The sequence below is a fragment of the Cupressus sempervirens genome, chromosome 3 (assembly GCF_028749045.1).
Source record: "Cupressus sempervirens isolate cs-2001-9-10 chromosome 3, ASM2874904v1, whole genome shotgun sequence".
Lineage (NCBI taxonomy): Eukaryota > Viridiplantae > Streptophyta > Pinopsida > Cupressales > Cupressaceae > Cupressus > Cupressus sempervirens.
This window is the reverse complement of record NC_143120.1, coordinates 720,414,334-720,486,422: the sequence shown is the minus strand read 5'-3', so window position 1 is coordinate 720,486,422 and position 72,089 is coordinate 720,414,334. Positions and strand designations below refer to the sequence as shown.

Sequence of the window (72,089 nt, the reverse complement as noted above, 5' to 3'; positions counted from 1 at the left end):
TCAATTAGGACTATAGATGATTAATTAAATTAATCAACTAGGGATGGAAAAGGATTAATTAAATAAAAATTTAATTAATGATTCCTTTAGAGATAACTAAATATGATTACCAAAGCGGTGTAACCAAATTTAGGTGTCTACAGTTAGTTATGATATAAAACATATTTGCAAATAAACATCCATCAAACTAAATTCAAGCATAAGAACGCACACTTGGATATTTATATGAAATACTACATATTAGATATAATTTAAGCAAAAGATGACATAGTTTTTCAATCCCATAAATCATCAAAGGTTTATCAAACATAGGCTTATAAGTGTTAAAACAAGGATAAACGGAGTATCACAAAGTATCTTAAACATAACAAAATAAAGGCATTTTTTAGACTCATCATTGCTTATGAGAAGAGACCTTTGAAAGGAAGATATGTTTTGTACAAGATATCTATCTTCAAGAAGAGCATCATGAACAAAGATACAACTTAAAAGAAGAACAAGGATGCACCTATTTAGCCCCCTATGTAGAAGAAATAGGGATCCTTGGAAGAAAGGATGACAAACTTGACACAGCAAGAAACCAAGGGTACCCCTACTCGAGGTAATTCTAATCCCTGCAAATAACCACATAAGGATGCAATGAGAATCTAAGGGTACCCCTACTGGAGGTAATCTAGATCCCTACAAATAACCACACAACACAAGATACACAATATGATACCAAGTGCAACTCTTTATTCATAAAATAATTGTTTACATGCAATGTGCCCGGTTGTAAGGCCTTCTAGGTTACGACCGAATATAATAGAAATTACAACCAAAATAGTTTTGCAAGATACCTTAAGATCCAACTCACCACTAGCTAGTCTAAATCCAAATTATGATATAAACCTCCAAGAAAGATCTCAACTTGTACTTGCAAGGCCACCAAGCAATCTCCTTGTTTCTCAAGCCTCAACTACTAGCCCTTCTCACAAACTCAAAACTCCACCACAATACTGTTGTAAGTTGCCTCACATTTGGTGCTCTGTGCACAAACTCTAAAAAACTCACCCTTCAACTACTCCATGTTGAACTCATGATCTAATGCCACTGAATGAATTAATTCATCATGAATGAATGAATGCTTAAGACTCCAAAAAACACCCCTAATTATACCCAACTAAGCCAAAAGTCAGCCTAGCCTAGTACAAATTAAAATAAAACATTACATTAAATGCACATGCAAGCCATAATTTGACTGCTACACAAATTAAATACATACAACCCAAACTAAATGCCAATAGTTAGCTCACAGAAAACTCGAGCAACATAGAAGCCAAGATCAAACTAAGTGTTAGAAAACACCACCAAGCAACAACAAATCCTCCAAGAATAACTGAGCTCCTTCATTGATTGAGCCAACTCAAGAAATACTAGTACCGAGTTCCCAGTGTAAACCAAGCTACATTATATGCCAAATGCCTTCATTAACCGAATCACTCAGTTAACATAGAAACCACTACAAACTACTCAGTAATGATCGAGTACCACTTTCTTCACAAACCAAGTCCCTTCAATGACCAAGCAACTCAAGCGACACTATAGCCAAGCATCACCGAGCTCCTAATGTATTCTAAGTTTCCACAAGCATCATGGAGTACCTTCGACAGTTGAGTGCCCCCAAGCTATGTTGAGCTCCTTTGACAACCAAGCACCTCAAAGATCGCCAAGTCAATACATCCACTGAGCTCTCAACCAAGAACTACCAAGAGATGATCGAGTAACCTCTACTAAGCATCTCTTCTTTGGCAGAGTACTAGTCCAAGCACCCTCTAAAGGAACTATAGAGAATCCTCACATGAACTCCAAAGTAGCCACTAAGAAAACCCACGATTCTCCTACATCAGACTCCCTAGGTAAATAGGAAAGTGTGTCCCACACCTTATGTCCAAAGAAAGATCTGATCTAATATTTATCTTCACCAAAGGCTTCCACTCCAATAGGGACAAGAAAAACAATTTGCACATCATCTAGATCTGCATCCATCTATCAAACACTAGAATCTTAACCATACAAACAACATGCTCACTCCTAGGAACAAACTAAACATAATGCTTCATAAGAAAATCATAAACTAGTGAATCCACATTAGAAGCAACAAAGTCCACATTAGCAGCAATATGTAGAATTCCGTCAACACATGCCAAACCCACAATATTCATGCAGGAGCATCTAGTGGTGTAAGTGCAATCCTATATCACCCAAAAATATGCTTAGTGTTAGTTTTTGTTTAATATGTCTTTATTTCTAGATACCCATTTGGGTCAAATAGAGATTCCAACTCTCATTGTTCTACTATTGGTTTTTTGGGTTAGAGTTTTTGAGCACCTTGGGATACATGTCAATGTAGAAAATAGGTTATTTTGTAATTGATACATAATTATGATGATTTAGAGGTTTTAAGTTAGAAAGATGATTATACTTGTAATGTAAAGCACTCCAGAAAAAGAATCGGGTCAAAAGGCTTTACGGTTTGAAAGTTATTGTAGTTTTAAGTTGCTTGGAGGCCCCCTAAGAGTGCTTCAAAGTCAAGTTTGAGGTAGTAAACAATCCCATGTAGGACTAAAAATGGAAATGGGCTATAGATATCATGGAGAGCTTTTTAGAAATGTAAATCATTCATCAATCAAAGTCATGTATCAAAAGTTATGCCTCCTAGAAGTTGGACTACCATTTCTAGATTCTTTTAATTTTACACTGACTTTTGATGTGTTTTCTAGAACCTTTTTTTTTTTTGGTGGATGCCTAATGGAATATTCTAGAATATATTCATAACCTTAAACCTAATTCGGGTTACTTAAGGTCATTTATGGTATTGTAAACACTATTTTTGCTAGAGTTTGGGAGAAGGTACTAGAGGGAGGTTTTTCTCCAAAATCAAACAACATTGTAAGCCCCTAGGGCACGCCATTGAGTTTTTTTTTCATTGTATTGAATGTAATAGAAAATCACTTCTGATAATAATATTCCCATTTTCCTGTTGTGTTCATTTTGTATTGGGTTGTGCCCTCATCAAGTGGTATCAAAGCCTAGTTTTCCTGAGTGTGTAGACAAAGCACCAACAATGAGGCAGTTTGCACCAGGACTATGTGGTTGTGTATTTTGATATAGCAAGAAGATGCCCCCATGAAGGGAGCATGGTGGAAGGATTGGAGTTGTTCCTCCTAAGGTTAGAGCTCTCTAGAGGCAAGTTTAGGCATTGCAAGAGGAGATCCATAGAGGGATGAATATTGCTGTAGGTGACGAAAGTGAGGAGGAAAATGAAGAAGAAGGAAATATTGTGCAAGAAGGGGAAGGAGACAAAGAATTCCTAAACCAAGTGGAGGAGAATATTTTTAGGGCCATTTTCAAGCTCAAAAAAAGACCTAAAATTGACATTGGCATGTTTTCAGGAAATTTAAACCCAGATGAGTCGATTGACTGGATCAATGAGCTAGAGGAATATTTTGAGTATGAGGATATTGGGGACCTTGATAGGGTTAAGTTTGCAAAGGCCAAAATGAAAGGCCATGCCAAAATCTAGTGGAAAGAGATTCAACTGAAAAGAAATAGAAGAGGAAAAGAGAAAATCACAAGATGGGATCGCATGGTAGACAACCTAAAGAAGCAATTCATTCTTGTTGATTGCAAACTTGATTTGTTTAAGAAGATGCAAGGGTTAAAGAAAGCAGGAAAATCTATCCAAGAATACACAGAGGAGTTTTACCAAGTCCTTATTAGGGTGAGGCATGCAAAAGAAAACAAGGAGAAGGTTGTGTGTTACCTTAATGGGTTAAGACCTAGCATTTAGGAGGAGTTAAGCTAAGTTAGAATGACCAGCACTAAAGAGGCATACTAGTTTGCCTTGTGAGTTGAGGAGAAGTTAAACAAAAAGTTTGATGGAAGGAAAAGAGGGCACAGTCAAGGAGGAAGGGGTGGTTGCAGATCATCTAGAAGCCGAAATGAGAACTATCTAAAAAATGAAGATGTGGGTACTAGTTGAAACAAGAGGAACAAGGGTTTCAATTGCTCCCATGATCAAAATTTTGGAGATCAAAGAGGAAGAGGTAGAGGAAATGGACAAGGTTTAGGAAGAGGAGGCTTTTGTGGTACCTATTTTTCGTGCAATGAAGAAGGTCATCATGCCTATGAATGCCCTCAATGCCAAAGAAGGAAAGATAGGAGAGCTGATGGTCAAGCAAGGGTTGCTCATGTGGATGATGATGACTAGTCATTGCATTCAGAGGATGTAGAAAGAGGAGAGGTTATGGTTAATGAAAGGGTCTTGTTGAGTGGTGAGACCCAACCTGGACAAAGGAGGAGTTTGTTTCATACTAGGTACAAGTGTAAGGGTAAATATTGTGATATGATTGTTGATGGTGGGAGCACTCACAATGTGGTGTCAAAGGAGATGGTCTCAAAGCTAAAGCTCAAGAGGGAGAAACACCCCCATCTCTATCAGATTTCTTGGGTGGAGGATGATCATAAGGTCCTAGTTAGTGAGCAATGTTTGGTAAAGTTCATGATTGGGAGTTACCATGGTGAGGCTCTCTGTGACATCATCCCAATGGATGTCTACCATTTATTGTTGGGAAGGTCGTGGTAGTTTGATAGGCATGTTATACATAATGGTCATGCAAATACATACTCTTTAATTTAGCCACATTAGCTATACAAGGATGATTTTGCCTCCAATACTCTCTAATTTAGACAAATTTGTGGCTAATTTAGCTGAGGAGGTTTTTTGGTGTGAAACTAGTTCAACTAATCAAGATAAGGACAGGATGAGGAAGGCATTTTATAGATTTTTGTGGAGCTAGAGTCTATCAGTCTAGAAGAGAGTTATTTGGCTGATTAAGAGTCTTGTTCATGAGAGAAGATGGCATGAGAAGGTCAAGGTGGAAGATGTTGGTTTTGTTGACTAGTTTTTGAAGTCTGATAGAGAACTTGCAGAGTAGCTAGAGGTTGTTGCTAAAGATATACCTATCCTTGTTGATGCTGGGATAGATGTTGGTTTTCATGATTAGTTGGCTAATTTTGACATGGAAATTGTAGAGCATTTGGTCATGGATGATTTAGTTGTTGTTCATGATGAGTTGTATGTTGCAGAGCATCTTGTTGTGAACAATGAGATTATTGGTGTTGTGAATTTGGCATGTGTTGATGGAAATATTCATATTTCTATTGATGTGAAATTTATTACTTATGATATGGAGTTTGCTGCTGCTAGTGTGGATTCACTAGTTGCTGATGTGGATGAGGGTTTGTTGATGAAGCATTATGTTCATTTTGTTTCTAGGAGTGAGCATGTTGATTGGGTGGTTGAGATTCTGGTGTTTGACAGAATGATGCGGATGTGGATGATGTGCATATTGGTGTTCTTGTCCCTATTGGAGTGTAAGCCTTTGGTGAAGATGAAGATGGTTTTTTCTCTTTCTTTGGGCATCAAAGTGTGGGATACACTTTTTATATTTACCTTGGAAAGTTTGATGCAAGAGCATCTTGGGTTTGCCTGCAATCCTGCATGTTTGGAGGAATTTTGGTTAAGTGCTGAGGAGAATCAAGCTTGGATTTTTGGTGGAGTTATTTTTTCATTTTTAGGGATGTGTTGGAGAAAATTTGGGATCATTTCCTCATGATTGCATAGAGATTGGATGGATTAAGTTAAAGTTTGAGATGTTTGTACCTTGTTGCTAAAACCATGTTTTTTTCTAATTTCTAGGTGCCTATTGAAAAGTATATAACTAATTATTCTTAGTGAATGAGAGTATTATCACTTCAAGGCTTGAAGGGGGCCAAGATTACTATCTCTATTTAAGAGAACAAGTCCTAATTCATTATAGGTTGGGAGATATGGCAATTCTCCTAGAGTATCAATTTCTAGCAATTTTGCATGACAGTCTACTATGTGTGACTTTCAAGATGGATGGACACTTTTCCTTGGGAAATCAGCCTTTTAATATTTAAAGTATTGTAGAGGACATATATTTATACCTATGGTTCAAAGCATGAGTTCTAATTCAATTAGAGCTAGGAGATATCATCCTTGTATAGCTAATTTAGACAAATTTGTGGCTAAATTAGAGAGTATTTGTCTAAATTTGTCTAAATTTGTGGAAAAATCATCCTTGTACAGCTAATGTGGCTAAATTTGTGGCTAAATTAGAGAGTTTATTTGCATGACCATCATGTATAACATGCCTATCAAACTACCACGACCTTCCCAACAATAAATGGTAGACATCCATTGGGATGATGTCACAGAGACCCTCACCATGGTAACTCCCAATCATGAACTCATGCTTTGAACCATAGGTATAAATCTATGTCCTCTACAATAATTTAAATATTAAAAGGCTGATTTCCCAAGGAAAAGTTTCCATCCATCTTGAAAGTCACACATAGTAGACTGTCATGCAAAATTGCTAGAAATTGATACTCTAGGAGAATTGCCATATCTCCCAACCTATAATGAATTAGGACTTGTTCTCTTAAATAGAGATATTAATCTTGGACCTCTTCAAACTTTGAAGTGATAATCCTCTCATTCACTAAGAATAATTAGTTATATACTTTTCAATAGGCACCTAGAAATTAGGAAAAACATGGTTTTAGCAGCAAGGTACAAACAGCTCAAACTTTAACTTAATCCATCCAATCTCTATGCAATCATGAGGAAATGATCCCAAATTTTCTCCAACACATCCCTAACAATGAAAAAATAACTCCACCAAAAATCCAAGCTTTATTCTCCTCAGCACTTAACCAAAATTCCTCCAAACATGCAGGATTGCAGGCAAACCCAAGATGCTCTTGCATCAAACTTTCCAAGGTAAATATAAAAAGTGTATCCCACACTTTCATGCCCAAAGAAAGAGAAAAAACCATCTTCATCTTCACCAAAGGCTTACACTCCAATAGGGACAAGAACACCAATATGCACATCATCCACATCCGCATCATTCTGTCAAACACCAGAATCTCAACCACCCAAACAACATGCTCACTCCTAGAAACAAAATGAACATAATGCTTCATCAACAAACCCTCATCCACATCAGCAACTAGTGAATCCACACTAGCAGCAACAAAATCCATATCATAAGTAATAAATTTCACATCAATAGAAATATGAATATTTCCATCAACACATGCCAAATTCAGAACACCAGCAATCTCATTGTTCACAACAAGATGCTCTACAACATACAACTCATCATGAACAACAACTAAATCATCCATGGCCAAATGCTCTACAATTTCCATGTCAAACTTAGCCAACTAATCATGAAAACCAACATCTATCCCAACATCAACAAGGATAGGTATATCTTTAGCAACAACCTCCAGCTACTCTGCAAGTTCTCTATCAAACTTCACAAACTAGTCAACAAAACCAACATCTTCCACCTTGACCTTCTCATGCCATATTCTCTCATGAACAAGACTCTTAATCAGCCAAATAACTCTCTTTTAGACTGATAGACTCTAGCTCCACAAAAATCTATAAAATGCCTTCCTCATCCTGTCCTTATCTTGATTAGTTGAACTAGTTTCACACCAAAAAACCTCCTCCTTAGCTAAATTAGCCACACATTTGTCTAAATTAGGTTCGCCTTAGTTATACAAGGATGATTTTGCCACAAATTGAAGCCCTTAATAAAGGAGGGTGAAAAGGTATGCAGTAGTGCTAGGGTATGTCTTGTTGATGGAAGAAAATTTCTTGATGGCATGAAACATCAGAATATGTGTTATACTTTAATTCCTAGAAAGGATAAGTAAGGTAGTAGTAAAGTTCCACTTGAAGTTTTGGGTCTATTAAGTGAGTATGGAGGTGCCATCTCTGATAATGTTCCAAAAGGGTTGCTGCCAATAAGGCAAACCTGTCATCAAATAGAGTTAGTCCATGGAGCTAGTTTTCCTAACAAGGTTGCTCATAGGATGACTCCTATTGAGACTGAGGAGCTAAACAAATAAGTTTAAGAGTTGTTGAGGAAAGGTTTAATTTGAGAAAGCCTATGTCAATGTGCAGTACCTATAGTGCTGGCACCAAAGAAGGATGAGGAGTGGAGAATGTGTATAGACTCTCAGGCTATAAATAAATTAACCATCAAGTACTGGTTTCCTTTGCCAAGGATGGATGATCTTATGGACTGCTTGAGTGAAGCTCAGTACTTCATAAAGATAGATCTCAAGAGTGGCTATCTCCAGATATGGATATGAGAGGGAGATGAGTGGAAGACTACATTCAAGACCAAGGAAGGTCTATATGAGTGGTTAGTCATGCTCTTTGGAATGACCAATGTGCCAAGCACCTTCATGTGGTTGTGAGTGAGGTACTAAAGAAATTTTTGAGAAAAATTGGTATTGTCTATCTGGATGATATTTTGATTTTTAGTAAGTCTCTAGATGAATATCTATTGTACATTCATGTTGTCCTTAAAAGTTTTAGGGAAGAGGAATTGTTGATTGATTTGAAGAAGTGTAGCTTTGTCAAAAGGGAGTTAGTCTATTTGGAGTTTTTTGTATCAACTGAAGGTCTCAAAACGGACCCAGAGAAGGTGAAGGTCATCTTGGAATGGCATACTCCAAGATCTGCCATTGAGGTGAGGTCATTCCATGGTTTGGCTAGTTTTTACAGGAAGTTAATTAGGAATTTCAGTAGTATATGTGCACCCCTAACTGAAACAATGAGGGGAGATAGAAAAGAGTTCAAGTGGACTAGAGGAGCTGCAAGGAGTTTTGAATTGTTGAAGAAGAAGGTGAAAGAGCAACTTGTGTTGGCACTTCTTGATTTCAACAAAATGTTCCAGGTTGATTGCGATGCTAGTAGCAATGTTACTGGGGCTTTATTGAGCCAAGAAGGTAAGCCTATTACCTATTTTAGTGAAAAATTGAATGATGTAAAGAAGAAATATTTTATTTATGATCAGGAGTTCTATGCAATAGTTCAGGCCTTAAAGAAATAGAGGCATTATTTGTTACCGAAAGAATTTGTCTTGTATACTAATCATTAGGCATTGTAGTACCTAAATAGCCAAGGTAAATTGAATCAGAGTCATTTGAAATTGGTAGAGCTTATGCAAAGCTATACATTTGTATTGAAACATTGAAGCAGAAGGTCTAATAGGGTTGCATATGCATTAAGTAGGAGACAATTGTTGTTGATAGAAATGCAGGTTGAAGTGATTGGATTTGATGAACTCAAGAATTTGTACCCTGAGGATCTTGACTTTGCAGAGGCTTGGAAGGCTTGTAAAAAACTTGTTACTCTAGATAGGACCAGGTGGCTAGATTACATGATCTAGGATGGTATGTTGTTTAAAGGAAGTCAATTGTGTATTCCAAGGAGTTCCATGAGGGAGAACTTGATCAAGGTGAAACATAGTGGAGGGATGGTAGGACACTTTGGTCAAGATAAGCCCATTTCCATTATTAGGGAACATTGCTTTTGGCCTAAACTATCGCAGGATGTGAAGAAGTTTGTGCAAAGTTGTTGAGTATGTCAAATAGCCAAATGATTTAGTCAAAATACTAGACTTTATCAGCCATTGCTTGTTCAATTGAAGCCTTGGGAAGACATAAGTATGGATTTTGTTCACGGATTGTCAAGGACACAAAGGGGTAATAACTCTATATTTGTGGTGCTTGATAGGTTCTCCAAGATGGCACACTTCATTCCATGCAACAAAACTCATGATGCAGTGCATATTACAAATTTGTTTTTCAGAGAAGTGGTGAGGCTACATGGTCTCCCAAAAAGTATTTATTTTCATAGAGATACTAAATTTATTGGGTATTTCTGGAGGGCTTTGTCAAAGAAGTTAAAGATAGAATTGAAGTTTAGTTTTGCACATCATTTATAGACTAATAGACAAACAAAAGTAGTGAATGGAAGTTTGGGCAATTTGCTAAGGTTTTTAGTAGGAGACAAGCCCAAGAGATGGGATTTGATTCTACCACATGTAGAATTTGCTTACAACAATTCTATGAATAGGAGTACTAGTAGATCTCCATTCCAAATTGTGTATGGGAGTAGTCTAGGGACTACACTAGAGTTGATGAAGATGGAGCAAGGAGAGAGGACAAGTGCTAATGCAAAAGACTTTGCTAAACATGTCAAGAACCTACATGAGGAGGTATGTGCACATATTACCAAGATGAACTTGTAGTATAAGAGTAGAGCAGATCAAAAGAGGAGACCTAAGGAGTTCCAAGTTGGGGATATGGTTATGGTATACTTGAGGAAGGAATGATTTCTAGTGGGTACTTACAACAAGCTAAAGATGAAGAAATTTGGTCCCTACAAAATTTTGAAGAAACATGATTCAGGAAATGCATATGAGGTGGAGTTACCAAATGGGATTCACATTTCTCCTATTTTCAATATTGCAAACTTAACAAAATATCATGATGATGGTGTAGAGGGGGAGTTGATGCTAGAGCCATGTCTAATTCCTACTTCTGACAAGGAAGAGATTGAATGAATTATGGATAGTTGTGTGGGTCGGAGTACTAGAAATAGGTAGTATGAAGAATACCTAGTAAAGTGGAAAGGACGACCAGTGGAAGATTCAACTTGGATATTCACAGCGGAGGTTTCCCATTTGGGTTTTCCTCTACCAATTATAAAGTCGTAGGGTCACTTTTCAATCTACCCCAGGCATCTAATGTAGGAGCATTTGTGGTGTAAAGGCAAACTTGTATCACCCCAAAATATGCTTACTCTCAGTTTTTATTTAAGGTGTCTTTACTTTTGGATACCCATTTGGGTCAAATAGAGATTCTAACTCTCATAGTTCCATTATTGGTTTTTTCGGTTAGAGTTTTTAAGTACCTTGGGATACGTACCATTATAGAAAATAGTTTTTTTTAATTGAGCCATAATTATGATGATTTAGACGGTGTAAGTTGGAGGGATGATTATACTTGTAATTTAAAGCACTCTAGAAAAAGAATTAGGTCAAAAGGAGACTTTATAGTTTGAAAGTTATTGCAATTTTAAGTTTCCTAGAGACCCCCTAAGAGCACACCAAAGTCAGATTTGAGGCACTAAACAACCTCATATGGGCCCAAAAAATGGGGAACAAGCCAAGCTCTCCACAGGGTTATAGAGCCCTTGGAGAGTTTTCCAGAAATGTAAACGGTTCATCAATCGGAGTCTCAAATCAAAAGTTATGCCTCCTAAAAGTTGGACTACCATTTCTAGGTTCTTCTAATTTTACACCAACTTCTAACGTGTTTTCTAGAACCCTCTATTTTGGTAGTGGATGCCTAATGGCATATTGTAGAATGTATTCCTAACCCTAAACCTAATTTGGGTTACTTAAGGTCATTTATGGCATTGTAAAAACAATTTTTTGTGGAGTTTGGAAGAAGGTACTGGGGGGAGGGTTTTTCTCCAGAATCAGACAACATTGTAAGCCCCTAGGGCACATCATTGGGTCTATTTTTATTATATTGAATGTAATATCATATCACTTTTGATAATAATATTCCCCTTTTCTTGTTGTGTTCATTTTTTTCTTAAGTTGTGCCCTCATCAAATACCATCGATCTCATTGATCACATCAAGATGCTCTGCAACACATAACTCATCACCAACAACACCCTAGTCCTCCACGATCAAGTGCTCTGCAATTTCAAAGTCAAAATAAACTGATTGATCATGAAAACCAATCTTAACCTCAACTTCAACAAGATTAGAAATATCCTTAGCAACAGTCTCAAGTTTCTCTAGAGGTTCTATATCAGACTCCATAAACTAATCAAGAAAACCAACCTCTTCCACGTCGACCTTGATATGTCATCTTCTCTCTCAAACGATTCTTCTAATCGAAAGACAACTCTTTTCTAGATTGATAGGCTCCAAATTCACAAACATCTACAGAATTCCCTCCTCATCTCGTCCTTAACTTGGTTAACCGAACTAGCTTCAAAATGAGAAGAAACCTCAACCAAACTAGATTAAAACTGAGTAAACACCTCAGAAAGCATCTTCTCCACCACATCATAAATATTTGTAATCATCCCAAGGTCCAATTTTCTTGGAGACATCTGCCAAGATCTTTGTAAACCCTCTACAAAAAAGATTTCCCATGCTCCTTGTGACAACCTCGAGTTGTTTGCAAGTTAGATCGCAACCTGCCACCTCACATAAAAAACTAGGAATAGATCACAAGTATAGGAACATGGATCTGCCTTACACATCACATGAACACCTTGTGATCAACCAAGATGAACCTTCCATATTCACATCCATTGATCCATTTGCAAGTCCTCTACAATTGTAAGTCAGAACCACAATCTCCCACCTCATAACAAAGAGATCTAGGACTCCAAAAAGAACAATCCACCACCATATCAAGATCTTCTTAGATCAACTTCTCTCGACCCAAGGTCCTACTACAAACTACCTCAACTTTGGCGATCAATCTACACACTCAGGAACAACTGTGCTCTAATACAATCTGACTCAATAAGAAATTGAGGGTACCCCTAATGGAGGTAGTCCAAATCCTTGCAAATAACAACATAAGGATACAATGAGAATCCCAAGGTACCCCTATTGGAGGTAATCTAGATCCCTGCAAGTAACCACATAGTGGAAACACAACACAAGATATACAATATGATACCAAACGCAACACTTTATTCATAAAATAACTATTTACATCAATGTGCTTGATTGTAAGGCATTTTGAGTTATGACCAAATGCAATAGAAATTATAAAAAAATAGTTCTACAAGATCCTTCAAGATCCAACTCAACACTAGCTAGTCTAGATCCACACCCTAGTAGAAACCTCTAAGGAAGATCTCAACTTGTGTTTGCAATCCCACCAAGAAATCTCCTTGTTACCCAAGCCTCAACTGCTAGCCCTTCTCACAAACTCACAAATCCACCACAATCCTATTGTAAACTACCTTACATTTGATGCTTTATCTATAGACTCAAGAAAACTCACCCTTTAGCTACTCCACACTAAACTTAGGATCCACTCCCACTAAATGAATTAATCCATCATGAATGAATGAATGTCAAAGACTCCACAAAAATACCCCTACCTGTACCCAACTAAGCCACAAGTCAGCCTAGCCCAATACAAATTAAAATAAACACTTACATTAAATGTCCATGTGAGCCACAAGTTAGCTACTACACAAATTAAATACATACAACCCAAACTAAATGCCAAAAGTTGGCTTACAAACAACTTGGGCAACATAGAAGCCAAGACCAAACTAAGTGTTAGAAACCACCATCGAGCAACAACAAATCCTCCAAGCATAACCAAGTTCCTTCATTTATTGAGCCCACTTGATAAACACTACTACCAAGTTCCCAGTGTAAACCAAGCCATAGTATATGTCAAATGCCTTCATTAACCAAGTCACTCAGTTAACACAACAACCACCACAAACTACCTAGTAATGACTGAGTACCACCTCCTTCACAATTAGAGTCCCTTCAATGATTGATAAACTCAAGAAACACTATAGCCAAGCATCACTGAATGGGCTCCCTATGCATGTCAAGTTCCAACAAGCATCACTGAGTTCCTTTGATGACCGAGTGCCCCCAAGCTATTCCGAGCTCCCTTAACAAATAAGCACCTCTAGGATTGCCAATTCCATGCATCCATCATGTTCTCAACAAAGAACTGCCAAGAGATGACTGAGTAACCTCTAAGCATCTCTTCTTCGAACGAGTACCACTATAAGCATCCTTCAAAGAAACTAAAGAGCCTCCTCCCATGAACTCCAAAGTAGCCATCGACAAAACCCAAAATGCTTCTGCATCAAAACTTTAGAGCACATGGTAAGAGTAAATGTTTATAATGAACATAGTTCTATAAATAAAAAAGAGGTGATGATCAATGACATGCACCTCTTTGAAAAGAGAGAGTCGTGATCAATAAATTATTCCTTATAAGAAAACAATGTCAATAATAAATAAATACCACTGTACTAAGGAAATCCAATCCTTAGATAGATAGAAAGAATATAAAAAAGGCCTTGCCCCCCAAGCATGAGACAAGAAAGAATGTCTTTGACAAGATCAACCTACAATACCTCATGAGGTAGAATAGATGTAGTCAACAACCAATAGTTATGCACAAATCATCCTATATCAATAAGAAATATTATAGAAGGATAGAATAAGAAAACATCATAGGATGACCTACTCTATACATCATAAGATGCAAGAAAATGTATCATGTGCAATGTAAGATATAGATTATTGTGGAATAAGTAACATTAGAATCCAAGATATTAAAAGTTATTTGTTAGGAAAAAGACACATGATCCTACATGTAACAAAATCTTTTCACATCCAAAGATTAAAATGTATCATGAAATAATACAATCTATAGATAAATAAGTGAAAAGATAGAGGAGAATTATGCTCTACTTATTATAAATGAAGGTGGAAACATTCATCTAAGTGAGATCCTTATAATATGTATAATAAAAAGCTTAAATTGTACAACTAATCTATGTAAACATATTAAAGGATACACACATAAAAAAGATAAAGGATAAGTGCTAACATAAGAGGATATATTGATACTAAATGTGCGCTTAAAAAAAATATCTAGATATCAAATAACCAAAATAGATCCCAAGAAAGAATGATCCTTTCCCTTTAGTGAAGGTGAACAAGGAGAAAGGCCTATTATACCACTCCTAAATATATTATAGCAAATAACAAGGAGTGGTGACACTAGGGGTTGGAAATGCTGAGTATTTTTATGAAGAAGAGAGTAAATATCTTGTGTATAAGAAAGTTTACCATGCTTAGTGTTACCATGAATATAGATGATAAATTTTATACAATCATGAAGAAAATGTTCATTGGTGTAGTAAAAAGGACTATTAAATATAGAAACAACATTAAGAATTGATGGTTGATGTTGTTAGTTTGCTAGGCTTGGATCTCAGTTGAAGTTGAAGCATAAGATGGAGGTTTCTAATTTTCTAGGTACTTTGGATCTAGAAGACCTGATTGATTAGATTGGTGAATTGGAAGACTATTTTGAGCTTGAAGATATTGAGGATCCACTTAGAGTAAGGTTGGCACAAACTAAGTTGAAAGGACATGTTTCTCTTTGGTGGAAGGAATTGTAAAGAGATAGAGAGGAGAAAGGTGAAATGAAGATCTCTAGATGAAGATTGATGGTAGCTAAGTTGAAGTTTAAGTTCATTCCTATTGATTATGAACTTGAGTTATTCAAAAGGTTGTAGAATTTGAAACAAAAAGATATGACTACTAAAGATTATACCGAGGAGTTCTACAAGTAGACTATTCAGTCTGGGCATAGAGAATTTTCAAAGGAGAAGGTAGCTTGGTACATTAATGGTTTGAGATTCAATATCCAAGATGAGGTTGGTATGTTGAAGATTAATTTAGTTGAGGATGCTTGTCAGTATCCCCTAAAGGCAGAAGATAAGTTGAAGAGGAAAATTCAAGGTAATGTTAGAGGGAAGGAGAGGCAGGATAGCTCAAAAAAAGCTAAATCGCTTGTGAAGAAGATGAACCAAAATTTGTTGATCAAAAGATGACGACATGTAGATGTGAGTTTAAGGGTGCTTGCTATAGATGTGGTCAAGAAGGGCATAGATCTTTTGAATGTCCTCATGGTAGGAGAGTTGTTGTTGTGAATGAGGTTGAAGATAATGATAGTCAACCTCAGAAAGGAGAGAGTTTACTAACTTAGGGAGACTGGTTGGTCAAAGAACACTTAACTCTTGTTAGAGGACTAGTTTGTTCAAGACTTATTGTAGGTCTAGTGGTAAAGTCTACAATATGATTATGGGTGGTAATAATACTAATAACCTTGTTGCTAAGGAGATGGTTTAGAAACTTGGTTTGAAGAGAATGAGAAATCCTTATCCTTCTAGGATTGGTTGGCTGCAAGGTGAGCATTCTTTGGAAGTGAGGGAGCAATGCCTTGTTGATTTCCAGATTGGGTAATATAAGGATCAAGTTTTGTGTGACATTATGAATATGAACAATTGTCATGTGTTGCTTGGTAGACCTTAGCAGTGTGATTGTCAGGTTGTGCATGATTGTTTCAAGAATGTGTTTTCAATTGTGAAAGGTGGCAAGAAGCATTCCCTAATTCCTTTGTAGAATGAAGAGATTGGTAGGAGGAACCTAAGTATTGGAAACCTAGTTGGGTTGAAGGATTTTGAGAGGGTTGGAGATCGACATGGAAAGTAAACATGTAGTACACTGAGGGTGGATGTGAAGAAGTAGAAGAAGATCAAGGGAAAGAGTGTACAAGTTGAGGACTTGGAGGATATATATGTGAAGAACCAATTTGGGATTTATGTGTTGAATCCTAGAAGATTTTCTTCTAGCTATTAAGAACATCTTTTTGAACCTGGGGTGTCTAATGCAAGAGCATCCTTGGTTGGCTAGCAATCCTACATGTTGGTATGGTCTGACCTTGGAGTTGGAGGACTCGATCAAAGGATGAAAAGTGACTTAGTCGACACTAGGATGGTTGTGGTTGTTGTGTTAATCGAGTGACTCAATTAATGAAGACATTTGACGAAGCTTGGGGCACTTAACAACTACTAGGAGCTTGGTTTGCACTGGGAGCTTGGCATTAGTCTTGCTCGAGTTAGCTCGGTCAATGAAGTGACTTAGTTGCTTCTGGAGGACTCAACACATACTAGTGCTCAGTTAGTGAAGGAGTTTTGTTAGGTCTGGTGGAATGCTAACACTCAACATGGTTTTCTCTAGCACTCAGTTTGGTCTTGGTCCCCGTGGTGCCCAAGTTATCTATGAGCCAACTCTTTGCATTTAATTTTTGTTGTAGTTGACTTGTGGCTTATGAAAAAATTTAATATAAGGGGTCATTTTAATTTGTAATGGGCTAGGCTGATTTGTGGCATAGTTGGATATAAGTAGCATTTCTTATGGAGTCTTTAGTCATTCATTTTTGGAGGAGTGAATTAGATTGGAGAGTCATCTAGCTTGGAGAAAAGGATGAAGTGTAGGAGCAAAATTTGAGAAGAGCTAGTAGTTGAGGCTTGGAAAACAAGGAGATTGCTTGGTTGGCTTTCAAGCACAAGTTGAGATCTTCCTTGGAGGTTTCTACTAGAGTGTGAATTTGGACTAGCTAGTGGGGATTGGATCTTGAGGGATCTTGCAAAACTATTTTGTAATTGCTATTGTATTTGGCCCTAACCCAAAAGGCGTTATGGTCGGGCATATTGCATGTAAATAGTTGATTTATGAATAAAGTATTTTGATTTAGTATCAGATCCTGCATTTGTGTTGTGTTTTCGTTTTGTGGTTATTTGTTGAGATCCAGATTACCTCTAGTAGGGGTACCCTCAGAATCTAATTGCATCGCCATTCATCAATACCTCGCATGAACTCAAATATATGTATACACAAAGATCACATGCCAATGTTTCTTAGTGACCTTTAGGGACACTTTCATCTAGTGTGTTTGAGAACATTCAATGGAATCCATGGGTGAAATGAGATTTTTACTAGCATTTTCTTAGTGAACTAGAGCTAGTAGAGAAGATGATTCAATCCCATAATGAATGGTCTACAAGATATCCAATGTTGTTGAGTTCAATTGAGCAACATTTTAAATTTTGACATTAATCGAGATATGGATGTCAAATTAAAATGAAGGTAGATCTCCCAAAATTGAGAAAATTTATTATAGGCCTCTACAAAATGATCTTGTAGCACTTGACTATTTGTTGATAACTCCCACAAACTCAAAGATATGTTTGCACAAATATCGCAACCCAATGTTGCTTAGTGGACCTTGTTAAATAGTGATCGACTAACTCATTTCATGTTATTCTCATCATAGGCATGAACCAATGCTTTCACCATGTCCAATTGGGTAGTTTTATGCTAGGCATGGTCTCACATTGCCTTTGAACACCCTGATATACTCAATGACACACCTTACCAACAATGTCTTTTATGTTGCCTAAAGGCAAAAGAATGCCAAAATTTGACAACTATTTCTTAATAAATGGGGCACCTACATATGATTTATTTGAACCTATGGGGTTGTACTAGGGTCCCCTATAATATCCTATCTTAGTATTTGAAGACTCAAAGTCATTTTTACAAGGCAACAACTTTTCTATTGATGCAAAAGTTGTCTGATACACTTTTAGTAAATAATGACCTACTAACTCATTTCATGTTCTTCTCATTGTGGGCATAAACTACCATTTCCAATTAGCCATGTTTACACTAGTCATGGTCTCACTTTCCCTTTGGGCAACCTAGAATGCTCGTTGACATGCCCTACCAATAATGTCCCTTATGTTCCCTAACAACAACAAAATGCTAAACTTTGACATATTGTTTCTTGCAAAGTGGGGTACCTACACATGATCTATTTGAACATATGGGGTCATGTTGGTATGCCCTACAATATCATGTCTCAATTTTTTAAGACTAGAAGTCATTTTTGTAGGGAAACAACTTTTTTGATGACACAAAAGTCATTAGATGCACTTAGTAGATAGTGACTAACTAACTCCTTTCATGTTCTTATCATTGTGGGTATGAACCAACATTTACACCATGTATAATTCCGAAAGTTTACCCTAGGGATGTTGTTTCTTTGCCTCTAGACACCTTAGTTGGCGTTCCCTACCAACAATGTCCCTTATGTTCCTTAAGGGCATAAAAATGGAAAAATTTGACATATTATTTCTTATGAATTGGGGCACCTACAGATGGTTTGTTTGAACCTATGGGGCCATATTAGAGTCCCCTATCAATCATTTCCAAGCAAATTTGATAAAACATATGTGGACCTATTGTAGAGAAATATGTGAGACAATAGTGGGACCTCCAAGAAGATAAAATGTCAACTTTTTTGGTCATTCAAAACTTTATATATTCATATTTTGTAATAACCAAGTCATTTTTGGTAGGGTATGTCAATGAGCATTCTAGGGTGCCTAATATATGAATATATTGGACACCCTAGAATGCTCGTTGACATGCCCTACCAACAATGTCCCTTACATTCCCTAATGGCAAAAAAATGCCAAACTTTGACATATTGTTTCTTGTAAAGTGGGGTACCTACACATGATCTATTTGAACCTATTGGGTCATGTTAGGCTGCCCTACAATATCTTGTCTCTGTTTTTTAAGATTAGAAGTCATTTTTGTAGGGAACTGCTTTTTTGATGACACAAAAGTCATTAGATGCACTTAGTAGATAGTGACCAACTAACTCATTTCATGTTCTTCTCATTGTGGGCATGAACCAACACTTACACCATGTCCAATTGAAAGTTTACCCTAGGGATGTTGTTTCTTTGCCTCTAGACACCTTAGCTAGCATTCCCTACCAACAATGTCCCTTATGTTCCCTACGAGCATAAAAATGGCAAACTTTGACATATTATTTCTTATGAATTGGGGCACCTACACATGGTTTATTTGAACCTATGGGGCCATATTAAAGCCCCCTATTAATCATTTCCAAGCAAATTTGACAAAACTTATGTAGACATATTGTAGAGAAATATGTGATACAATAGTGGGACGTTCAAGGAGATAAAATGTCAATTTTTTGGTCATTGAAAACTTTATATATTCATATTTTTCAATAACCAAGTCATTTTTTTATACCTACATACAATGTCCATATAATCTCATAACCTAGTTAGTTTATACAAAACTTGATCAAGTTATGTATAACTAAGAACCAAATAGGAGGAGAGGAAAGAGAAGAAGAGGGAGATGGAGAAGATAGGGGTTAGGTTGAGAGAGAGAGAGAGAGAGAGAGAGAGAGAGAGAGAGAGAGAGAGAGAGAGAGAGAGAGAGAGAGAGAGAGAGAGAGGTTATTTAATTATATATACACATACATAAATACAATATAGTGTTAAGTGAGTAATATTCATAACCCAGTCAAGTTTTTCTTATCATTATAACCTGATTGACTTATGTAAATGTGGGAGATGCAATTTATGTATTCATTAGACGATCAAGTTTTCTATATCATAATAACCTGACTAGCTTATGGCTTGGTAACAACCTAGGAGTTGATCCAAAGGATTGGGAGCTAATTTTCCCTCCAAGTTTGTTCCTTTATACATTTTCTCATCTTCTAAGATGAATTCTTGTCTTTGCATTCATCAAGTTTGCAAATGGCAAAGTGGGTATCTCTAAAATTACTGCCATAATCTCAATATCTTCTTAGATTTATAGCCATATAATTATTTCTCTTTTTGGATGATATTACCATTGTAAACTTTAATTAGTTTTATCAATTATCTTCACATTCCACACATACATATCTCAACTTTTTAGTAATAAGTTTTAATATACTTTAACCAAATTCAAAATAAATTACATATTATTTCTATATAGTTTATTCTATACACTTAAAAAAAATCATTATAGATATTTTTGATGAAAATTATGCCCAATGCACTAAGAGGTACCAATTTTTTTGGATGCAATCACTTCAGAAGTTCATAAAAAATACCTATATGAAAATTACAAAAATATACACAAGTTCTAGATATTCCTTTTAACTATCATCCTACCAAAGGGAATTGCAAAATGCTAACTATAACTGTGTCTTTTGTGCAACACAAGAAAAATAACTATGTTTTTAAAAAAATCAAGAATTATTTTTCATGTGCACAGGGTTTGACCCACCTAATTTTAACCGATTTAAAAAAAATAGTAGTTTAGAAAGTAGATTCAAATTACTACAATTTTTTGTTTTTCACATATCTTATCATTTGAGTGGATGATCCTCAAATATCTCATCCAAGTTTAGGTTTACCTAATTTAGAAAAAATGTGTTCACTTATACCCCTCTTTTTGTCCACCATCTTGGTGCACTTACCATATGCTCTTTGTTATCTAATGATTAGTTTTTCTTCTTTAAATTAAATAAAAATCTAATATTATGTACATTGAGGATTATATTTGGAACAACCAATGTCATGATATTCTAGTACATACAAATGATCATGTTGCTAGATTATCACATACAAGTTCATGAGGCATACTTCAATCATCCATTTTTATGATTCCACTATTTATATTGCAAGCTTGATGTGTGCATGTCTTAGTATACAAGTATCATACATCTTCTTTACTCAAGTTGTAGGTTTGAGCATGTCTAATCCACAACAATGATACACAAGATAGTTTCACCAACCATTCATGATTTAGCCAATATCATCACTGTATGGATAGCATATCTATAATTGATTTATTATACCTTCGGTATGTATAGGAGAATCTAAACTACAAATGCATATTGTGTTGGAATAATATAGATATGTATGTTTATTTAGAGTTCTCATAGTTTTTGTAGAAGAGTTTTAAATTAAATACCATTTTTATGATTTTGGGGCTATTTTTATGTACTGATAAATTTATCGTAGTTGAATTCCATTTAACTTGAATTGGATTAATCTACCTAGTGGGGCTTTTAGGAAGCCTTTATTTAAGTTTTTATAAATCTAACTAATTTGATTCTAATCCTTTTTGGCTTTTTGGCCAAAATAGACTTTATATTGTAGAAAAATATTATTTTTTCCCTCACTTTTTATTTTGGAGAAAGAGGATTTTGCTTCAAATTATTTTGGAGAAAATCTATCTTTTGTTTGTTGTGTTTGATCCATTCATGGAAATTTTGTGGGTTGAAACTCGTTGGATTCATGTCATAATTACTTCTTCTTATCCGAAGAGATTTTCATTTTCACAAAGAACTTGTTTTCTTCTATTTGTTTTTTGTGTTTTCACTCTGTGTGAGGTGGGGCTTGATATATCTTTCAATTTTATTCATCTTTTAATTTGAAGTAAGTTTCTTTACTTCCATAGCTTGAGAATCAGTATCCCTCATAGTCTCATTTTGTATTTTTGTTGCCCAGGTTGGAATTCTATGATTATTCTTTTTTTTTTTTTTTTTTGTAAATTTGAAATATATGACTTCCATGGTGTTATGCTGTTTGTTTTTCTCTATGTGCTATGATCAAGAATCTTATTGGACAATGTGTTAGTAGGCATTATAGATTGAGCAAGTGGATTTTTGTATTTTTTATTGATTCATAGTTTGAAGTTTTAACCATTTCTAAGGATTGTGAATGATGATGACATTTGAGATTGAAATTCAACCCTTAAGGAGTTCTTATATTTTCTTGTTTGAGATTTTGATGGATGTTATTATTAGAATCAAGTGTGAATGTCCTCAACCTTATTTGTCATGTACTCCTTGATGCGGATCTACTTGTATTTTAGTTGTAGGTCAGTGTCCTCTCAAGAAAGTTTTATTTTTTCCTTCACCAATAGAGGAAATTGTATATCGGTTCCTGCACCTCCCTTTGACATTTTTTCCCATAGAACAACAATTATGACTTACTAGTCTGACACTTTTTGTCTCAAAGTTTTCCAGTCATAGATTGACATTTACATACATATGTGAATCGACATTTATGCAAATCCGTGTCTCTTCCCGCATTAACATCTCTACAAGTAATTTCTTATATCTCTACGATTTTTTCTAAATTCCTTTTCTTCAAGTCTTTTCTAAATGATTGTTCTTTATTGATTTCTTGATGGTTAGAAAGCAATGACCTTGTATGTTTAATCATCTTAGGATCACTTCTTTCGGGTTCAAGATGAACCTATATCTGTATGGATTTTGATGGTGGTTTAGTCTCCTCTATGTATAATCATGTATTATGGTTGGATTAGTCTCTTTTGATTCCTTGAACATTGATCAAATCTTTGTTATGGGATCTTGGGAACATGTGTATATTGTTTGAAGTGTGATTTTGGGTTGTCATGGAACCCTTTGAATTATTTAAGTCTTTTGCTTGTGAAGAATCATGATTTGCTTCCTTTATGTTTGCAATTTTCTTATGAATTATGGCTATGATTGAATTTATTTTTATGATGTTATGTCTTTGGTTTTCTTTTAAAAAAATAGTGTGTTTTTAATCATGTCAGAGGGTTTCTTGGTGGGGTATTAATTGCAACTTTGCTTGCAAAACTGTTAGCCAATGTTTTACTTTATGAAACTTTTGATATTTTTTACTTCAATTTCTTTTAGATGATGATGTTGTGTTAGATTAGATACACATGTTAACACTTAAAAGGAGATAGTACTAAATGAAAAACCTATTGTAGGTCAAAGATTGATGATTTTTCTCATGATATATCCACATATTAAGGGGACAATTTGAATGTTGAAACATCAGTAATGTTACCCAAACATGCTACTTTATGCTCAATTTTTTCACCCTTTAGTAAACAAACCATCAAGATATAAAACTATGACTGGCTTCCTATTTGTGTAGATATATGCTTAATTTTAAAGATTCTTAGTCCTCTAAATTTAACATTAGAGGAATGTTGAATAGAAATGATCAAATGGGTCCACTCTCTTCTAGTTGCATTGAGCTATGTTATAGTACATAAAATTTAGAGTGGAAGATGCAACATGATGGGTCTTTCTATGTTACTAACAGTTATGGGATATGTTTCGGTTATGCATGGGTCTCTCATGCACTCTTTCATCCTGATGATGGATCATAGATTATGATCCAAAATGTTGATACAAAAACTAATATATGCAACTAGTTGGAAATAATCTACACCAATATAGCTTTTTTCAAAACCTATGGATTCTTGTAGCTCTATCTATGGTTGTCCCTAAGCATGAGTCCTTCCTTGAATGGTGTCTAAATATTGAGACACATTCATTTGTAATTTCATTGCTCATATTTTATAAATAAAGTGATATAGGTTTTTTGTCATAACCAATATATTGATTTATTCTATGTCAAGTAATGAAATTGTGTTATTACTGTCATAACACCATCCTTTAATAAATTGGAAAACTTTCATTATGAATCATTCATATATCTAATTTTTTTTTTTTTTTCTTTTACTTGTGATTTTCTTTGGATGAGAATTTTTTTCGTAAGTAAAAAAAGATGGCTAAATTTTTAACTTAATCATGTCCATCATTAAGCTTACTTGTGTAACACAAGAGACATTATAAAATAATAACATGGTTTGAAAATAGGGAGTTGGTCACCTTTTTAAGTTCTAGGAGGCCTTGTGCTTTTTTAGTTAATGATTGCATAGCATAATTTAGAATCTTATCCTTCAAACATGGAACAATTATGGTTTGACATTTACAACTCAATTATGGATGGAGATGTGAAGGTAAATTTTGTTACCTCAACTGAACCATGGTTTTACCATATGATCATACATGTTATCTTTGTATTTTTACTGGAATTTAATTAAAATACGCTTGATAAAAGAATGATATTATTTGACCCACAAGATCTCTTAAGAGTTTTGGATGATCGACATTTGAACAGAAAAATCACTTCAATAAAAAAGAAATGTCAAATTTATTAGTTATATGTACTACTTAAGTTCTTATATAAATGGTTTAGAGAATTTATATTACATTTCAATTGGGAACACTCTTAGGCAATTAATTATTTGTATATGTTTAGAAAACATCCACACCATCTCACCTTTATTTTGTAGGTAATAAGCTTGACAAACTCATAAATTTTCAAGCACATGTCATGTGTTGTGATAGTTCACTAAAGCATAAAACTATTGAATATGTATGAGAATTTGCATTTGATTACATTATTGGTGACCACATTATTACTTGATCATAATTACTCCTTTGATACATGCATGCGACCTTTGTTAGACATATAAGGGACACAACTAAACATATTTCTCATATCTTTTCACTTTCTTCCTAGTGCTCAAAGAATATTACTTACATTTAGTATCATTTGATTCATAAGCTTGATCATCCTTTTTAATGAACATTTTATAATATATTTATTTGCCTAAATTTTGTTATGTAGTTAAACATAAGGTGAAAGGCCTAAAAAACATTGCGGAAGATAGTAACATTACATTTGGTACAATGATAAAATGATGTGTAAATAGCTTGTGAACAAAGGCATACATAGTTTGGTACCATGAGCAAATGTTTACTTCAATGTTTTCTTCCCAATAGCGTGGAGACAACTTTTTATTTCTAATAAGCATTGACAAGATAATTGAATACTATCATCTATTATCATTGTTAATTTAAGAAACCTAATACCACTCCATTTGAAAGTATTATAAAAATTTGAGGTATAGACAATAAGTTAGGTAAATATTGATGAACTTGAATGCCAAGTTTTATACAAGAGCTTGTAATGAAAATTGAGATGATCACATCCACCATTTAATGTCAAGCCTTACATAAAATGACACCCTCTAGTTCAAGGTAAGAATATCATTGAATTAGCTTCATTTCATGGATATATACAGAAAGAAGAAAGAAAGGCAATTACAGTCGATAGATATGATAGGCCCTACAACACATACACACCCCACTATAGTTAATAAAAAATGACAATGCTTACTATAATTGAAATTTGTTTCCCAATATATTTTGTAGTTGATAATCATAATATAGATAACATAAAAAAACACCCATCTAGACAATTATGATTAATGGAAATAATAATGCTTGCTTTAATTTCATACATTTTTTTATGGATTCATGGTGGATAATCACAATACTAGCTAATTATAACAACATCAATTATCATGAAGATTTGTCCAAATGATGTCTTGTAGTTATATTTTTTATTTATCTCTTAACAACTCACAACTATTGTATTTTATTCTCTTACAACATTTTTTGGAACACTCGGACAAAATCTTATGATGAAAATAGACAATAAAACATTTGAATGTGAACTTTTTTATATAATTGATGACTATCAGATATTACAAATGTATCATGTGAGATGTTGAATAAAATGAATTCAAATGGTAAAAACATTAGGACGTCTAAAGTCGAAACATAAAAATGAACTGAAAATTGGGACATGGACATCCAACCTAGTGGATGTGACCTTGACTCCAATAGAGGCGACATGCAAGTCAAAGATGAAGCACAAATTTCTTTAAGGAGCTTTGGGTAAAATATTAAAACAATATTAAGGTTCTTAGACCCCTCAAATCATATTGTTGGAAAGTGTAACACATGGGTGCTCTGTGAGCACCTACCTAAGTTTGGTACAAACTTATTAAAGCGCATAAAAACCATAGTTATTAAAGCAATAAAGGAAAATTAAGATGAGGAGGCGGTCACCAGAATTTGCGCGTGTTCTTTTCACATGTCCACGGAGGATTCCCGTGGCGAGCCCACCAACACGAAACAAGATCCCTGTTTACCTGGACCCAAAGGCTGACCGGCAGGTGCCCGTTAGGTAATAAAGTAAACTCAGTACACATCCCTTTCAACATCATCATTGCCTGCGAGTCCACAGCCCCTTGCTAACTTAGCGGGTGGTCATATTATTCAACAAAACCGTGATTCTCGCTAGTAAAGTTCCGCGTCTCTTCTTCCCCGCTCAATTTTAAAGCCTTTTAAAGCCTGTTACTTCCAAAGTACCTTTTTAAATTAATAATAGTAAAGTCCGAGTCAGCGTACCTAGTACCTATGCATATTGGGACTCGAACCGGCGACCACCCGGAGTAGGAAAATAAGCATACTACAAGGCATATTCCACGTAGGCAGTTTTTGTCCAAAGGAGTTCAAACACGTGGCACTCAGTAGAGGGGCCCACGTCCTGGCTCTGTATCACGTTTTGCTTTAGGTACCTACCGAATTTCTTTCCCCATGAGATCTAAATGCTTTTATTTATTTACCGTCTGTTGTCGTCAGCTGGAATTGGGACAGCGAGCCGGGCGGTTCTGTCAAACGACGGTGACGGAACTCGGATGCAGTGCAAAAAGGCTTAAACATATCCACATTTTCCTGCATACATACAGTGCGCACTATTTCCGCTCTGATTCTCAGTTCGTCTCTAAACGGATCTCGATTCTATTCCCTTCAGATCAAAGCTTTTCTGCAGTTGCTTCTGTAATGTGACGGGAAATCCACGGCCCACGGAAGCGCGAGCGGCATCGGAAGAAAAATGGTTCGGTAGATGTTAATTTTTTTCAACCAGAGGTCTGCATTTGTATTTTCTTTCGCTGCTTTACATTTTATTAGTTATTGAGTGAGTGCGCCAGTATATTCTTGTGCGGTGGGATTTGCTGTGTTTCTTTCAAAACTTTATGACACCTCACGGTTGTCCGCCTCTAAAATGTACACACATTCACGCCAAAGGTGTCTTTTCTTTATGTTATGCTGCTCAGATTTCAAGTGCGTGTTAGGCTTTACAAAAGTAGAAGCAAGCTCTTTTTTCCTGCTTTATTTGGTCATAGAAAAGGATTGATGCTTGAATTTTTAGATGGCCGAAAGTAAACGCTCAAATAATTTGTGTTCCATCTATCACACATCAAGTTTAAATTTGGCATGTAACTAACTTCTTTTCCGTCTGTCGGCTGAGCTATCTATTTTCCGCGGAGTGAAATATGGATATTCCTGTGTGAAATGTATATATTCTTTCTTCTCTGTGAAAAAAAGGCCCACTTTTCTTTTCGTCTTCATGATTGCTCAATAGTGCTTCTAACCTTCAATCCTTGAACTTTTTTTCTTCTCATAATGTAGAAGAGAGAGTTAGGTTTTAAATCTAGGTTAATTTGCAAGATCCAGATAAAACACCATTTTTTAATTTAATTAAAATTGGTAATAATCCTGAGTCGGTCCAGCTCTAATTGTAAGTTTAGCAGGTTGTTTCAACAGTAGAACGTAAACGTTTATGGATTCATGAATGGAACGTATCAGAGATTTTGAAAATACTACTGCAGATATAGATAATCGCGCTCGCCAGTATATTTTAGTAATTCACCGTCTGGTTTTTATCGACTCAACATTTGACTGAGGGTAAATAGTTGTTTTACCCCCAACGACGGGATTTCTCGCTCATATTGGATGTTGCGTTGAGGGAATAAAATATTGAATTAACATGTGAGTGACTCTCTTTACAATGTTATGAGTCAGTAGATTTTTACAAAAACTCTCATTTAGTTTATTAACTTTATTATAGAATTGTATTTTTTAGTTTATAATACTTCCTCTCATTAAGGAGCTCTTACCCCAACAGAGTTTTGAACTTAGTGTTTGATTTTGAAAGTTCTTTCTTTTTTTTTTTATGGAGGGTTCAGATCTGCGAGGAAGCCTAGTGAGGCACGGAGCCTGCGAGTTATCAACCAGCGAAGGCCACCATTAACAATTTTAGGTACCCGATACAGGCCCACACGTGCCTGAATACTGAACACCTCTTCGCCACCATTAACAATTTTAGGTACCCGATACAAGCCCACACGTGCCTGAATACTGAACACCTCTTCGGCTATCCACGCTGCCAAATTCGCCCGGGGCACGATCCCGGCCTCATCCCTTATGATGTCTATGGGCCTTGCACTCAGCAAGACTTGATCCCTGGTGGGCTCTTTGTGAGCCATTCAACTTCCCGAGTAGACCAAAGACCCGTTGACTCTTTTGTGAAAATAAATTTTTATATTTATATTCCATCTATTTATAATCCTGCTAAGCACATTTATCATTATTGGCGGACAAGCCAAGAAATATTTTCATGTCAAGTGGGCCTCACTGTAAAGACACCGCACCTAGTGAAATTTGTACTAATTCTATTTTATGTGGACATGCATTTCGCAGTCTTATTTTAAGTTATTTACTATCGTCTATTAAAATAAGATTTACAATTTACTTGTATATTTTTTATTTATTTTTGTATACTTATAAAAAATAATTATTTTTAAAGTTTAGATGAAAATCCTTGAAAATTTTCAAAGGAGATGCTTTCTCAAAGGTGATAAATACCCCATTTAGAAGTTCATATAAACTTTATTTTGCCTTCAAATCTCAAGAGGAAATTGCGTTTAAAAGATAATGAAATCGCTTTCCCAACACCTACGAGGAAATTGTACCTTGGTATTTCTTAGTTGCAAAAATTACAAGGACTAGATTATATAGACTTTTTCTAGATGCTCACTTTTTTCATCGAGGGAATGCGATATACGTCAAGTGGGGAGTCCCCAATGCTTTGGCTACATATAACTTTTGTACTTTGGAAGCCTTCGAAACATTTTCTTTTCCATCTGCCTTGTCCACTAGGGTAAGCGAACCGAGGAGGAGGTTTCTTCTCGGGGATGTGAAAGCTTCTTTATTTAAAGAGGGGAGACTTTCCTTGCGGAGATTTTTTTTTTTTTCGATAGCAAATAAACATTCTTTGCTGAACTCCGCAACGAAATTGTTTTTCTTTCAACTAAGTGTATAATTCTGTTCCTTCTAAATTTGACACCACCATAGTAAAATGTAAATTACACGTAATCCTTTTTCTCCCCTAATATCCCTGAAGTACTCGACGAAATTTCAATGCAAATAAAGTTTACTTAGAATGCACACGTAATTTAGTTCAGTATATTTAATCTGTATCCATAAGTAAACTTTTTAGGGCTTATATATAACACTGGTTTACTCGACTTAGAACGAAACAAAGCTTGGATTCACTCGCCCCACTCATAAAAATAAACAGTGAAGAATTGCAAAATTGGATTGAACTTGATTTAGTCAATCTGAAATGCACCAGTAAGGTGATGATGAGAAATTGGTCGTCTTCTTTTTACCATCAACACATATAGCACGCCGTTCCGTACAGGAGACCAAAATACCCCGGGATGCACTCCAAATATTTGTCCCCTCTGTTCGGTGGCTATTAATAATAATAACATGTCTCTTTACAGCATCATTACGATTATCTAAAAAGGTCCACAACTATTAGCAAAAGCCAACTAATATTCAACAATAATACAGTAAATTTCTTCTCCAACCAAGATACCTTATATTTAATTTAGCATTAGCTTACCTTTGGGTAGTCCACTAATTAAACTAGCATAATGAAAATTACGAGAGACATCCCCCACCAAAGAGAGTGTTTAGGTTGTGTTTCTCATGGACATCTATTTCTCGTCTGAATTCGCTTTTTCTTGATTTTGACTGGTTGGAAAGCAATTTATGTTTTGTCTGTGGTGTACCAATTTCTATCCCATACTTTTGAACTGTCTAATCTAAACTACTTTGTTGACTCCACGGTGTTAGATTCCTTGCTCCCAATTCTATCCCTTCCTTGTCCGTTTCCCCAATCACATATAATACTAGACAGCTCATTTCCTGTATACACATAGCTGAACAACCAGTTTACAAAATGTGGCCCTTCTACTGATTAGTTCCATTGATGAAATTTTAGCATTCCAAGTGGGGCTTACAACCATTGTTAAATGGATAATATTTAACAGGGTCAGTGTTAGAACGTTTTACATGACGTCTACAATCAGAACAATGTCTGTATCTGTTCCATAAATGGGTTTTCATCATACTGCTCTATAGCGATTCTGACTTTACATATTTGTAATTGTTTCAGAAAAATGGCAAGTCCTGAGAAGATCATGGATTCATCATCATGTGTTCCCATAAGCGGCAGCCTAAGCACAAGCAGCATGGACATGAGCAACAAGAACAGCCTCAGTAGTAGCACTGTTACAGGTACCAACAGCGTCAAGAATAGCAATGATATGACTGATACAGCAGTAACAGTGAAGCTAAATGCGTGTAACAACAGCAACAGAACAATCGACAATCTTAAGAATGAGAAAACAGAATACGGAAGCATGAGTGGAAAGAGTAGCATCAGCAGGGGCAGTTGCAGCAGTGGTGCGAGTGATAGCAATGAGAGCATCTGCAGCAGTTTTAGCAGTGCAATCAACAAGCCTCACAAGGCAAATGATTCAAGATGGGAAGCCATTCAGCTTGTCAAAAACAGAGATACGGTATTGGGTTTGAGTCATTTTAGGCTTCTCAAGCGTTTGGGATGTGGGGATATTGGCAGTGTGTATCTTGCAGAACTGAGAGGAACTAATTCTTATTTTGCAATGAAGGTGATGGATAAGGGGTCCCTAGCAAGCAGAAAAAAATTGCTGAGAGCACAGACAGAGAGAGAGATTCTGGCTTCTTTGGATCACCCATTCTTGCCAACCTTGTATACCCATTTTGAAACTGACAAGTTTTCTTGCTTGGTTATGGAGTTCTGTAGCGGAGGCGATCTTCATACTCTCAGACAGAGGCAGCCAAACAAGCATTTTTCTGAATCTGCTGCAAGGTAATTATCATGCCTTGAATTTTCCCCTGTTTTGGGTATTACCTTATTAGACATGTTGCTTCCACACCTCTTAGAGCTCAACGTTGAACTTTTATTCTGTTAAAATTGGGACGGTTATATGCATATTTTGCATGACATTTTGGTAGCAAAACAAGTTTTTGTACTCTTCTTCAAATTGTGGTAGAATTTTATACTTAAACAATTTTGTATCGCAAGGCACTGATATAACTATGTAATACAGCATCTACTTCTCTAACCCTTATTTCTTAATTTCACATTTTGAGGGCACTTGTACGCTGCCCATAACGAGGACATCATCCGCTCAGAAGAGAACTGCACAGTTACTCTAGGGCTTGGCCACATTGGGTCACCAGAAATCGATCGTCCACACCCTTTTAAGCTTTTTTTGATTTTATATTAAAATAAAATTTGCTCAGACTGTAGTTGGGAAGCCTGTGGATGAAGTATCTCTTTGGCTTAAATTTGGTCCCTTGCCCGCTTCTTGGTTGAATTTCATCTTAATCACCTCTCCTAACCTTGAGGGCAGTTTTACCCATTTCTGATTTGCCTGTCTGATAGATATTGTACCAGCTTACAGACATAAGATCCTCGCCTTAATCCTGCCCTTGCCATGGTTAGTTGTAAGTGCGAAACATAACTAGAAATAAGTGATCTAATAAGCCAATATAAAATTCGATCTACCATTACGAACCATTTTCACACATGAATATAATTCACAATCAAACAGGATTCTCCATACTGCATACAATCCTTGTTTTAAAATGGTTCCACAATCTGTTGTTATTGCCAAACTGTTGTGGACTTTCAGTTTCAACAAATCAAGATTTCCCCCTAGTTTTGAAAATTCACTAGTTATGATTAGTAAAGACAAATTGAAGAACGGTCATTAAATTCCTGAAATAATCTATTCAAAGAAAGACATGATTTTTCCATTCCTTAAAAGATGCTCATGAGTACTTTTGGATCTTCAACTGTATATGTTTTATTCTGCTTCAATATTCTAAATCACTCTCCGTGATCCATTCTTAACCTTGAACTGATGATAGATCTGGAATGTCATATGCAAAAATTAGACACAAAATCTACCCATATCAAACTCAACTAAACAAACTAATCATTGCAAGCCAAAGCTCTCTACAAACTATTCAGAATAACTCTAGATGAGTAATGCCCTCTTTGCCTCATCTTAAAAGGATCACGTTGCAGTACCGGAACTCATCCATGTAATCCTAGAAACAGAGTCGAACCCAATTTTTTCAGATTTCTAAGACTCGGGACACGTGTCCAGAATTTAGGCAGCGAAAGAGTATTCCGTGAAGGGTCTGGGTGAAATGAAGAGAGGAGACTGGAAGCATTCAGTTTTGCATTTCTTCTATTCTTTTCTACCCTTTATTTTAGTACGATAAGTTATAATCTGTGTTGTCGGTTCTGGTTCGGGTTCAAGAACTCTAAATCATAGTAGAACACTGGTTGTGCACCCTTACAAGATCCGCATGCTTACTGGGCCAGGACCAGTACTAGGTTCAAACCGGACCGTTACCAGGGATGGCAGGGGCCGAGGCCTGCAACATAGGCTACAATGAATTTATGCATACTAATACAAGTACAGTCTGAACCTGAACCCTAGGGGAGAGATGGCCGATGAGAACTTGAATTAAATTGTCTATAGCAGATCATTCTTTTTGTGGAGAACATGGGAACCATGTTTCTTTTATTAGAAAAATAGTTGATAGATATCCTTCGCGAACAGGGTTTTTATAACAAATGACCCATAGATCCCAAGAAGTTACGGATGTATTACTTGTTTAAGGAGAAATTTGCAGGAACATGCCCAGAATTAGATGAATATCTTAATAAATTATTGAGAGTTTCGATTTGATGCGGAGCTCAATATGACTAGGGCGCATCAACAATCAAGGAAAAAATAAATAATCAAGGAAAAATGGATGTGCAGATGAATATATTGAGCTTATCAAAGAGTGCAGGATACATATATTTAGCATATACCCTGACTTACGGCTAGTAAAAACTTTTACCTGGCTCCAAGGCCAATAAATTGGACAGCCTTCTTAAGGGATTATTCGAAGTTGTTTGATTGTATGGTGATTCGGATCCAGTAAATGTCAATCATGGAGGAATTAAATAGATCAGTGCCAAAAGCAGTAAATAAAAGATCAAATTCGCTTACAGGGATGAAGATCCCAAAATGATTCATTTGAGCATATTCGGCCTTTCATATTGTGCCCTTCATTTAATGGCTAGGAGAAACTGATTCAGCCAGAACGAGGTTGCAAGGCTCAGATACCAATTTCGGTGAGAATGGCTAACTGATATAGTTGTAGTCTTGGACAAGATTGCACTGCTGAAACAAATGGAGGCATCCTCTTTACGAAGTTTTTATTTTGAGAGGCCCATGGTTGGGACAAATGGCTATTCTGTCCTATAACATATTAAAAGATGCAATGTGTGTCTGATCTCTATATAGTGAAGTGTAGCTTTGTTTTTGGGCAGACGCGGGACACAGAAATGTCATTTATTTTTGGATCAACAAGGACATTTTTAATATTATCCCCACATCAATATCCTGGCATGCCTAATGACCCAGGGCCATAAAGCATCTTGTGGCTACATAAGTTGCACCCATTTGCTTCACACAAAATGAAAAAGATAACATGGTTTTAGCGAAAATGTTTGTTGATGTGCTACGTACTAACCATACCAGAGAGAGACAATTGGATGGTCTTATATGTGGTTTGTTCACTTAAAATTAAACTTAAAAGTACCTTCCATGTCAACAAGAAAAGCTGGATGCTGTTATCCGGGAAAGAGAACATTATTTGGGTTAATGGAGATTTCTGTTTTATTCTGGGCCAAGCACTTCAAATTTGAGGCGTTTTCCACTAATACTAATGTCCTGGCTTAGCTTTTCCGTAATGAATTTTAACCCAGGTGTCTAGGACATCGAGGAGTCAGTGAATTCAAATCTCCTAATCAGATGAATGGGCCTATTGTCCCTTAGTATCCATTGAAGTGGTAATTAAGCTCATTTTTCATAGGATAGTGATGGCAGCAATGGGACTTTCCTTGGAAAAAGGACGAATATACTCTTTATATTGAATGCTTATGGAAAAAGGAGGGTTGCGATTAATGTATATTTAGAAAAGCAAGGGCTAAGATTGTCTGGCAAGCAGATTAATTAAGCGTTCTTTGAGCATAGAAAAGCAGGTTAAACCTTCTTTAGGTTGACCTCTTTAGTATATCAATGCTTTCACTATTCATTCAACAGGACAAGCGGAGACTAGGTTTAATCGCTGAGAATTGCATACATTTTGAGATGAGAATTTTGATTATTGCGTTGCAATACCCGTTCATTGGCATAGATAGAATTATACTCCAGGCTTGTTTCAACTAGGCTTAAAGTAAGAAAAGTTCTTAGGAATTATTATTAGCTGGTGAGGCTTCTTTATGGAGAGAATAACTGTTCTTATACTTCCCATTTTTTGTGTTAAGTAATCCCTGCATCAAAATTGATTTGTTATTGTAAAATATGGGTTACGATAAAGTCATATATTTTTCTCAAGTTCCATACTTCGCTACTACTGTTATAACAACTCAATTGCTGCAATAAGTCAACAGGAACCAAATATTCCGTCTAGTTCTTATGGATCTTATCAGGTAGTTATTCTTAGGTTTTTGATACCTATTACTGGTTAAGCTCCTTCATGGTGACAGTGATCGTTCCTATACTACCCATTGTTTGTGTTAAGTAGTCCCTGTATAATTGACTTGTAGTTGCGAAATATATGTCGACGATAAATTTCATGTTTGCTTCAGTGGCATACTTCGCTATAATTTTGTTATATGAAACAATTCAATTGCTGCAGTAAGCCTTAAGGAAGCAAACGTTTTGTCTTATTTTGATGGACCTAATCAGGCTTCAGAATCTGTACTTTCGTTACCAGTGGCCGTGGAGTTGCTTCCAGGAATTGATTTCATGGAACGGCAGAAACTTTGTAAGAGTTTGTGGAAAACACCAAATATGAAATAAGTCCTGGGAAAGGAAAACTAGAAATTATAAACTTAACAATTCATGAAATAGCCCACATTATACCTGACCTATCTTACTCCAAAGAGCCACGAACTGGTTTGGAAGTTGGAATTTACTCAAATAGGCGCGACAACAAGATTCTTGTTTTCGAGGCTTTTGTTCAAATTTATATGTGATGGATAGTTACATGGAACTTGAATGGACAAATCTTTCTGTTGCGTATAAATCAGGTATATACCAATATTCCAGTAAACAAATGACGAGAGATCCATTTCATATTAGAAAAATGACGATTACCAAATCTAGCTGGATCTGAACTCTACACTTCCGATATAAATTGAACTAATATTTTCGAAAATTCAGGATTTTCTGATTTTTTCTTAAATTTTTTCTACTCCTTGACACAGTTTTTGGCACCTGGTAGGCTGGTAACTAACTTTGAAACAATCCTACGGCTAGATACACTGGTTTAGTGAGTATATGCAACCTGTTATTTTTACACACCATTGTGGAAAGTGAATAAATTGAAATTCGTGCCGACTTATTATGGAATGGTTCTCTTTAGTGGCCTCTACAAAGACGCATTTGCAAATTTTAGTTCCTCTCCACAAACTTCACCTTCTATAATAAATCAATTTTGCTCAAGAACGATGAAAGAAAAATGAGCTTATGCAAGTGCTACTGCTCCAGAGTATTGTTAGAAACACAAACCCACACGCAAAAACCCCAACCATAAGTCCTAATCCGCGCAGCATCTTTGACATAAATAGAGATTTAAACTACAACAGAGAAATCTAATCGCTTATTTTTCTCGAGGGGTTTGTTAATTTCCGTTGGAAGTTGGAACAGAAAGCGTTAATATTTTTTCTTGCTGATTCATATCTAAATCTTATATTTAACTCATTAATTTTTCTTTTATATACTTTCTCAATAATTCCAATTGTAAAAACTACTCAATGATGAGTGTCTCAGAAGAAATTTTTGAAGGATTTGCTTGCAACTCGTTGTGAAGAGCTGCGTATACATCACTAAATAAACTTTTTTTTATGCTTTATTTATAATACATTAATAAATATTGGTAGCAGCATCTATGACATTTTCTGGACATATTCTCTTAAAAACACTAATTCTAAGTACCAAGAGCCTCACTATCTTTATTCCTTGCAGGTTCTACGCATCTGAAGTACTCCTTTCTCTTGAGTACTTGCATATGTTAGGAGTTGTCTACAGAGATTTGAAGCCAGAAAATGTTCTAGTAAGACAGGAAGGCCATATTATGCTTTCAGACTTCGATCTATCACTGAGGTGTGCTGTCAGTCCTACTCTAGTGAGGTCAACAACAGACTTCGACCCTTCACGCAAGCTCCCTGCCTACTGTATTCAACCAGCTTGTATTGAGCCATCCTGTGTGACACCTGCTTGCATACAGCCTTCATGTTTTGTCCCACGTTTCTTACCTCAAAGGTCCAAGAAAAACAGAAAGCCAAAGAATGAGATGGGCATTTCAGCAAATCATCTACCTGAACTAATGGCTGAGCCGACTAGTGCTCGCTCAATGTCATTTGTTGGTACTCATGAATATCTAGCTCCTGAGATTATTAAAGGAGAGGGCCATGGGAGTGCTGTAGACTGGTGGACATTTGGTATATTCTTGTATGAGTTGCTTCATGGAAAGACACCTTTCAAGGGATCAAGCAATAGGGCCACTTTATACAATGTAGTCGGAAATCCACTAAAATTCCCTGACATGCCCAGTGTCAGTTTTGCAGCTAGGGACTTGATCAGAGGCTTACTTGTCAAAGATCCACAACACAGGTTAGCTTTTAAGAGAGGCGCTACAGAAATCAAACAACATCCATTTTTTGAAGGAGTCAACTGGGCCCTTATTCGCAGCACAACTCCACCTGAGATCCCCAAACCCATTGACCTCGAGTTCACTGTAAACAAAACTATGCCTAGCACTACTGCCCAGAAGAAAATTCTAAATCCAGATTTCAATTCTTCAAGCTCTTACCTTGATTTTGATTTTTTCTAATAAATTGGACATGGATCTGGTAATTTGTTATGCCATTGTTATTGATTTATTGCCAAAAGTAAACACTTTGGAAAACCCTCTTCAAAAGCTTAGACTCTAGTCCCAACCACCATTACAGCTGTATTGACACCATAAATCCAACGGCTATAGCTCCATCTAGCCAAATGTATTCTCCAAGCGAACTTATTTAACATTATCTAGCCCAGTGTATCATTTGGCCCTTAAAAGTTCAGGCACATTGATCACTATCAGTTTTTGGTTATGGCGGCAAAAATGTTTCTAATGTATTCTTGTTTGCACTTACCAATGAGTGTGCTGGTTTATGAAAATGCCTATGCATGTAAATACTATGATTTTCTCAATCCAAAGAAATGAAAAGCAAAGTGATTGTTGTTTGGACGGAACATTTCAGCCTAAGATTTGTAACGATAATCAAAACCATCAAGTAGGTAGATGCCTGAAGGTCTTGAGCTCTGTGCCATTTGATACTGCATTCTGTTATATGTTTTGTAACCAAGAAAAACGCATGTACTAGTGATTCCAAGCTATAAAAACAACCAATTTTCTCCTCTTAGGCACACCTTTGTATAATGATATTTTTTATTTTCATCGTTCAAGCGCATTCAGAAATGATATCGGTGTTTGGCCGTCTTTGTGTAAAGCAACCTCAACTGAGAATTATACACCTTAAAAAATATATCATCTGAATTTCGTCCTTGTTACTGATTAGATGTGCACAGCTCTGAAATGTTAAATCCATCAGTCCCATCTTCTGTTGTTTGTTGGGCGTGAAAATTGCTTGTTTCTAGAGGTGTCTCACTCCAAGATTTGTGAATTCGTAAGTCCCATAGATTAATCATTGTATATTAAGATTTTTGATTCTTAGATTAGAAGTGTTAAATAATCAAAATAGACTTAATTTTCTAAACTTAATTTCTTCTTTGATGTGTGATATCTAAGATTTAAGAGTGGTCAGCAATATAAAAAAGAAGAAAGACAGTAAAATTCCATGAGTATCCAATAATATTTGACTGGATTTGGAAATAAATTTTTATTATTATTATTATACAGAGAAGATTTCTTCCATTGTAAAGAAGATTAATATCTAAAACATTTGAGAATAGAATTGTATTAGGGAAAGGATCTTGTAGGAGCCCATCTATTAATAATGAAGAAGTTATCTATGTTAGGAACACATTCATAAGAAGTGAGGATTCTATTAGTAGAAATAAAAGTAGGTTAAGAACATGATTATTTATTTTTACTAGTATGGAAGTCTAGAATAAGGTATTTAATGACTTGGAAAGTGGACAAGTGAGTGATCATTGGGCTTCTCAAGCGAGTGCTTAAAAGAGGTAGCAAGTATCTCTTGGTATTCTATTATTTATTGCATTTAATGTAATGTTTATCTTGCAAGAATGGGCACTGAAGTTGGAGGGAAAGTATTGGATCCATAATTAGTGTATTTTTGAGCTCTATAGATGCATTTATCTTGCATGATTATTTAATATTATTTTTCCTGCTTATGAAAGTCTTGAATAAACTATTTAACAACTTGGAAAATGGACAAGTCAGTGATCATTGGGCTTCTCAAGTGGGTGCTTGGAAAAGGCAACAAGTGTCTCTTTGTCTTCTATAATTTATTCCATTCAATGTAATGTTTATGTTACAAGAATGGGCACTCAAGTTGGAGGGAGAGTATTGGAGCCATAACTAGTATTCTCTCTAGTTCCATGGAGGCATTTCAAGGGTTGTGGCCATCAAGAATGAAGAGGCTTCTTTGAACATTTTATTGGTGGCTTTGAATCTCTTTTGATTACATAAATTTATCATTTTGGGTGCAAGAGGATGCAATAGTTGAATGAAGATTTCACTATAGGAAAAAGGACAAGCGAGAGGCATAAGGAGGTTGTTTACATGCACATATGCAAAGAGGAGAATGGAAGTGATTGTGTTGTAAGCACATTTATTGTTGATAATGCAAGTGTGATCTTTCTTCTTAGTAAGTTTTTTTCTCACAAGGGTCTCCATGTAAATCTTGTGTTATATGTTGATCTTGCGTTGTTGGGTTATTGTTTATTACTGCTATCATATGTTAATGTCAATCAATATTTATTGTTGTCATAAGTTCACATAAGATAGGTTCATTAAGCATGGTATATGGGTTGGTTTTTGACATCATAAAAACCAAGGATTTAATCTTGGTTTTCCATGTAAATCTTGTGTTATCTATTGATCTTATGTTGTTGAGTTATTATTTAATGATGCTATCTTATCTTAATGTTAATCATTATTTATTGTTGACATAAGTTCACGTAAGATAAGTTCATTAAGCATGGTATATGGGTTGGTTTTTAACATCATAGAAAACAAGGATTTAATCTTGGTTTTTTCACATTAAGATTTTCAATCTTGATTAATGACAAGTCACATGGCTTCATTCCTTCTTTCCATGGTATTAAACATAGGGATTCATTATCACCTTTTTATTCATTATCATGGCTACAATTTTAACACTCCCTCTCAGCTAGGGACGATTTGTAGAACATGCTCTCAAGTATATGAAGATATATCATCTTAGTATAATATTCAATTCACTAAGAGGCTAAATTTCTCACCTTTCATAACACAAAATTGAAACAATTCCAATAACTTCAATATAAGCTTAAACACCACCTTAAGTGTGGTCTATAATAGTAACAATGTCATGGTGTTTGGTAGGATCCGGCCCAAAGAACCATGATGAGTTGGTTATCTTGGCGTCTGGAAAAATCTGGCCGAAAGAACCATGATGAGTTGGTTATCATGGTGTTCGAAAATTTTTGGGTCAAAGAACCATGATAACACTTGCTCCTAGACATCCATCACATTTAGGTGCTACAAGCTAATGTAGTGTATCTAGGTGATAGGTCAAACTATTGATAAGGTTGTCACCTTACAATAGCGGTCTTACACACATGAAAGATCGTCACCTTTCATTACATATGTGAAATAGCAACCTCCATGAACCAAGTTAGAGGGTGGTGCAAAGGCTTTCACCCCAATTCTCTCATAGAGAAGAATGTATTACAAGGAATTTCACTTAGAACTTCTCGACAAGATATCATTCACAAAGATTTGCACCTCAAAAATTCTCCCTCTGAACAATGATCCTAGGAAGTTAGGTCTAGTAGTTACTCCCTTAGAGGTTCTCTTTCCCAAATGGTTCTTGTCAAACTCACTCTAAATCTGATATCAATCTTTTAATTGTCTAGTGATAAGTCAATACTTTCTCATGATGCACTCAAGAGTAGGCCCATCAAAATCATGTAGTCACACAAACATATTTCTAGACTCCCTCTAAGTATAAAATCTTCTAAGCTCATGTGTTGCCTTCGAAGAAGTGTCATACTTTCTTTTAATGTAGAAGGATACTCATAATCTCAATCATCAAAGATATTTGCTTCAAGTCTTACTTTATCTAGCTTGATCACAACTTCTTTTAAGCTATTGTCATAAGTTGCCTAATGTCTCATTCCTCTTTTCCTTCAAGATCAACTTCAGATAGAAAGGAGAAGATCAAGACAAATAACTCCTATAGTATGTCTAAAATTACAAATAAGAGAGAGACTACAATAAGCAAGTAAATATAATAATAAATACTTATTTGTACATTAATGATCTTGATACAAGTTGCTCCAATGGAGGTCCATATGCATCAAATGAGATGATGTCTCTATATAAATATTTGTCAACCAATGGGAATGAAACATTGGCCATTATCCCCCCCCCTCCACAATGTAAGATTTTCACTCATTCCATCAACATTGTTGGCTGATAGTATCTATTAGTGATAGTGAGTTCTTATGAGCGATAATTTTGTTCTATGCAATTCATATTGAAGTTCTGCTTCCACAAGTGATCCATCATTGCTATTATTCCTCATATCTTCATCTCCTTGGTGTGAGTATGTAATGTTCCCTTTATACAATTACTTTGATTCTATTTGATTTCCCAATTTGAAGAGGGTCCTTATAGTTTCCTTGTAGAATATTTCTCACTTTTCACTTTGATATGTAGTAGGGTTTGCCTTGGTTTTAAGGCGACGGTATATGTTTTACTCTTCAAAATACATGTTTCCTCTACTTTCTCCCTCTCTTTCAAGGTTGCATCTAATGAAATGTCAAGCTCCCTCTGAATCTCAATCTCTCCCTTTTTTTCCTGCAAGAATATTCTCAAATGAAAAAATCAAGGTATATAGCTCTTGGTTGTATAAATATGAATGTTAGTAATTTAACTCATGCCCATTACTAACATGATTATTACATCTCTCTTTAGAACTAAGATAACACACTACTTAATTTCTATATATATGACTTTCGCTCATATAACATATTCTCTTATAAATTGAATATTCATATTTACACTTATATTTCATTTCATTTATATTTCAATAACAATATTAGTACCTCACTTTAATACTAGTAACTTATATTGTTCAACAAATTTATATGTAACAAAATATAATATTAAGTTATTAAATATCATTAAGATATTCTCCTTATAAATTCTCATTTATATAATTATCTATATAAGAAAGTTAAGTAATACTATATATAAGAATGAAATATTTCAATCATACCTTTTGGTTACTGTTGGTCTAAGTTTTCATAGTGCAAAGAAATTCTAAAATTTTGGTGAAAAATCATTTAAGTCATTATATCATGCAAATTAGGGTTTTCGTTCCTAGTAATTTTTTCAAATTTTTAGGTTACCCTATTCGTGCCCTGGTTCATGTGCTGTTTGAATTCTATTAAATTCTCAAGGTTTGTCATCAACACAATCATTGAAATACCCTAAGTGTGTAAAAACCCTAGGTCTTTTTCAAAATTTCAAAAGGGTTTGTAAAGCACTTAAGTTCTTCCCTTTATGGTCTTACGGTGTAGGGTTTCCTGTAGGAACGAAGTACCTTCTTGCTCATGTTTTCGTGGTCACATTTCACCAAGCAGCGTAAAGGCATAAAGGAGTTCATGTTTTACGGGGATACGCTTATGCTTTCTGTAGTAGTGGAACAATTCATTTTGAGGTTCCTCAATCATATGTTTGATCCTTTGCCGAAGCAGCGTAAAGGCTTTTTATGCTTTGAAAGTGGTCTTACGGCTTTAAGGTGATAAGTTGAGTGGGTGAACAAAAGGAGTTTGAAAAGGTATTTTCGGTCATACGTTAAAGTGTTAAGTGTATGAGCATAAAAGGTTTTAAAGGAGATGTGTCAGATCATTTTATGGGAATACGAGTAAACTGTTGAGCAGAGGGGCAGAAAGGTATTGTGATTTGATCTATTCATCTACATTCTAGTGAATGGCGTAAAGGCATAATATCTCGACATGGCATAAAGGATGGTTTATGAGAAGGCATAAAGTGTCTTATGGTTTTACGTTTAAAAGGAACTCATAAGAACGAAAGTGAAGTTCAATTTTGTTTATGTGCCTTCACTTCTTGAACTTGCGGATAATCGTAAAGCCATGTTATAATGGTGATCGTGCTAAGTGGGACCTATTGAGTTGTCAGATGGGCCTTGATGAGAACAAATCAAATGGTGACACATCATACATGTCAGATGGGCCCAACTCGCGTGGCGGATGACTTAAGTTCTTCATTTTGCATGTGCCTAAAATCAACGACGATGTTCTTTTCTGTTTTTCTAAGATTCAATCTGGATCGTTGATAAGTGAAACGTGAAATTTCTCATTACGCCTTTATGATTGCATAATCACTGTATGGACAAAGAGTTGTTTTATCCCTTTCTCTGTGGTTACAAGCTAAGTCTAAGCGTATAAGCGTAAAAGAATAGACAAAGGAATGAAAAGAAGGCTTTACGCTGCTACGAGAAAGGAAAAACATAAGAGTGGAATGCCATTTGTAAAGGCTTTCTGATGTTAAGAGGTTAAGGTAACTTGTGCAGGTGTAAAGGAGAAATAAAGAAAAGATAAGAGATATTACAATGCTATGGGTAAAGCCTTAAGCGTATAATCGGAGGATGAATGTGTAAAGTGTTACGATGTCCCAAGTAGTGAAGTAAGTGTAACAACGTAAAGAAATTTCTTAAGGGTTCTGGTGATATGTGTGCGTATCAACATAAAGGGTAAAGTGAAGATTGTAGCAAAGGCTTTACACTCATACGAGGAAGGTTTGCAGCGTAAGAACATAAGTATTTGCTGAGGAGGCTTGAGATTCTACGGTGTAAGGGGTTGCGTAAGAGCGTAAAAGAAATTTCAATACAGTGCTAAAGAAACCCTAACGCTTCTACGCTTGGAGTATTCTAAGGCATCATCAGACAGATGTAAAAGCTAGCTAAGTGTGTCTCCAGGGTTACGAAGATTGAAAGATTTTGACTCAGTGTATAAACAGAAGACCAGAATTTGAAATGAAAGTGGCTGAGGTGTCATGCCAATTTAGAAAAAAGGACAAATTCACCATGGGTAAGTAAAATAAAAGATTGAAAAGTACATAAGGATCAAATTTCACAGTTGATATTTCTTGCTGTCAACCTATGAGGGTGGTATTAAAAGCTCGTGCATGTAGAATTTATTAAAAAAGCTAGTAGACTGTATGATTAAACCGTAAATATTTGATTGAATGTTTAGAATGTTTCCATTTTGAAGAATTTGTGTTCCTGTTCTGAAAAAATTCTCCAAGTATCCATAGCCTCGTGATTTCTGTGTTACTGTTGCAAGAGTTCAAAATATAATGGCTGACAAGGAAGTTGAGGAGGTTCCTACAGAAGAAATAGAGGTCGAAGATGAGGGTGACGATGTTGTAGAGGTCACACTTGAAGGAAAAAGGAAGAAGGGTGTTGTCAAAACAGAGAAGAAGTCAAGGGTTAGGAAGCCAAATAAGCATGCAAAAGATTAGCTAAAACTTCTTCCAGGGTATCCAACGCCATTTCGGCAAATGACCATATTTTCTAAGACCCTTATTTCCTAGTTAGAGATGCAAAATGCCCTAGGATTGATGGTTTTAATCTGTTATTATATTTCTACCAAAACAGAACTGAAACCATACCAGTTTGCAACCCATGGAATAGGAACATTTCAAAGTTGATATTCCCAGAAGTGTTTGTTGATGTGGACTTGTTAAAGGCATTGATAAATTCTTACAATCCAGTCACTAGGACATTCCAAAGGCATAACGAGAGCTTTTTGTGCACACTAGACATAACTTTTTTCATAGAAGCTTTTGGATTAGGACGGCAAATGGATGTGCCTATTGACATTGAAAAATTGCAAGAAAAATTTGGGAGAAATAAGACCTATTTTATGAACAATGTGATGCTGCCCCACATCCCTTATAATGTAAAAAAGGCAGGGCTGATTCCAAAGAAGGTATAGGATCATTTGCCCTTGAGCAGGTTCAAGAATTACTTCAAGAATACTGTATATGGACTACACAAAGTTCTAGGAAGTGATGGTCCAGAGGATTGTGTCTATGGTTCCTTATTTCTGATGGCATGTGATACACAAGACCCTTTCCACAACAAAGAATATGATTATGTGGCATTCATCATGGATATCATGCACAATCAAATTGTTAATGCAAAGAAGGGAGAATCAAAGTATTTCAAGTTCCATCATTACTCACTGCTGATGCTCCTAATCTTGTATTACAACATTGGTTACATCAGCCAGGACTTCATTGATCAAACTTCTGATGAATTTGGTGAGTTACCTGTGCAACTATGGACTTGCATTTGGGATAGAAATTTCCATTATTCAAATGCACAAATTTTCCTAAAATTTGTTCAGTTCTATGATTATGAGGCGATTGGACCATACTTTATTTAGGGCCCCAAATGTTTTGAAAACTTTGCTTAGACCCTCTTTCTTAGATGAGAAAACAAAATTAGATCATAACTGGGGGGACATATTTTTGTTTAAGGAGTGCACATTGATGAGAGTATATGCATGCCCACAGCCTCCTCACATTTTGCCCAAGTATTTACCCCCTAGATTGGCTATTATTGAATTCTTTTGGCAATTTTTATTAATGAACAAAGAGATGATCCCTCCTCTACACAAACCCACATTTGTTTGTAGAACTTTTAAGGTAGGAGATTTTGAAATAGGGAAGAATGCATTATAAGAATTGAGTGAATACCTAGGTCAGTATAAGTTTGTCACTGGACCTTATAGGATGTATGACCCTGAGAACTACATTACAAACGAGGTTAAAGACGTCAGGGGTTACATTCTACCTCCTAGCAAGCCAATCACTGTAGAAGATTTAATTGCTAATATAGTAGCAATAGGGGAGGCTGATGAGCTATTAGGAAAGTATGGTGAAATAAGGAAGGTGGAGGAGGCCTTAAGAAGGACCAACCTTGATTTTAAGGGTTTTTATACAGAGATTCCATACCCTGGTAATTTGAGAAAGATGGTAGACAACTTTGATTATATCATGTCTCAAATGCCACATGAGCTAGAGGGAGAGGAGGCCATTGTGAATAGAGAATCCCCTGAGCCAGATGTGCAATTAGAGGTTGATGTTGAGGAGGAGCATCCATCATCTTCAACTTGGGTGCCAAAAGGAAATAAGAGGCAAAAAATAATGCACATCCCAGAGAGGGTGGTGAGCAGGGCTCTGCAAGTGCCAAGAAATGATGAGTATTTTGCTGACATTAGGCAAAATTATGTGCATCAAAGGGCTACAAAGGCAAGAAGAGCCTCTAGTGATCTTCAAATTGCAACATCAAGATTGGATGAAAAACTTATCCAATCTGAAAAATTTACGGAGGATGATGATTTCATTAAATCATCAGAATTTAAAAATTTTCTTTACAAAATAAAATAGAACAAGCTCACATTGAGCCTCATGCCAGGAGAGGATCCTAAGAAGAACAAAGAATTGGCTGAGAAACTGTTGGCTTATGATCCAGAAAGTGAGACAATGACCCCTGCAGAAGCCAAGGAGTTGGTGCATAGGAGTGGTATGATTTTGATACCAAATTAGGATATTGAGAGAGCTTTTGTTCTCGATCAAATGAGGAGACAAGACAAATCCATTAGCTATGAGGCCAGTAGCAGTGAGGGACTGAAGAAGGGGTTAGATTTAACATAGACACAAAGACCCTAGCAGTATGGAGTGTTTCCCTGGACACCAAAAAGCCTAAAATGATGGACATATGAGAAACTACATAGGGCAACATGATTGTGTGGACACTAGACAATACCACTCGAAAAGAGATCTCTAGCCTAGTCAAACACTTTGCACTCATGAATGAGGCAAAGGTAGATCAAATTGAGTACAGGTTAGTTGCTATATACAATGAATGTCTAGACGTCAGGAAATTGTACGAGGAGGAGCTCAAAATGAGCTTTGTGCAAAAATAGAGGATAGAGGAGTTGGAAGGGAGAATTCAGAGCCTAGAAGCATAAGTGGCATCGCTAAAAGAACAACTCAAGGCTACAACAGAGGTAGAACATGCACCTAGACAAGTGGAAGATGAAAAGTATACTATAGAAGTAGAAGCCCAAACAGAAGAGATACCTATAGGGGTAACAGTGCCAATACCTGTGGTTAATGTGGAAGCAAAGGTTTCCCCATCTGAAAATGCAACAAAGAAGAGTGTTATGATGAATGTAAGTCATAGAATAAGCATCTTGAAGATAATCTCTCAAGATGCATATAATGCATTCATCAATTTACAATATGTAGAATAGATGTGCAAAGAATCAATAGGGTGGCTTGATCCAATCTTCCAGAAATGGGGACCATACATGCAATTCTTTGACAAGTTGATACCATTGCTAACTAAAAAGCTAGACCTCCCTGATAAAGTTATTGCTATAAAAGAGGGCATGGACAAGGTGAAAGATCTATTGCAATTCTTCACAAGGAAACTGGCAGCAATTCAGAATAAAATGAAAATATTGACAAATGGTTTTCATTCTTTAATTCATTCTATCCTTGATTCTGATAATAAAGTAAAGGATTTAAATGAATGGTCTAATTCTTTTAACCATATTGTAGACTTGCAATAGGTGGCATCCATTTTTCAAAGTGATATTGATGAATGTGTTTTTAATGAACTTGTTGATACCCTATTCAAGATTGAAATTGAAATGAATAGGTTTACCACAGAAGGGAAAGTGATCATTGATGCCAGGTGGCCGAAATTTGTTCGTGAATTAACAGCAATCAAAGCATGTGAATAGCCAACCAAGAGGGAGGTTATTGTATGGGAAGCAATCACAGAAATAAACGCTTTACCAATAGGGGGCAGTTAAAGAAAAGGACAAACTTGAAGATTTGATGCTCCAGCTATCATTTGCAATTGCTTTTTTTCTTTTTTCTTTTTGAATTAAGGTGTCCAGGATATTTTGAAAAGGTTGTTCTATTTCTTTTTGTAAAAGGACACCTGTCCATCACATTTTCCCTTTGCTTGTTGCAACTCATGCTTATATAAATGAGTTTTCAAGCCATTGTGATGGTTCGAATACTTGTATGTTTTTTCAGTTTTCAAGAAAGTACAGTTGGTCCCATCATGTGTAGTTGTTTTTAAGTTTACTTCCAATTATGTACTTTCTGATGACAGATAGAAATGATAGAATCAATATGAATTTCTGGGTTTCTCATTGAGTTTCTATTGGTTATTGTATTAGTCAACAAAAAGGATAATGCAAAAGGGTATTTATGCTAGATTTGTGTCACCAATTTCTATCTCCATTTCATGAGTTTGTTAAATTTGAGATCATTTGAATAAGGTTCAATTGATTGAATGCAGTTTGGATGGGTTGTATATTGGTTATATTGTTGCTTTTAATTCAAGGGATTATGTAAATGCTTTAGTAAATTAGTAGAATTCATGAGTTCATGAAAGGATATTTCATAAGAATAGAGATGGGTGATTATAGTTGATAAATTCAATTACAAGTTAATTGAATAAGATCTCCTGCCAATAGTTGACTCTTTGAGCCCAATGGATAAGGCACTGGTTACATAAATCAGAAATGGTTGAGAGTAAATTCTACTTCTACATGTCAAAACAATTATAATTTCAAAATCATTTTCATTCCATTTTGTTCAAGGTTGTAATACTGGTCACCACTCGTTTATATTTATTTTCTGAGTCTTAGATAGCTGCTATTTCCATAAATACTCGTAAACCTTAGGAGAATTATGACTAGATCTACTTATCAGGGATGCATATAAACTTGAAAGGATTAAAGAAATTGGTAAACTGTGTATGTGCCTAAAGATCGAAGATGCGAATCAGAATGGAACTAAGATAATTTTCATACAATAGTTTGCATTAGAAACATCCTTAGGTATACCCACCTTGGTTTTGTAGAGCCTAAAGTGTAGAAAACCATTTTTGGTTTTGTTGAAGTTGGTTCCAAAAGGTTTACTTATGTAGTTGTTACTAGGAAGTAGCTACTCCTTAGATTATGTGAGTGTTACCATTCTAGTATTGAGCATTTTGTTGTTCATTAGTTTCAAACACCAATAAAATTAGGCGGGTGTATCCGTCATAGAAATTTGCTAGCCTTAGATGCATTGGTTTGGTTCCTTGGTCATTTCAAAACTATTAATTCAGGAGCCAATAGTTACCTTGATCATGGTTTGTAACTTGATGTATTCAACTAAATACATTATCTTAATAGGTATGCGAATCACCTTCGTACCTAGGAACTACTTAGTAGAAGTTACAAATATTGCATATACAGATGGATACCTTTGTTTAATTATATTCCAGCTATGACTTGTACATTGTCGGGTTGAACCAATCATACCCTTTGGCTTGTTTTCTTGAGCCATCTTTGGTGTTAGCGTGGGTTTGTTTCTCCTTTAGCCATGTATTTATTAAGTGGTTGACAACATCCTCTTTTACACATGGTTTTATGCTTTATATCCTATGATATATTGTCCTCTAAAGATTGTGTGATCGAGAGTTTGTATTTTCTTTCATCGTTATATGGATGCTTGATTCAAATGTTATACATTTTGTTTTGAATTCATTTGATGTTCAATGATAGAGCTATTCAGTCTGATCCTCCAATTATAATCAATGTTAAACTTTTTCTAATCCTAATTCTTTTGCTTTCATTGATAATTGATCATGAATCCTTCAGCGATAATCAACATAAGATATTTCATATGATTCAAAACCTTTGGTTATAAAATGTGGCGATGCTCGATGCAAATCTATTATTTTCTCTTTTCATATTCAACAATCAATCTTCTAATTCTATTGATTATAATATATTTGTCGATGTCCTTATAAACTTTTCTCATTTAGAGTTAAAGTTGTTCATTGCTTAGTCATTGGTACTATAGTCTTATTTGATTTTAAAACTAGTCATATTCAATCGTTTGCACTTTTCGTCATTGTGTTATACAATGAATTTCCCCCCTCATGTTTCTTGTTTATGTTGACCTCTTGAAGTTTCAAACTTCTATCACATTTGCATTGAACTATTTTCAATTATAGTTAGAGAATTTGAGTGTTAGTAATTTATGATAAATGACAATGAAATCAAGCCTTTGATACTATATGTATGGACTCTAGAATCATAAACCACAGAGACCACACAATGATGAGAACTATCCCAAAATAGTAATTGAAAGTGTAATAATTATCTTAGAAACTTTTGAGTGGCGTCGATTTCTATTTCCCATGATTATGTATTTGAGTTTTTGGTTCAACTTACAATGACAACATTGGTTTACTCTCTTTAGGATATAAATCTTTTAACAACCATATGATTATTCCCTTAATAATAGTCTTCAACAATGCCTTCGAATTAATTATTCTCAATCTTTGGTGATTTGTCATCCTTTCCATCGGACGACGTGGGTGTTCCAACCAATAATCAGTGGGCAATATGTCTTTATCACCTGATTCATGATCCACTTATGGGGGTTTTTATATGTTTCCCTATTCACTTTCTTACCCTTTGTTCCTCATCATTGATTTATATTATATTCTACACTTATTTAACTCGATCGAATTTATAAAGCTCGATTTAAGCCTTTCTTTGCTATAGACTCTGAGCATTTCTTTGAATGAATTCACTAATCAAAATCACATCGTGGGTTGCCTCATACAATTCCACAAGATTGGGGAAATGAAACATGAAGTATGTTGCTCAGTATTAGTTCAAAGCCAGAGTAATATTTATGGTTTTTCTTCCATCTCACAGTTCCTTCACTGTCGTGCTATTGATTGCATCCTAGAATTAGTTGAATACTCATTTTGGCTCGGAGTCTTAAAATCCCATATTCAAAATTTTTATTAAATGTTTTCTAAATCAATAAATCTTTGAGCTTGGGTCCTTCTTCACGCAACATCAATGAACATACATAAAATATTGTCCCTTTACACCCTTGATACATTTGAGTTTCTTCATCTTGTCTATAAAAGAGGGAATATACTCTATCAAAGATATTTTGGCATCTTGTAAGCAAGCTTGTCCTTAAGGAAAAAAAATTGTACTTTGAGCTTTGAGTTTGCAAGAAATCCCCGTCATCAAAATTATCTGTAGACCATGCTGGAGGGAATCCAATTCATCATCCACTAATACCATAAGGAAGTGAAGCACAATGGAGAATTCATGAACATGCTTACTCACTAAATGTACAACAACCCTTATGTGTTATTCCAAATATTCTACCCATAAATATATCAACCTGTATAATTAAATTAAAAATAGTTTCACAGATTATAGAGTACACCCCAATACTTTATTTGAAAAATTCCTCAGGCTCGACTAGAAAGGAGTCACTCTAGTGCCATGTTTGTATTGCTGAAGTCGACCCTTCAATTTTTTTAGTTCCATTTGTAGTTGGCTTTGATACCATGTTAATTTCTTGGATCATTGCAAATGTACTAACAATTTCCATTGTATTGATTGTGTTTCAAATGCAAATGAAGGCTTATAAATAAGAGAGAAGGAGACATGTCTCATGAAGAGACATGTCCCTATAGTTTTGATTACATAAAAATAGATTTTAAAGGACTCAAAACCTTTAACAGAGTAGCAAAGTAGAACTAACTAAAGAGTTAAAAAATAAACGACCTCAGTGAGCAAATAAACGACCTTAGTGAGCAAATAAACAAACATAGATACATGAGGCCAAGTATAGCTATGCATAAAAAGACAACAAAAAGAAAGCAAAAGGACAACACCTAGACATCTACAAAGTTTTCAGCGGGTCCACAGCTTGTTCTACCAAAATATTCATATTTTTTGCAATAGCTTTCATTTCATCTAGTTTTTTCACTTCCCCTCGTACATTCTTCTTGGAGTTGGCCCTTGTGTGCTTACTTGGCCCCTGGTCCTCATGCACAACAGAGGAGTCAAGTCCTTTAGCCTGATCCATTTTGTTCAACAAAGTATTGAAGTTATCAACCATATTCTTTAGGATGCTGCAGTTTTTGTCAGCCAAATTCTTAATTGTTTTTTCCATATTACTAACTCTAGCATCCATGCTCTCCATCCTTTTTTGGATTTCTTTATTGACCTATTCCAAATTCCTGTTTTTGGTTTCAATTGGAGGCACCCTTTTCATTAAGTTTTTCACCTCTTCGACATTGCCAATAACTTCAGACAAGCTATCCATATGTTGACCCAACATATGCTCCCCTCATCGCCATCCTATTGAGCTACTCAAAATCTTTTGAAATCTCTCGCATTTTCTGTTTAAGATTCCCTACCTCCTTCAAAATTGACCCTAGGTTGCCCATGATTCCCTTTAGGAACCCCTTCTCAACTTCCTCCCTGTTATGGTCAAAATGGTGTTCCTGCTCCCCTTGTCTGTTTTTGCCTAAATCCACCTCATTTGGGACATTGTCATCATCCTCATTCTGAGCTAACACAAATTTTCTTTCTCTTTCCATCCTTTGAATTAAAGGCTCATCATCAAAGGGAATAAAGATCCTATCATCATTCAAACCCCTATTACCCAAGCCCTTCCTTGTACTTCCTCTCTTCTGAGAACCCTTTCTCATTTCCTCCTCATAGTCATTGTCCTGATCCAACTCACTCCTCTTCCTTTCTTTTTCTTCTTGGAATTACTACCAAAATCCCCTTTCATGCTCTGCTTTACATCCACCTCATCCCCTTCATGCTCAGTTTCCTTATCCAAGTCCTCCTCTGAATCACTGCCCTCCATCTCATAATCAATTGCTTTCTTACTTTTCCTAGGGCCTATCCACCTTTTTAAACTTTAGAAGGTTCATAATGAGAACCATTAACCCCTCATGGCAGACATGATCTCCATCTAGGTCATTTTGAAAGGCTAGAATGGAGTTACCCAGAGATTGTCTAAGATAAAAAGCTAGATTTATCCTAATTCCATGCCTAAAATAATTGACTAACATGAAATGGTGGCCATAAATCTTTTTGAAGCGACCATCCAAAGTAAGATACTCAATAATCATAAACACCAAAAATCTCTAAGGGCATGAAATGGAAGCTAGGTTGTAGTAGGAATTACCTATTTTAATTAGTCTGTTGCGTTCTTTGGCTGAATTCGCAAACTCATCGACCACTTTATCAAACAACTTTTTATCTTGATAAAAATTAATGCCCTCCATCTCTAGACCCATTGCCTTGGTTATGATTTCTTCAGTCACCTCCATTCTTTGATTTCCCACTAGAATAGTTCAATCTCTCCAAGTCTTGATGAACTACCTAGTAATAGCAGGCTTATTTCCTTTTAATTTTTCCATAAAACTAGTAAAGTTTCCTTGGTCAAGAATTTCCCAAATTTCCTTCTTACACCACTCTTTACAACTAGATGGTTCAATTCATTTTCATTTTCCTCCCATCTTCCTATCTCAAAAATGAATACCTCATCTTCTCAAAAAAACCCTCTACAACTTAATGTCGTAATAAATTTCACAGCCAAGGCACCCAGTGGTAAATAAGATCCACAATCCATGTCGAATTAAGTGAAAATGCTTTGCCCTTCTCATAAAAGCCCAACACTTTCCAATTATGTCCATAATATAATTAATTTTTTCTGACATAGTCATCATTATTGAAGCACTTTTTCTTACTTCTAACTTTATCATGTTAGATAAGTAAGCACCCCTCTATAGGTATTATATCATTATTATTCCATATTACCTTTTCCTCACTCTTACATGCCACATTAGTTGCCCAGTCAACAATTTGATTTGTTTCTCTATAATTATGAGTAGCAACACAAATTTCAAAGGAATTGATAATATCTATTGCTTGACAAATAATATTGTTAATGGTCCAGGAAGACTTAGTAATTTAATAATATTAAGGGAGTCCTCCTTTGATGAAGGGCCACACCACCCTACCAACTCATAACCAAGAATTCAACAATATGGAGACAAAGAGAGATAAAATGCTTCCCAAGAAATTTTATTATACTTAAAAATCCTTACAACATCCACAAGATGATATCATAGATATGACTTCTTCAAAAAGAAGTTTACAAATTCTTCAACATAAGAGAACTCCCAAATAAGAGTCTTCACACCAAGAGCTTCACCAAGAAGAACTTCCCAACTAAGAGCCTTCACCTCCAAAGCTTCCACCCAAGAACTTCTACTTGAAGAGCTACACCTTGAGAGCTTTCACACCTTGGAGCTTGACCTTCCAAAGCTTGATTAGAAATGCTCATATGCCATGCTTAAATAGACACTTACCACCCAATACATGATTTATCCACAACCTTCTAGAATTCCACCTACACACCTCGATGAATGGAATGACAACTATTTTATTTATATTTCTATTTATGCCACCTTTGCACCTCGAAAATAGAAATTCCTCTTTTCTTTTCTCCTTTTTCCCTTATTTTATTTTTTAATTATTTTTCCTTCTATTTTTGTTATTTTCTCTCTCCTCCACAATTTTTAATTTTTTTTTCCCATGCAAGATGCTCTTGCATCATCCTCAAGCCATATTTTATTCAAATTCAAACTCTTTGCATAGATAAGACCATAAAGGGCAGCATTAGCCTCAACCACATTATTAGTTTAAATACCAATAGGGATGGCCATTCCCCCCATTCTATCTCCATTCACATTCCTTATAATGACGCCACAACCAACAATTCCTTTGTTTCCCTTCAATGCCCCATCAAAATTTATCTTATACCAATCCATCAGGGGACAATCCCATCTTGTTAGATCCCTAAGGTTAGGACCGATTTGCATCAAGGGGCATATGCACCAAGTTGTGGTGCCAAAAAGGTGACAATGAGTTTTTTTTTCCTATTTTAAATAGCGCGTACACGCTATTTTAAAAAAAAAAGTATATATGATGGGCTGCAGACCCGCATCCCATCATTTTCATCAGTATTTTCTTCTACTCCTACAATGAGCATCGCGTACACAAGTTGAAGACTTAACATTTTCACCACTGTTTGCCAAAATGCTTCCTCGTCGACGAAATCCAAGACCACAAGCGCACCCACGATGATGCCGTAAGTGATATAAACCTAACTTTGCATTGTTTGATATATTTTTCATATTGTTTTGTAAGTTTTTTATATTGTTTTGTAGGGTTTTTACAAATTTCATTTAGATTTGTTTATTTATTTGGATTTCAATTGATTTTTTATCAGGAAATGTTCATAATCAACCAGAAAATCCACAAGAACATCAAAACCCTCAAGAACCTCAAAAACAAAACCCTCCTCAAGAAGAACAACAAATTCCACAACCCGAACCAATTGCAAGACCTCCACCAGGCACACAAGAAAATATAATAAATGAAATAGTGAGAGGCAAAATTGAATTAGAAAGACTCATTGCTTGATTGAAAGAATCCAGACAAACCAATCCAATGAGGGCTCAATTGGCATCATCCCTCGAATCCATTAACACCCAAATAGCCTCAGTTAGTGGTTAGTTAGATATTTGGCAGGTTAAGAGGGATGAACAAAAAATATTTTATGCAAATAAATTGTCATATGAAGATGTTAAAAAAAAAGAAATACCAAAAGGTAGTATATGTGCATTATTTAGAAAACTCAGTGAGCAAAATACTGTTAGAGATGGTACTAAACGATTCCCCATCCATTGGTGCATACACGATGCTATTAGAAATAATTTTTGGGATAGATGGTGGATGGTTTTTGATGCCCCTCCTTGAAACAATCACGAGGTCCCCATGTATTTTTTGAAGAAATTATATTGTGAGTTTGTCCTTGGGGAGATCCCCAATTATTTTGATATATTAGATTCCCAGGGTAGAGGTGGGGGGTCATCATTTGAGAGGCCGGGAGCACGTCGTGACCTTAATGTAGATAGGGCACCTGTGGTCAAGCCACAGTGTGAGCATGTGACTATTCCTTCAGTTGTGAAGGAAAATATAGAGGCCAACACTCTAGGGACCAATAATGCTTTGACGCAGACCCTCATCCATTCCACAAGCCCATTAGTTGAGGGGGAGCCTTCTGGTAGTAAGAAAATAATTGATTTTGTGTGTACATATATTTGATTTCAATGTATAATAAATATTGATTCATATCTACTTTCTTTGTATCAGTTGGAGCTAGAGAAGAGAGGTCGAGTGAGCGTGTCAGGAGGGCCCCGTCATCTCCACTATCTCCCTCCACACGATGGCAAAGGACATTGAGAGACTTGTTTCCTTCCCCTCGTGGGAAGGAAAAGATGTAGTTGATCTAGACATGTATATATATAGGCATCAATGGACATATTCAATACACATTTGATGTATATGACATTCTATATTTGATGTATGACATTATTCGACTTATGACATTATTGGTTAATATATGATATGTTTGTTCATGTATGACATTAAATTAGATATGTTCGTGTATGACATTAAATTAGATATGTGCATGTATGAAATTAAATTCAATACCTAATCTATTCAAAAATTTGATAGAATATTGATTAACAATAAACTTTATCATTGTTTAAGCATAAGTTAAGCATTTGCAATATGTCATCGTCTTATGATTTATGATCTTGTTCATGTTTAAAGTTTTCCTTCTCTATCATTTGTTTATCAAGTTTAATTCAATACCTAATTAGTTTGAATTTTTGATACAATATTGATTGGCAATAGACTTTATTAGGCAATATTCGTGGACCTCCTAGCAATTGGTCACCTAAATGAGAACCTTGAGATTTATTAGGAACTCCATTAAAGAAATCAGTAGTTTGAAATTACTCTATCCAACAAAATAGTGGTCTACAAATATTAGAGAGATAGACTTAATATTTACCAAGTGGCCATCCAATGCCAAGTGTTGTGGATGTATCTCCATTCAAAGTTCAATCACATCTTAAATAATAGACATTTTAGGAGTAAGAATAAGTTATCTAACCTTATTAACATTCTTTTGTATGAGTTCCAAGTAAGGTATCAAGAGTGCTTGAAATTCAAGACTTTGTCTTCTCATCTTGTCCATGTCTTTACTTAAATCAACCTAGATTAACTAAGGTACCTCAATTAACTTAAAAACACTATTCTTTAAATCCTCATCAATATTTTTCAACTTTCTTTAAAATATATTGTGTCAAATGTAGTACATCACATAACTGTTGGAGTAGGTGGATTATCTCCTTAAGAGTATTTTCTAGCCCGGTTGTAATACCACCAAGTTCAACTTGTTTAGCAGTAATGGACTAATTTAGTTTCTCCATAATCTTCTTCTCTATTCTTTTCTCTTCTAATTGTATCAAATTTTCATTAACATCAACATTAGGTGCATTTACCTATTTTACAAGTAAACTTAATTGATCAATCATTGGAGGTTTTTCATTGGCTGGTGCATCTAGAACAATTTGTAATAAGATGTCCTTCACATCTTATAATACTTGTTTGTACTTCACTTCCTATCTTTCTCTTTTGCATCTTTCCCCTTCACAATTCTCTATAATTTATCATAGCATCAGAATCCAATTTTGTATGATCATAGATTGAAAGTATGATAGCTTCATCTAATATTACCTTATCTCTTCTACTCTTTTTCATCTTTTTCTTGTCTTGTAATGTGATTGATCTTGTACTTGGTGATATAATTGGTTGCACTAAAGCCATCTCTTCCTTAGATTTCTTATTTTTCTCATTAATTAAAGGTTTGTCTTACTTTACCCACTTTTTGTTGTGCAAATATTAGGCTATTTAGCTAGCGTCCCTATAACAACATTTGAAATAACAAATTTGTTTAGTTTTGGCTATGTGTATACAACAGTGTTCATTATTATTTAAGGGAATAGTGATAGTTACTAATCCATGTAACCCCAATAATGTTTCCTTTTATTCATTACAGTCCTATAATAGTTGATAATTTCTATAAGGATTTAACTAATTCTGACTTGGTTGTGCATAAGGTACCTATTAGTAAGTCATATTTTGTGAATAAGGACTCTAAGAAGAATTTTGATCCTTTGCAAAGCTATTCTCCACATCAAACTCCCATGCCTGATTCAATTCAAGTATCTACTTGTAAGAGACAACAAAGCAAACCCAATGCTTAAAAGATTAAGGAGAAAATTGACCTTGGTATTCAAGCTACTCTAGAAAAAAATTTGATAGATAGCAAAAGGAAAAGGAGTGCAAAAGGAACTCCTTAGAAGAATGAGGGACCTTTCGTGAAGTGTCAGATAAAAGACGTGCTCTCTAATCTAACTTGATGCAAGTGGTGCTGATGTAATTTTGCTTCAAAAAACAAAATTGTCTCAATAATCATATTCTTCTATAATTGCAAAGTTGACTAAGTGGAACTCATTTCATGTTCATGTTGCAGGTGCTTCGGGTGGTTCATGTATTCTTTGGAACCATAAATCTTGCACTACTATATATTTAGTCTTTTCCTAACTAGTGGCAAGTAGTTGTTACTAATTTTGGTATGTCATTCACAGTGCTCAATATATATGGACCTACTTCTACATGTGATGATAAGACAGAACTTTTGGATTCCTATTCTTAGGCTATTTCCAAAATTCAAGATGATAAATTTATTGTGCCTGGGGATTTCAATGGCATTCTATCTCTGGATGAGAAAATTGAAGGTATATTCCCCCTCTTCATAAAATGATAAATTTTTTGATTTTGTGAATAATAACACCCTCATTGATATCCCTCCTTCTAAAGGGGCATTTACATGGACTAATAAGGGACAAGAATTTCACCAAATTACTAGAGACTTGATAGGTTTCTTATTTCTCATGATTGATTCCTTTCGAATATTAATATTAATTCAGAAATCCTCACTTTGGTTGCTTCATATCATTTTTCCATTTCTCTATGTATTGAATCTAAGGGGAGTCCCAGTGGTAGTAAACCATTTTTTAAGTTTAAGCATATGTGGTTTAGGCACTTGGATTTCTTGTCACTACTCAACCAATGTTGTCTACTCCTTTTGTCAAGGAATCTAGAATGTATCAGCTTCACATGAATCTTAGATAGGGTTTACCCAACTACTTGGAGCTAATAGAGCAAACAGTTCGATCCCACGACGAAAGGTGAGAGAGATTTGGTAGTTGGCAACTTTGTACTAGCCAACACTACAAGTTTTAGCATCACCCGAGATGGCATTGTAAAATGAAAATAGAATGTGATCTCCAAAAAGCGAGAGAGGTTATTGTAGGTCTCTGCAACATGGTCCTATAGGAACTAGAATTGCATCCATACCTCGCACGAGCTCTGAGATATGCCCCGTCAAAGATCACAGCCCTATGGGATTTAGTGACCCTTGGGGACATTTTGGTTCGGCGTGCCCGAGAATATTCGAGCGCTGAAGGGGATAGGATGAGGTTGAGGATAGGGTTTACCTAGCCACCCAGAGCTAACGGAGCAGACAGTTTGATCCCATGATGAAAGGTGAGAGAGATTTTGCAGTTGGCAACTTTGTACTAGCCAACACTGCAAGTTTCAGCATCACCCGAGATGGCATTGTAAAATGAAAATGGAATGTGATCTCCAAAAAGTGAGAGAGGTTATTGTAGGTCTCTACAACACGGTCTTGTAGGAACTAGAATTGCATCCATACCTCACACGAGCTCTAAGATATGCCCCGTCAAAGATCGTAACCCTCTAGCATTTAGTGACCCTTGGGGACATTCTAGTTCGGCGTGCCCAAGAACATTCAAGCACTGAAGCGGACAGGATGAGGTTGAGGATAGGGTTTACCCAGCCACTTGGAGCTAACAGAGTAGACAGTTCGATCCCACAACGAAAGGTGATAGAGATTTGGCAGTTGGCAACTTTGTACTAGCCAACATTGCAAGTTTCAGCATCACTCGAGATGGCATTGTAAAATGAAAACGGAATGTGATCTCCAAAAAGTGAGAGAGGTTATTGTAGGTCTCTGCAACATGGTCTTGTAGGAACTAGAATCACATCCATACCTCACACAAGCTCCGAGATATGCCCCGTCAAAGATCGCAGCCCTATGGGATTTAGTGACCCTTGGGGACATTTTGGTTCGACGTGCCCGAGAATGTTCGAGTGCTGAAGGGGGCAAGATGAGGTTGAGGATAAGGTTTACTCGACCACCCTGAGCTAACGGAGTAGACAGTTCGATCCCATGAAGAAAGGTGAGAGAGATTTGGCAGTTGGCAACTTTGTACTAGCCAACATTGCAAGTTTCAACATCACCCGAGATGGCATTGTAAAATGAAAACGAAATGTGATCTCCAAAAAGAGAGAGAGGTTATTGTAGATCTCTGCAACATGGTCTTGTAGGAACAAGAATCACATCTATACCTTGCACGAGCTCCGAGATATGCCTCGTCAAAGATCACAACCCTATGGGATTTAGTGACCCTTGGGGACATTTTGGTTCGGCGTGCTTGAGAATGTTCGAGTGCTGAAGGGGGCAGGATGAGATTGAGGATAGGGTTTACTCAGACACTTAGAGCTAACTAAGTAGACAGTTCGATCCCACGACGAAAGGTGATAGAGATTTGGCAGTTGGCAACTTTGTACTAGCCAACACTGCAAGTTTCAGCATCACCTGAGATGGCGTTGTAAAATGAAAATGGAGTGTGATCTCCAAAAAGTGAGAGAGGTTATTGTAGGTCTCTGCAACATGGTCCTGTAGGAACTAGAATCGTATCCATACCTCACACGAGCTCCAAGATATACCCCGTCAAAGATCGCACCCCTCTAGCATTTAGTGACCCTTGGGGACATTCCGATTTGGCATGCCCGAGAACGTTCGAGCGCTGAAGAGGATAGGACAAGGTTGAGGATAGGGTTTACATAGCCACCTAGAGCTAACAGAGCAGACAGTTCAATCCCACGACCTTTTTTCTGCTAAGTTGCAAATTTGAGCAACTTTTACAACTTTCAACAATGCAACTTTGCACAAAAAGTGCAATTTTTACATTTTTCACTTGATTCCAATTCTATGACTTAGAAAAGGTTCGAAAACAGTAAAACCTCAAAGGAATATAGGAATATAGATAGTTTTATGGTTATTTCCTAAAAGTTGCTAAATTGTTGCAAAAGTTGCTAATGCAACTTTGCAATTTTGCATTGACAACATTTGGGTGAATTATGCATTTTGGCTTGGAGGGTATGGAAACTAAAAGGTGTTGATGGGAACATGATAGATAGGGTAGAAAAAACCTATTAAAGCCTAAAAAAATCTTACAGTTGACTGTTTGTAGGATTTGCCCATCAGGAACTAGAAGGGTCACTTGGCACATTGTTACAAATTTGCTCATTTTGGGTTGTTACTTGGGTCCATCACCCTATCCTCTACATCAGGATTGATCCTAGGTTAGGGGTGGATAAAAAAGACCTATAAAGGTATTAAATAATGTAATAAGGCTATCAAAGCCTCTAAAAGATGTAAAAGGCACTAAAAGTGCAATATTTTGTAAAATTGCCAACATTGGCAATATAAGCCAAAATGGGATTAATCAAGTCATGTAAAGGATCCAAAGGGAGGTTTCATTTGGTTTTGAGAGTCTAAATGAGTTTAAAACCTCATTCCCACATGTGGGAGACAAGTTTGGGTAGTCGAAATTGATTGCTCCAAAGGTGGATTTAGTGTTTTCTCTAAACAAGAGTTTCATTTTACATTAGAAGTCATCTAATATAACCAAAGTGAAGGTGTTTGAACCATTTTGGGATTCTAGAGATGTTGCAAAGTAATATTTCTAGAAAGCCCTAGGGTAAAGGGGCTAGAAAGGAAGGTATGCAAACTTGCCTAGGGCTAGATTTCTATGCTCCTTTCAAACACTTATTTGCTGATTTCATTGCCTAGCTGGGTATGCAAACTCGCCTAGGGCCTCTTGGGAAAAAAAAAAAAACCTCTACAAAACAAGAAAAAAATACATATTTACATTTTTTATAAAATCTATTACTTGATTCCAAAAGGCCATCATTGTTCCAACATTGGAATTCAAGTTATAGAGGTTTCTTTGCTGATTGCTTTGTACAGACCAACGAACTGGCAACTTTAAAAAGATTTTTCAAACTAGTAAAGAAACTGATCAAAAAAACTCATAATCTTTACCAAAGCATCTAAATTCCATACACTATTAAACCACATGAAAATATAAACCCTATCAATCCATTAAAGGTGTGGATGAAGGGTGAAATCATAAAATTGTCATCAAAATGCTTAGTTTGCTCTTCATTCCAATGCCAAAATTCGTACAAAAGCATGTGCCAACCCTCAAACTAACTTGGATTGGTATTAAATACCTCTTACCCACATGAATCAACAGATCTCATAGGTTTCCAACTGATTCTTGAAGCCCTTATAAAGTTTTAGCACTTTTTGTTAATGTTGTCAAGCAACTTTGCAAACTTGCAAAGTTGCCAAGTGCAACTTTTGCACTATTGTGCATTTAATGGCTCCATGACCTCAAACATGGTTAAATGAACCTATTTTCATGTAATTACAACTGTTAACATTTTTTCCATCTTTCCCATCCTCCTAGGGTCTTGGTCAATGTTTGACCATTCTAGGCTCTAACAAGCAATTTAAGCAATTTTGCCAACATAGAAGCAACTTGGGAACTCAAACACAACAAAAACCTATTTAAAAACACAACTCACACACTTGGGAATTTATCACATAGACCTTATTCATGTGGTCTGGCCAAGACCACTACAAGCCAAAAATGATTTAGAAAACTTGGCATATTTCCTAGGTGCTCCTGCACCAACAAAGCTCAAAGCCAACGGGTAGAAGTCAATAGTAGGAAGAAGAAGTTGTCAACTACTAGCCCCTTTTTTAACATGGTTACTAAGAGAAAGTACAAACCTAATGTGGAAGGTAAGAATTATTGTTTGGGTAGGAAGAATAATAAAGAAATAAGAGAATTGGCAAGTAAAGTTGATATAGTAAATGGGAGATAGTTCACCATCTAGGAGAGTTGTAACAAAAGTTATAAAGGAATATCATATCATAGAATATTAGAGGATTGAATGCTCCTCATAAGAAGGATATTTTGCGGAATGTGGTTTGGTAACCCAATTTGAACATTTGGAGGGACCCTTGTGGAGAAGGGTAGGTATTTAGTTTAATGGTTTGAATCTATTCTTGAAACAAGTCATTTGCTGAATGTTTATTACTTCTTGGGGATCTAGTTTGACTCCTCAAATCATTGGTATCAAATATAGTAGATCTATTGAGGGGTGCAAAATTAGTTACTTGTGTTGTAGATTGTTATATTGAGAAGATGCCTCTAAAACAAATATATAGAAGGAGATACAAGAGCTGATATAAGCTACTAAAATAATGGATAGAGAGTTGAGGAAACAAAGAGACTAAGATGCAATAAGGTAAAGAGAAGTGAGACAAGTAAGCAAGTAAAATGCAACCATCTCAGAAATCTTGGAAGCTTTGGAAAGGATTCCTACGAGGGATGTGCATGAAGAACAAGAAAGTGATGCTTAAGCACTTGAGAATCCTCATGGAGAGGATGGAGGGGACTTAGATCTTGAATAAAGAAGAATGATAAGGTTGTTGAAGATATTTCAATGTGGTAGAAGAAAGACAATAACTGATTTCCATATCTATCATGGCAAGATAGATAGTGAAGAGGTTTTGTGGTTGATAGATTCCCAAGAGAACTATTATAATTATGGAGATATAAGTGAAGTAAAATAAGGTAAAGCTATACAAAACATAGCTAAGAGGGACAACATTGACATGGTGGAGTAGTGTAATGGAAAAGAGGTTTTGTAAGGGTGGAAAAAACATGACCAAATGGTGAAGGATGTGCCTCTTCCATCAAATAATACAATCCAAAAATAGAGGATAAGGAATAACTTGAAAGAAAAGGAGATGGGTTTGATGATCTACATAGAGGAATTTCACAAGTTGAGCATAAGAGGTGGATTAGAGCATAAAGATGAAAATGTTGCAAGGTATCTTAATGGGCTCATATAAAACTTGCAAAATGGGATTACCTTGATTTTTCCTAAGATGCTTAGAGATAGTTTCCAATTGGCTATAAGTGCATAAGATATGGTCAATAGGAAGAAAGAGAGACAAGAAGGTGGTAGAGGAAATGCAAATAGAGGAAGGGGAAGAAAAACCAATAATATGGGAAGAAATGATAGTTTAGTTTCATATGAAATGGTGAACAATTTATATTTGGAATGGTCACCACACAATAGGCCATATAGAGCATCAAATGTAAGTAGTGATATTTTTTTAAAAGATAGATGACTATGAGCATCACATGTATAGAGCATCTCCATTAAAATATGTTTGCTGGTGTAAACCTGTGAGGAATAGTTGGTCCAAATTTAGTTGTGTGTCAATATTAGGAATGTGACCAATTAATGCGACAACCTCATCATATGTCACCATAGTCAAAGTATTGACAGCCCATAGGAACTCAACCTTTGAACATCCCATCTCAGGGATTGCCAAAAGAGGAATGGGTCCAAGTGGAAGATAGGATTTAGAAGTGAGTTTAATTAAAATATAATAAATAGTGTATTACAAACAGGAGAATGGTATGTTCTTCGCAATCTACTCCCTTATACATTCTATCAATGTTCCACATTGAACCTGATAGAGAACATCACAACACATAACTAGCAACATAGAACATACCTCCTAGCCACCTCAAGAACATAAAATTTCAAAAACCAAAGTGCACAAGTTTAAATTCAAAGCCTCAAAGGTCAAGAGCATAACAAATAAAAATAAAAAAATAAAAACGAACAAAACCCACATTTGATGGAATCACAGAAAATCTGGTGGCTAGATAGTTACAAGCTGATTCAAGCTAATCCTTCATCACCATTAAGGTTGAAAATAACATACCCAATTGAAAACCAATTTACATATACAAAGTGACTAACATTACTCACAAAGAGGGAGTAGAAGCTACACACTACCTTGCGTCCAAGGTGCGCTAAAGAACATAACCAAACTCTTGGAGATCATATAATCCTAAGTTTACATAATCTATTAGTAACACATTTCATTAACTTATGAAACATTTAACAAGTTCCATGATTTGTCTTTCCAAAAATGACATGCTAGATACACTTTCCAACAATATAATTAAGATCCTTCCATCACACATTGCAAGTTTCAGCATCACCCGAGATGGCATTGTAGAATGAAAATGAAATGTGATCTCCAAAAAGTGAGAGAGGTTATTGTAGGTCTCTGCAACACGGTCTTGTATGAATTAGAATCTCATCCATATCTTGCACGAGCTCCAAGATATGCCCCATCAAATATTGCAGCCCTATGGCATTTAGTGACCCTTAGGGACATTCTGGTTCAGCGTACTTGAGAACATTCAAGCACTGAAGGGGACAAGATGAGGTTGGGGATAGGGTTTACCCGTCCACTCGGAGCTAATGGAGCAGACAATTTGATCCCATGACAAAAGATGAGAGAGATTCGGTAGTTGGCAATTTTGTACTAGCCAACAATGCAAGTTTCAGCATCACTCGAGATGGTGTCATAAAATGAAAAAAGTGTGTGATCTCCAAAAAGTGAGAGAGGTTATTGTAGGTCTCTGCAACATGGTTCTGTAGGAGCTAGAATTGCATCCATACTTTGCATGAGCTCCAAGATACGCCCTGTCAAAGATTGCAGCCCTATGGCATTTAGTGACCCTTAGGGACATTCCGGTTCGGCGTGTCAGATAACATTCAAATATTGAAGGGGATAGGATGAGGTTGGGGATAGGGTTTACCTGACCACTCAGAGCTAATGGAGCAGACAGTTTGATGCCACGACGAAAGATGAGAGAGATTTGGCAGTTGGCAACTTTGTACTGGCCAACACTGCAAGTTTCAGCATCACCCAAGATGGCGTTGTAGAATGAAAATGGAATGTGATCTCCAAAAAGAGAGAGAGGTTATTGTAGGTCTCTACAACATGGTCTTGTAGGAATTAGAATCTCATCCATATCTTGCACGAGCTCCGAGATATGCCTCGTCAAAGATTGCAGCCCTATGGCATTTAGTGACCCTTAGGGACATTCTGGTTCAGCGTGCCTGAGAATGTTTGAGCACTGAAGGGGACAAGATGAGGTTGGGGATAGGGTTTACTCAGCCACCCGGAGCTAATGGAGTAGATAGTTTGATCCCATGACGAAAGATGAGAGAGATTTGGCAGTTGGAAACTTTGTACTGGCCAACACTACAAGTTTTAGCATCACTCGAGATGGCATTGTAGAATGAAAATGGAATGTGATCTCCAAAAAGTGAGAGAGGTTATTGTAGTTCTCTGGAACACAATCCTGTAGGAATTGGAATCTCATCCATATCTCACACGAGCTCTGAGATATACCACATCAAAGATTGTAGCCCTGTGGCATTTAGTGACCCTTAGGGACATTCTGGTTCAGCGTGCCTAAGAATGTTTGAGCACTGAAGGGGATAGGACGAGGTTGGGGATAGGGTTTACTCGACTAGTTGAAGCTAATGGAGCAGACAGTTTGATCCCACGATGAAAGATGAAAGAGATTTGGTAGTTGGCAACTTTGTACTGGCTAACACTGCAAGTTTCAGCATCACCCGAGATGGCATTGTAGAATGAAAATGAAATGCGATCTCCAAAAAGTGAATGACATTATTGTAGGCCTCTGCAACACGGTCCTGTAAGAACTGGAACCTCATCCATATCTCGCACAAGCTCTGAGATATGCCCCGTCAAAGATATTTGAATTCACAGTGTTTAATGAGAATATAGTTGAGGGTTGCTTTACTTTTCTATGTTAAGTTTGGCTTTCAATTTTGGAGGAATGAATCAACCTTGATGATAGAGGTAAATGCTGAATAATATTTATTTAATCACATTGTTTGAAAAAACTTTAATGACCTTTAAATACAATTGAAAGAAATGGAATTGATCTCCCTTACTCATGTAGATGAATAAAATTGGAATTTAAAAAAGAGAGGGACATCCACCATAAAACCATACAATCATGCACTTCTTGATGGGAGTATCATAAGTTCATTGTTAGATGGATATGCCAAATGTGGAAGAATTAAAAAGGAAAATATGTTGATTGATTGAATATAAAACCAAACATGTGGAATATTTAAAAATATATCATGGGGCTATTAATAAAATCAAACTAATAGAATCAAACTCTACAAACATGGGTATTCAAACTATGAACAAAAAAAACATCATTATTGAGGTTTTAGCATGTTGGGCAAGATAGGGCCTTATTGAAGCTAACAAGAAGCATCATTGTATATAGTGTTTTATAGGAATAAAATTAAAGTGGCATAAAACCATTCACATGCAAAAACATCTAGAACATGTGATAAAATCATACGTTCAAACCATTCATGTAGCCATCGTCACAAATTTCAACAAAGAATTCAACCAACATAAAGGTGCTAAACTTTGTAAGCTATGGATAACTATTGATCTTTAAATATAAAAACATTTGTATGGGTCTAAGGTAATATGCATTATGAAATTTCTTGATTTTCCAAAATATTATATCTTAAAATTCACAATCATCAAATCTTAGCATCCAATCAACTAATCCAGTAATACAAGCATCAAACGAATGTGATAACAAAAAATCAAAGTTGATTCCATAAGGTCTAACAATATCATATAATTCATTTATCAATAATTTGAAACATCATAAGCATATGTCTAATAATGTCATACATGAAATATATGTAAAAAATGACATAAATAGAAAAAATTATACAAAACATATGCCCAATAATGCCATATAGTCACTCGATTGTGCCTATGAATTTTATATTGAATTTCAGTACTAATGAAATTTTAATGTAAACTCTTTCATACCTTAGTCATTGGCTTAGAACTAGTGAGTGCAATAAGGACTCGTTGATCAATACAATGATGAAGATGTAAAGGAATCTTTGATGTCAATAGCTGAAAATGATAATACACGAGACTCAAATGCAGTTATGAAGAATACACATTTTCTTTTGTCTCCATATCAAATAAAATATTTTGGTACCTCTGTGAATGTAGTATGACATCCTTCATTTTATAGTGTTGATCCCAAAGCTACAACACTTATTATTTATTACACATGTATGTAAATCTGTTAAGCATCAAATTCAACACCTTTGTGTGCAAAATAATGTACTATATGTTAGAGTAATAAATTAATTTTTTTATTAATTAAATTATATTGATATAATTACTAAGTTACTTATTATATTGATATAGTTTACTTATAATTCCTTTCAATTTACAACTAATTGAAATGATTTCCCCAATTTTCCATCTAGTAACTAGGAAATTGGATTTGTTGTCTCTTTCTCTTAAAGAATTGGATCTACTAGTTCCTTTGGTCTAGAAGCCTTCCATTGAGATTGGGGTTTTGAAAGGTTCAAGGGTTGAGGAAATTTTTATATAATATCTTGAAGAAGGAGAGGTCATGTATAATGGTTTTGAGGAAGGCTAGAGTTCCATCCAGATGGTGTTGCAAAATGGCCAAGTGGAGGAGGAGGTAGAAGAATAAATAGAATAAATGCATGAGAAGAAGGGTCATGAGGGCAATGGAAAATTTGGGGAAGGAAGCAATTAGGAGAATGGGTCAAATATGCTTCTCAACTAGAAGGAGAGTATTGCATTGGACACTGATACTAGTCCGCCTCGTAGCAAGATCACCAATGTTGGTGATGACCTTGTTAAGGAGATTGTGCTACCAATCAGAATTTTACCTATAAGCCTACAAAAATTCATCCCTTGGTAGTGGTAATGGTGGTAATTATGGTTGAATGTGTTTGAAATAGAAAAAGAAATGAAGGGTTCTTTGCATGACACTATTCACTCATCATAGGTTGTATGGATTCAAACCCACAACCAAGTTTTTATACCATTATACAAATTAAAAATTATAAGACTATGCCTTTCATGATAGTCACATTTTCATATTGGCAAATGAAGAATGACTTTTGAAACAAACATAATAATACTTCCAAATACAAATGAAGCCAATGTATTGTATTATAAGCTTGAATGGTAAAGACCAAGCCCAAACATTTATTAAGGTGTAGCATTTATAATTGTTAGGTTCATGTGAAGAAGTCATCGTTCATATTCTCATTGTTGTGTAATTTGATGATAAGAAGAATACAATGATATAGAGGTTGATAGTGACTTGAAACTTTACAAAATGCAATCAATGAGAATTTTACATTGAGGGGGGAGTAATAATCAATGTTTCATTCTCATTGTTTGACAAACTCTTATATAAAGAGGGAGTAGACAAATGATATGGTTTAGTCTTCTTCTGAGAATCTTAGTCATATTGGTTTAGAAGGATTCATGATACAACTATTATACTTAGCGTGACCAATTGATGCTAAAAACCTTAGTATTGACATAATTTAACCTCTACAATTCCAAGCATAAGATGATTAGCATACAATGGTACTTGAACAAAGAACACTAATAACTATTGAGGATGTGAATTGATAATACCATTTCGCAGATGATTTTGGCATCTCACCCTTTATCACTTGTGCGTCAACTTTATTAGCCCTCTTCTTTGGTGACCTACAAATGAAGAATTAGCACAGTAAAAAATCTAAGATAAGATTAAAAAAATGGGTCCTATTAAAGAATCTAATATAAATTCAAATAATGTATCTAGATTCTAAACAAATCAAAACTAAATCTCATCACTTACACATCATAGTTCAATATGGTCCACCTTAGTCATGTGATAGTCTTGGGGAAGAGGTTGTAACATTGTATTTGGATCCAATTGATCACTTTTTCTCTCTCTCCCAATTCAATCTAATGAGCCAACTGGATCTACTCGACATTTTAATGTCTCAAGTATTGCCTCATGGTCTAACTCGTGAACTTTTCAAAGAATCTTATTATGTGGTTTTCCACCAAATTTTATCAAGTGGACATTTGATGCAACAACAAGGTTTGAATAATGAAGAATCTTCTTCTCTGTTTGCCAATCATCGAATAACCACAAGTTAGGATTCTTCATAGGATATCGTCTAAGCCATGTGCCTGTTACAACCACCGCACCGACATAGTACTCTAAACCTTCACCATCTATAACCGAGTGATCCAATTTTTGTTTGGCTTCAACACAACAACACAAATAATAATCTATCCCTTCTTCATTGTCTTCAGGTGCAATAACAACAAAAAATGGCCTACAGTGACAAATGTACAAAATGTGGTCATTAATTCAGAAAATACTTGGGTAAAAGTTATAAAGTTACATATTAAAATTACAAAGATATATAAATAAATAAATAAATATATTACCAGGTTGCACTAGATCTGACAAGCCGTCAAAGTCAATAGATGAATCCATCTCTACCATTTCTAGTGCTTGTGGGGGATGATAGGTGTCAATTGGGTCCAAAACCCGTATATCCCATTTGTCCACCCATTCAGTTGACTCACAGTCATCCCAATTTTCCTCTGCACATGATGGACAATAGCATGCCATTTTTCGTGTGTGGATACTCCATGAATCTGCATCAGATCTTCTAAAAGAGTGTAACTCACTAGATCCTGTTAGTGTGCAACAATCTTGATATGGTGCAATGTTAGTATTATCTATCAACCAAAAAAATCTATGAACTGTAGACTCACCTTCCTTACCTGGACCCATTGTAGCATTACACCATTGGATGATGGATTTTGCATCTATCAATATTGCTCTATCTTTGTACTTTAGTTCTTCACGAGCCAAGGCTCTTTTAATGTATGCGCCTGCACCATCGTGCTCTCCCTTACCATGACCAGCCTCTGTGAAATTCCACATATATTGAATTCTACACAACCTATGCATCCTGCTCAACCAATAGAACATTCGTGCATTCTTGAACTGAGATGCACAATTGTCTGACCAAATAATGTGTTGACGATATGATATGCCCTTGTTAGCCAAATCTCCATAAAATAGTTGAAAACAACCATGTACAGACTCTGTAGAATGTGATCGATCATCGCTGATGTAAAAATGGTACTCCCTCAAAATCTTCCTGTCATCCTCTATACTTGTAGGTGAATGCATGAATGTTATGTGAACAAATATGGAAACCTGTTGAGATGTATAATACTTTGCTTGCACCTTATTTTGTGGTTGTAGTGTGTAGTTCTCTGCAAAATCTACAATCGAAACAATGGTATCCAATGGAAACGTATCCTTGTACAACTTGAATTGCAAATCCAACCATCGAGCTCTATGGGTATGCCTTGCATACTCATAAATAATCTTTTCACGAAAAATCTTCATGAACTCATACATTGGAATCTTTTCAATAACTAGATCACATCTTTTACCATGTTTCCCATCTTTTAGAGCATATGTCACTGCCTTGAATTTTTCATAATCTACTATTTCATTTCCAATTGCATGTGTACTATCCATATGTTGACAAGTTGATAAAAGTTGCAAAGAACCACAAAATAAGCACGTACCATCCAAGCATGATGTCTTGTAAAATTGTTGGCCATCCCCTATTTCACATAAAATGGTGGATATGAATTCCCTTGAAGATCTTGGTGGCTCTTTTATGTCACAATCCTGCAAAACAAACTGAGAATGCAAAACTATGCATATGTGCCTAAAAACATCAAAATGGTTAGAAAATTCAATATGTATCCTACAACAACAAGTTGTGCGTGTGTGATTTATTTTCACATAAAAAGGTTTACCCATCTCAAAAAATCTTTGACTTGTTCGAATTTGAGGATACATACCAATAAATTTTGCAAAAAATTGTGTCTGAGTTGAGTCCAAAAAATGTTTCGCATATGGCTCGCGATTTCGGCTACCAATCCTCCTTCTTACAACATCTCTTTGATAAGGAGAAACACGTGTGTTATTTTTCCAAAAATCTTCGATCAATGATTTCAAGGCTTCACTAATTTCTCTATCCTTTCACGATAGTCTACCGCTACATGTCCATAACTCATTTTTTGTTGGATCTTCTAATCTCTCACGCCTTAGCATGGCTCTCCTTAAGGTACCTCTACCAATTTTTAATGTTTTGCTTGTCTTTCTCATGAGTTGAGCTTTCTTCATTTGGCTACTTACTATTGTCAATGTGAGTACTCGTCTTGTGATATTACTATCTTTGGTGCGTGATTTAAAACCCACTTTGTCATAAGCACTCATTAGATTCTTTACAATATTTCTTTCATTTGAATCATCCATCGTTCTTAGCCCAAGAATCTTCATGATAGGCCTAAATTTAAAATTTCTCATCATTTGAACAAATAATTGGCATTGACCTGTAATATTTAATTATTCAAAAACTAATCTCCACATATGATTAACTTGTCTTTGATACGTACGCTTGCTAATCTTGTTAGGCATTGATTTCAAAATGTTAGTATCAATATCAATCAAATATTTTGGTTTTCTAAAATGAA

The 72,089-nt window shown here is 35.7% G+C and overlaps 1 protein-coding gene across 2 annotated transcripts; it reads left to right on the top strand.

Annotated features, from left to right (window-relative positions):
* Nucleotides 1-26,736: 26,736 nt before the first annotated feature.
* Nucleotides 26,737-37,686, top strand: LOC149568791 (serine/threonine-protein kinase D6PKL2-like). Of its 2 annotated transcripts, none has more exons than XM_089821682.1 (3): nt 26,737-27,062; nt 30,442-31,176; nt 36,413-37,686. In XM_089821682.1, exons 1-3 carry the CDS (start codon nt 27,040-27,042, stop codon nt 37,278-37,280), a joined length of 1,626 nt encoding a protein of 541 aa, XP_089677808.1. In that variant the 5' UTR covers nt 26,737-27,039; the 3' UTR covers nt 37,281-37,686. The 2 variants fall into 2 exon arrangements, with proteins under 2 accessions (XP_089677808.1, XP_089677809.1); XM_089821683.1 differs by lacking the exon at nt 26,737-27,062 and adding an exon at nt 30,171-30,317.
* Nucleotides 37,687-72,089: the final 34,403 nt, after the last annotated feature.

What these genes read in the sequence shown, in the direction of transcription:
- LOC149568791 (XM_089821682.1), top strand. Translation starts at nt 27,040, where the DNA reads ATGTTAATTTTTTTCAACCAGAG. An exon ending in TTAATTTTTTTCAACCAGAG is followed by an intron (nt 27,063 to 30,441) that starts GTCTGCATTTGT and finishes TAATTGTTTCAG; the next exon opens with AAAAATGGCAAGTCCTGAGA. An exon ending in TTTTCTGAATCTGCTGCAAG is followed by an intron (nt 31,177 to 36,412) that starts GTAATTATCATG and finishes TATTCCTTGCAG; the next exon opens with GTTCTACGCATCTGAAGTAC.